The sequence below is a fragment of the Pantherophis guttatus genome, chromosome 2, assembly GCF_059756535.1.
Source record: "Pantherophis guttatus breed Tessera chromosome 2, ASM5975653v1, whole genome shotgun sequence".
Taxonomy (NCBI): Eukaryota; Metazoa; Chordata; class Lepidosauria; order Squamata; family Colubridae; genus Pantherophis; species Pantherophis guttatus.
Genome location: NC_142064.1, coordinates 47,756,009 through 47,828,097, shown reverse-complemented (window position 1 = coordinate 47,828,097; position 72,089 = coordinate 47,756,009). Strand labels below are relative to the sequence as shown.

At 37.1% G+C, this 72,089-nt stretch overlaps 2 long non-coding RNA genes across 3 annotated transcripts; both read right to left on the bottom strand.

Annotated features, from left to right (window-relative positions):
• Positions 1 to 27,407: 27,407 nt before the first annotated feature.
• Positions 27,408 to 33,370, bottom strand: LOC148115100 (uncharacterized). The gene is made up of 2 exons (XR_015731890.1): positions 30,724 to 33,370; positions 27,408 to 28,487 (listed from the first exon to the last, which is right to left on the bottom strand). It is a non-coding gene; the product is annotated as an uncharacterized LOC148115100 (long non-coding RNA).
• A 1,855-nt stretch (positions 33,371 to 35,225) lies between these two features.
• Positions 35,226 to 58,406, bottom strand: LOC117674615 (uncharacterized). Of its 2 annotated transcripts, XR_009622348.2 has the most exons (4): positions 58,321 to 58,406; positions 40,887 to 41,007; positions 36,514 to 36,623; positions 35,226 to 35,488 (listed from the first exon to the last, which is right to left on the bottom strand). It is a non-coding gene; the product is annotated as an uncharacterized LOC117674615 (long non-coding RNA). The 2 variants fall into 2 exon arrangements; XR_004593910.2 differs by lacking the exon at positions 35,226 to 35,488 and having other exon boundaries at positions 36,337 to 36,623.
• Between the last annotated feature and the right edge of the window lie 13,683 nt (positions 58,407 to 72,089).

Sequence of the window (72,089 nt, the reverse complement as noted above, 5' to 3'; positions counted from 1 at the left end):
ACATGCAGATACTGTGATTTCTTTTAGAATGGGATTTTCAAAATTCTATGACTGCTTTACATGCAAATTAACAGGAAAAAAAGTAATCTTGCTGGCTGAGTATAGATTGAAAATACATTCATGCTTAACAAAAGGCAGTTATTAGCTAGCTGAATAGAAATGGAAATTGAATAGAAAGTGAAATAGAAAATGTTAGAGACACTGAAAAGACTGTGAAGTGATAAAGATACTTTTATTCATTACTACATTCATTTTGTGAAACAACAACAACATAAGGAGGAGACGACACTGGATAATATCTTTAATAAGGCCAGACTTACAATAGGTTATGAAACAGAGTTTTCATTATGTTCTCCAAAAGCCTTTAAGCAACTAATTAAAGCTGCAGGATGGGAAAACAAAATGGTGACTAGTTCACATGTACAAAATTTCCAGCAAAAGAAACCATTCCTTTAGAGAAACATAAAGTCAGTAAAGGGACAGGCTTTCATCATAATAAAGAAGTACACTTGTCAGATAACCCTTGGATGTCATAATTTTATTCATTTATATATTTGATTTCTATGGCTGCCCAATCACTAAGCAACTCAAGGTGGCAATAATTCCACTTATAACAATCAACACTCAGCTAGGGTAGCAAAGAAGCCTGACTTATTGATCAGAATTATAAAGAAGGTATTTTCTTAACTGTGTTTTTCTAGCAGTTGCCTATTCATTTCACCAACCCTGCTCTATCTTAGGCTAACCTATTCACATAAAAGGGATGTTCTGAAAATAAGAACAGAAGCATCCAGATGGTGATAATGATGCAAAATCTGCCTCTTTTCTACTAGTGTCATACCTTTCTATGGATGAACAAAAGGGATGGACTTGCATCATAGAGGCAAAATGCTTCTGTTATCATTTGGAGAAGAAACATCTCTGAATAAATAAGGTATGTACTTATTGTTGTGGTCCACCAGCAGCTTGCGGAGCTGGCAGTAGAGTCAGACAGTGAGGAGGCTGGGGAGGAACATGGGCCAGTCCTGGAGTCTGGGGAAGGCTTGGACGAGGGCTCTACAACAGAGGCAGAGAAAGGGCCATCTCGGAGGTATGTGCTGCCTCTGGAGCCTCCAGTCGGACCTCAGCGAGGCAGAGGAACAGGGAAAGCCTGTTCCCAGTGTGCGCATGCACAGAGCTGCCAGAAGGCAAGAGCAATTAAAACAAAAGGGACAACTCGGGAGTAGAATTGTAGATGATTGGCCCCTCCCACAAGACTTAAAAGAGGAGCAAAGGCAGGTGGGCTTTTGCAGGAAGTAAAGTTGTTAATTCTGTGCAGTATAAAGTCTGAAGCTCTGTTTGATTCTGGACTCCATGTGGCTTTGCCTATTAGGTCTTTGGCAGCGTGTCAAGGGAGATAAAGGTTGGTGATTATCAGCCTTATCCCAAAGGACTCTTTACAACTATTTGGGACTCATCTGTGAATGAACAGAATTCACAGCTGTTAAAATAAAACAGGTTTTTGGGACTACTCATGTGTTTTACTGACTCAGGAAGCCTAGTTCAAAACACTTATTTATATTTAAGTGTGAGGCATGTAGATTTGATGGAGAGTTGAAATGTAATCTGATTATCTTTTATGTCATAGTAATGCACTCTATATCATTCCTCTAAAAACAATCAAATGGTCCCCTCAAAAGTCACATTTCTTGTTAAGAGTACATGAATTAAAGGGTTCCTAAAAGTAGAGTTGGTCCATTTGTTAGCTTGTAGTGAATGTAACTTGCCTCCTAAACCTTGGGACTGTAAATGCCAAATTCCACAAAAGGAATAGACAGAAGCCTATGATCCACTCAGTCCAAATTTTATCTCAAAGTTAGACTCTTTGCTCCTTGAAAATGATTTTTTTTTCTTTAAAGAAAAAAGAAGATGCAAGAAAACATTGTATGCAATATGCTTCCTCCTGGAAATAAGCTGGATATCTTGATGAATATATACTATAGTATATAGTATATCTTTCAATTGCAGCTGACACCATTCAAATAAAATGTGTCAGCACAAGAGGGAATCTGATGAAACAATGTGTATGCCTACTTATTTAGGACATATTGCTTAAGTAACAGTTTCTACCAGTGGTGGGATTCAATTTTTTTTTACTACTGGTTCTGTGGGCGTGGCTTGGTGGGTGTGGCATGTCTTGCTGGGCATGTCTTGCTGGGCATGACAGGGAAGGATACTGTAAAATCTCCATTCCCACCCCACTCCAGGGGAAGGTTACTGCAAAATCCCCATTTCTCCCGATCAGCTGGGACTTGGGAGGCAGAGAATAGATGGGGGCGGGGCCAGTCAGAATTTTTGCTTCCAGTTCTCCGGTAATTTCCATTACCGGTTCTCCAGAACTGGTCAGACCCTGCTGAAACCCACCTCTGACATATGTATATATATCAATAGTCCAAATTACAGAAAACTCTGTGTTCATGGAAGACCATCAAGAAACGTCATATCTAAATAAAGTTGCATAACAAATTAATGCAATTATTTGTCTATTATTTGTCTGGAAGTATATTTCATTGCATTGGCACGTTTACTTCTATGCTTTGAATAAACTGAATTATCACCTTTAGTTGTCTAGGGATCACTTTGAAAAGGACATCATAATAAGAGCTATCTTGCTTCCAAAAAAGTGAACCAGCTGCTAATTACACCATGCAGGAACAATTCTATTGAAAATCCTTCTTCCTGCTTGGATAACCACGCTACCACGTGCATAATTATTCTAAATTTTGTTGATAACATGAGAAAACAGGAACTCGACCATGACCCATGAATCCTGCTGGGAGAAATCTTGGGTAGTCAAGCTAGAATTTGTCCTTCTCCTGAAAAAAAAAATGCAGACAGACACACAGTGGTTGCACTTATTATCAAAACAGATTGGTAATTTATCCTCAGGCAGGCCATTACTGAAATATATAATTCTGGTCTGGTCATTCTAGCAACAATTAGTACTTTTTATAAGAAAATGACATCTATCAGGAAATGTGTTTCCAAGTTGCATAGAAATGAACATACCTGTTTGTCATCTTCACACAAAAGTAATATTGTTAAGATTATATCTGCAATTAAATGCTGAAAGAGAGTTATGTTTTATCCACTATTACATTGGATCACTCAGGTGTACGGTTTAAACGGCAAGAGAATCCATGGGAAGGGATAGAAAACTGCAGAAGCCAAAATATATCCCAAACTCCTGAGGTTAGAAAAACAGATTCTGGAAAATGGAGGATGCTGGCTGGGGAGATAAACATTCAAAGTGACAGCATGTAAAGCACTTGATGTAAAGCAATTCATCCAGCAACTGGCAAGCATATAAAAGTCTTTAAACAAAAGATTTCAGTGGAGCAACTCAACCTCCATAGAAGGACCCTGATGTTTTTGAGCCAGATATTTGGCCACATTTGGTTGCAATAGCTACACTAATGATTGGAAGAACGAACACACATGAAAGTCAAGGCAAGAATATTCTATTTCATTAAAGATTTGTAACAATGGAACTTTGTATAACTTTGTGTTATAGCTCACAAAAAAAGTCTGGCTTCTCTTCTAAAAAGTGCCTAATGGAAACCGCGAGCTGGTTGTATTATATAGATGTTATTATATATAATATAATGGTAATTTTATTAAAAGCTTTTAAAAAGAAGATTTAAAAAACTAATACAAACTAGTACAAAATTAGAAAGAAATCAAGGAGAAAGTTAAAAGTGCAAGTAAGCGGGGGAAAGATGCAAAGATGTGGCTTCTGATCTTTAGAGTAGTTACAAGTATAATTACAAATTTTCCTTTCTCTCTAAAGTTACACGTCTTTTTCCAAAATCTATCCCATCTAAACATCAAAACCATAAATCATAAGTTCATTTTTTCACATTTTCTGCAAAAAGTCCTTAAGGGCTTTCCATTCAGAAACAAACATAGATTTTCTCTAATCAGTGAATTTGGCCATCTCAAGTGAATTCCATCACTGAGTTTTCACCGAGCATTTCTCTATTGTAGGCGTTTCTGAGTCTTTCCATCTCTCTGTATAAACTAATCTTATTATTGAAGATATCATACACAAAACCAACATTCCATGGCTTTTTTTCCCCTATTGTCAGTCCCAAAACAAAGCCTTCTGGTTTTAACATACTAATCTTTAAAATTCTCTGAATCCATGTACACATCCAATAAGCAGGGCAAAATATTTCTTCTTGGTCACATTTCCAACAAACATTTGAAGTGTCTTTAGATATTCTAGGCTAGGGCTGCCAAACTCCTGGACTGTGGGCTTGATGCATCACATGCTGGCCATGCCCATGCCCGGTTTAGCAAAAGGGGAAAAAGTCCTGATACATCATGTGACACCAACGTGATGATATGAGTTTGACACACCTGTTCTAAGCAGTCTCTCTGGAGACATATACCAATGGTGTATAATTTTATAAAAATTCTCCTTTAGATCATAGCATAGTGTAAATTTCAGTTCTTTCAACCACATGTTTTCCCATTGTTCCATTTGCATACTACAAATTTTTTAGCCTACTTTACCATATATTTTTTCATTTGTCTGTTAAATCCATCTCTTCTCAGTTTCCCTTGCAGTTAGGGTCAGCAATGTGGGGTCAATGACAAAATGAACATCATGCCAACATTACCAGCTTTAGCATAACATTGCATGCCTGTATACACCCAGGGGCACCTGTTGTTTCACCATTCTGACAAGTCTGTCAGATTCAGCTGACACCTCTGGATGCAATTATTGTCTGGTATCAATACATATTCACTTTGTTGTTATAATGCAGCAAGAGCTATGCCACAACAATCTTCCCTAGCTTTTATGATCTTCATGAAACAAAGAAGCTTACTAAAGCAAGCAGGAAAAGAGACATGGGAGTACCCAACTGAACTGCTCATAAAATGGTCCAATGTATCATAGAATTTGATTACCCAAGACTCTCTTAAATAAAAATAGAAGCAAAGAGTAAGGTTTGGAGATATCAAAGCTAGCACAGTGGAAGTAAAGTGCTGCAGCTTTGTCCTCAGGAAAGGTGAATGTCACTTCAATAGACCTTACACAGCCTCTAGATAATTGTCATTCAAATAATAATGATACAATCCTTTTCATAGCAGCCTCATTTTCTGAAACATGAAGTGGGCTTAATGTATTCGTATTGAGTTTCTGACCGTTTCCTAAGAAATGGATTGTTGAAGTCAGTATCTGTAATGAAGAAAACTCCACTTTGAATTCTTGAAGGACAGCAGTGATACAAAATTCATACAGCATCTTGCTGGCAACTCATCCATTTTCTGAAGCGGGCAAACCACTGGGAGGTACTCACCTTCATCTCAAACCTTTCCAGAAGCAAGATAAAAGTGTTGGACATCGAAGTTGTGGATTTTATACAGACCTTCCTCCCAGCTCTGGAAAATACACTACACTATTTTTTTTTTTTTTATCTGTAGGTACTTTCAACAGGAGTACAGGCTGCCCCTTTTGACTGGAGATGATGAAATCAAAGCTTAGATTCAGAAAGCTTTGATTAACAATTAAATGCATTTTGCTGAGAGAGAGAAACCAGTGCTTTGAAGTCTTAAAGCATCAAATGGCATGGAAATTAGCACACAACCACTCACTGCTTCTCATCAATTTTCTTCTCTCTTATTACCTCTATTATATGTCTATAGTGTTGTGGTTTTTATACAGGGGACCTCATTGTACAGGGAATCAATGTAAAACCATTGATAGAAATTTCACAAAATAATTTCACAATTATTTTGAGCATTAGAGGAAGAGGGAGGGATTATATTTATTTACAAATATGAACATTTAAAAATGACTTCTCAACCAATACAATCAGTGGCAGAGCTTCAGTGACTAAGCCACTCATGTGTAGATACTAGGTGTTATATCTGCCAATCTCTCTATTGGTTTGTTGTTGTTGTTTTTTTTCCTTTTCAGCAGAGGAGGTTAAGACAAATTTTCAAGCTAGGCACTCCAAAGAAGTGTGAAGGTTTTTCTGTGAAGTTTGAAAATGTCACTCAGTTAATTTATATACGTTTATATTGAAGAAAAAGGTTACAAAGTTAAAAGCCACAGAAAAATAAAAGAGAAAACGAAGAGAAAATAATGTAAAAAGAAAAATAGAAAAGATGGAAGAAAAAAAAGAGAACAGTACAAATCAAAGAAAGGGAAAGAAAAGAAAAAGAAAGAAAGAAGTGACTTCTGAACTTTTTTGCACAATTACAAACTATTTTAATCCTTCCAAATTACCTAGCATTGTTCCCTGTTTCTCATATGTACCCCTTTTTAATCAATAAATCCAGAGATCATCTGTTCATTTTTACTCATTTTTAGTAAAAATTCCTTAAAGGATTTCCAGTCTTTTATAAAAATAGCCACTATCGCCTAGTGGTTAAAGCACCAACTACAAACCAGGAGACTGTGAATTCCAGTCCTGCCTTAGGCATGAAAGTCAGCTGGGTGACTTTGGCCAATAACTCTCTCTCAGCTCAATCCACCTCACAAAGTTGTTACTGTAGTGACAAGACAAGGAGGAGAATTAAGTATATTTTCTGCCTTGAGTTGTTTATAAAAATAATAAAGGCTGGCTAAAAATAAATAAAATAATTGGTCATTCCTTAATTAAATAAGTGAATTCACTTGACTAATCTAGATGGTTTTACACAATCAATAAAACACAACCAGATATCCTGTAAGGATTATCGCTTTTACATGAACATACACATAAAACATAGACATGACTATTAGAGCTTTCTTACATAAGAATAATGTCTATCATTTTAAATATATTGCGTTATTGTATTTCAAGTTTCATTTCCTCCCATATTATTATTATTATTATTATTATCTCTTTTATTCATTAAACATGAAACAGTCAACTGAACATTTAAAAATGTGTCACGAATACCATTGACTGGTGCTAATGGTTGCTACGGGTTGCTGCCAGGTATCAATCAAGAATCTTCTTAAAATATATGATGTTCCGAGTAGTGCAGTTTTTTGCAGTTCTGCTGGTGTTATTGCAGGAAGCTGAAATTTCTTGGTGTGTTTTGTAAAATTCTTGGACATGGTACCAAGTGCCCCAATGACAATGGGTATTACTGTTACATGTTTCATCCATAGCCGTGTCATTTCGATGGCGAGGTCATGATATTTCATGATTTTTTCCAGTTCTTTTTCTTCGACTCTGGCGTCTTCTGGTATAGCAATATCAATAAACTGTATGCTTTGGCCCTTGACAACCATGATATCTGGCATGTTGTTGTTGTTGTTGTTGTTGTTGTTGTTGTTGTTGTTGTTGTTATTACTGCCTATTCACACATGGTGACTCAAGGCGGCTTACAGAATATAAAACCTCATTTAAAACAATTAAACTAATAAAAAAGAATCAAATAAATTAATATAATATAATATAATAAAATCACCCCCCAACCTGGAAACAGCAGATTGCACAAGCCATTTAATGGGTCCCATCCCGCTTTGGGTTTCCCAGGCCCGCTGGCAGAATCAGGTCTTCAGCGCCTTCCAGAAGAGTGTTAGAGTGGGGGCCATTCTAATCTCTGGGGGGATGATGTTCCAGAGAGAGGGAGCCACCATGGAGAAGGCCCTTTTTCTGGGTCCAACAAGGTGTATCTCCCTAGGGGATGGCACCCGCAGCATTCCCTGCCTCCCCGCTCTGATGGGTCAGGTAGATGTGACTGGCAAGAGACGGTCCCTCAGATAACCTGGTCTCAAGTCATGAAGGAACCTCCTTGGCAGTATAACTGAAACATACATTAACTAAACAGCATTGCTTTGTAGTATGTACGGACAGACAGACAGACAGACAATATTTAATGATGAAATTGTAGCCTGTAAAGTTGAACACAAAGAATTCTACAAAATTTTGGGGTTTTAATTTCTCAGGAAATCTATGTGGCTATTCAAATTATAATGCAGTTATTTTTTCATGTTAACTTCTCACTTCCAACCAGGAGTTAAATAAGCATTTATTTATCATAACAGAAAAGAGAGACAAAAGTAATTGATATAGAATAGCCTATTTATCAAGACTATGGCAATCAAATACAGTATATCCAAAACATAGCCACACATACCTTTAGCCAGACACATGATTATGCATGTTTTAGGTTATAAGCTTGTATACTAAATTCTTTATAAATTTAAAATGTATATAATACCATATGTAATAAATATAATCCATCCATGAATATGTGTGTGTCTGTTTTCCCTGATACAAAGAATGAATCAAAATGCAAATTTATGTATATCTATTCAGATGTAAATCCCTGACTTCAGTGGAGGTTATTTCCAGGTAAGTGTTTTGTGATTGTAGCCTAGACTGTGATTCTGCCCCCACTTAAATGGAAATTAATCCCATTGAGATCAGTTGGGCTTCCTTCTAAATAGGTATATATAGAATGGTGCAGTTAAAGGAAATAGAATCTTTATCTAAATTCTTACTTCTGAGCTGTTGAAATCCCTCTGCTGCAGGGCATAACTATATGTATGCATAATTATAGAACAGTTTCCTTGAAATACTAAATGTTAGGTAGATATTCAAGAGGGAAGTTTCAGAACGTTTCACCTCCCTTCTTTAACTATATGTTATATCAAGAAACGTTGCTAATATGCTTAATCGTATTAGTCTTTTCCATTTTTTTCCTCCTCAAAAATGGTATGTTCTTATTATAGGAACATGTTGCAATTCTTGTGTAGGTCACAAATCATATGAGAACCACCGACTAAATTTCAGTATCAAGCTGAACAACCAGTTCTGTTGAGAAAATAAAATGATTTGCTCAGTGGTGGGATTCAAGTAATTTAACAACCGGTTTGCTGCCCTAATAATTTCTTCCAACAACCAGTTTACAACCGGTTCTCCCGAAGTGGTTCAAACTGGCTGAATCCCACCACTGGATTTGCTACAATCAGATGGTAATCTTTTAGCTAAAAAGGCATTTAAAAGAAAAGGAACATGCAATTTCTGATCCATTTAACATAAAAAGTATTTTTTTTTTCTATGTCAAAGTACAGGTATTTAGAGGAAACAGATTGACAACAAACTTTCTCCACTTCACAGTCAAACTTACTGCCTCACGTTGCTGTCACATGACATTTCATTATTTTTTTCCTTTAGTGGAGCTGGGGTGGATGTGGTCTGTGCGTGATGCATCTGGCCCCTGGGCCACCAGTTTGACAACCCTGCATCAGGGGTGAAATGCTCCCAGTTCGGACTGGCTCAGGTGAATAGGTAGTGATGGCGGCGGGCAGTTCGGAGAACCGGTAGCAAAAATCCCTCCCCCCTCCAGCCTCCAGCTTGCTTACCTTCGCACACCTGCCTTGCTTCGCTTGCTGTAATCCCTGCAATTCATTGCATCAGCAAGCAACTGAATCTCCCTGCCTGAAATCAAGCTCATCGGTGAGCAGCTCTATCTTCCTGCCTGCCTGCCTGCCTTGTTCCTTCAATTGGGTAAGTTTTTTTTTCCCCGTTGGGAGCTTTAAAAAAATAGTTAATTGGGGGTTTTTTTAGTTGTTCTTTTTTTAGACCTAGCTATTTAAAGTTTAAGAAGTTTTAAATTTAGCTGCTTTTATATAAAAATAAAATAAAATAATATTTGTGCAGCTTTCTGAGATTTTGTGTGTTTCTGTAGTGTTTCACTCTAACTACACAAACACACAAAATATCACAAAGCTGTATGTGGAATTTTGTGTGTATAAAGTGTGAAAGTTGGGTTTTTGGACTTTTTGTGGCTGTGTGAGGTTTCTGCTTTTTGCCGGAGCCATTTTGCCCCTGCTTTTACATTGTGGATGAGCCAGTTGTGTTGTGGGTGTGAAAAGTGTGAAAGTTGGTTTTTTGGGCTTTTTGTTTTTTGGGCTTTTTGGGATGTGTGAGGTTTCTGCTTGTTGCAGGGGCCATTTTGGGTCTAGCACAGCTGCTTTTACATTGTGGATGTACCAGTTGTGTTGTGTTGTGTTGTGTGCGTGTGTAAAGTGTGAAAGTTGGTTTTTTGGGCTTTTTGTGGCTGTGTGAGGTTCCTGCTTGTTGCAGGAGCCATTTTGGGTCTAGCACAGCTGTTTTTACATTGTGGGTAAACCAGTTGTGTTGTGTTGTGTTTTGTAGGTTAAAAAAGGGCAAAGAAGTGATGTCGACTTGGCCACGCCCACCTGACCAACAAGCCACACCCACCCAGTCACCTGACCACCAAGCCCCACCCACTAATTAAGCCCCACCCACAGAACCAAAATAGCGAAAATTTTTAGATTTCACCCCTGCCCTGCATCTACTTACAAACTAAGAGATGCAAATTTTCACCAATATGAACCAACCTATCCTCCAATCTAGAAGGTCTCAGAAGTTGAGAGAAGAATTCATTTACAATGTGTTGCATCGGTATGCTTGGAAGCACTGTCACACAGGCCTCCTGTTAAGAAAGACTGCACACACATCTCCCCTGAAAGACCTCAGAGAGGCTCGACCTGAGGAAATTGGGTGGTGGGGTCACATGGGGCATTGGTTCCCAATTACCTTGCTGGAAGCAATGGCAGGTGGAATGACAGGATTTCTCTGGAACCCAAAGCTGCCATGGTTGAAGACTTTCTAGGTTACCACCTGGGACTAAGGGGAAAGAGGTGCTTGCTGCTACTTGGAGAGTGTGAAAGAGTCACAAGAAAGACAAATTGGATAAGAATCACAAAAATTGCATGGCTCAATTGCAGGTGTCTTTTTATTTTGAAATCAGAACAACTATGAGACAGACCAGCTGTGGTCTAGAAGTGTCCTTCCATTCAACTCTGTTGTATTTGCCATTTTAAAATCCAGTTACTGAGGTTGAGGTTGTTTTGAAGTTCTTTACAATTATTTTAATTATTCTAAAATTGAATTATAAAATTGCTAGTTCTGCTAATTTACTTCTAAATTATGTCAGTGACCAAACCCATAGACCCCAATTATGAATATATAAGAATGAGCCATTTACTAATGATGATATTTCCTATTGCAGACCTACATTGATTGAGAATTGAAATATGCTGTAGCTCTTTTGCCTGCCAATATCACATGCAGGCCTCAAGTATTACTAAAGATGCTTGAGATTTTTTATTTCAGGAGCTGGAAATATTGGCTATAACTATATTGGTTTCAGTTTACATGGTTCTTAGTATAGTAAATGGCTCAGATCTCATGCTGTTGGTTGAATGATTGATGGGACATTTCTGGGAATGTTGAAATTTCATCATGCATATGTAGAGCTACCACCGAAAGGGTCACTGGAGTCTGGATTCTGGCCCTCTTTTTCAACCATCCAGGTGCCTTACCCTGCTATAATCCAGTGTTATAACTTCCAGCCCACTCTGGGCCCTCACTCAGGCATTTCCACTTGCCTGGGTCATTTGGACTCTGTTGTCTTGTTGTTCCAGTCAATCCCTTATGCAGTCTCCTCATAGCAGGCAGATCATATGATGGTATGTCTCCTCTCAGCAGGTGGGTCACACAGTGGGTGATGATCAGATGACTGGTTGGCTTGTCTTCCTCTCTCTGCTGTCTCTCTCTTCATCCCCTCCTGCTGCTTGCTGGTCTCTCCTTCCATTACCTCTGCTCCTTTGTTGATTCCTCTGCCTGCCTCCCTTTCTGTCAAGCTCTCTCTTTCCTCTTCCTCTTCCTCTTTTCTCAACCTTTCCTCACACACTTTTCCCTATCTTTCTCCATCTTTTCTCACACTCCTCTTTCTACCTTTCCACTTTTCCTCAACGTATCCTCAAGCATCACTTCCCTCCCCTCATTCATTAGGGTGGAGGCCAAGTGAGCTGGTAGGCTCTGCTTCCCTTCTCTCCCTTCTCCCTCAGGCTGGCCCCCAAGAGACTGACCTCTCCCTCTTGCCTTCTCTCTCTATCTCTTGCTCTCCTCCCCTTTCCCATCAAAGTATCCTTCTTTTCATTCCCCCTTCACTCAGTGGGATTGAGGCCAGATCAGTTGATTGGTCCTGCTTCGCTGCTCTTTCTTCTACCTCAGGCCCATCCCCCCAAAAGATTCACCTATCCCTAACACCTCTCTCTCTTGCTGTCTCCCGTTTTCCACCAAAATTTCCTCCTTTCATTCCTTTTTCCCTCTTTTCCCATGTTACACATACATAATATTTGTGGGTGTGGAAGGACCATTTTGAGTCCAAAGCTTGGCTGGATCTAGCCATGAATTGTCTTTTGTCATACCATCTTACCAGGAGCCCTCAAATCTATCTCAGGTTCTTCTAAGTATCACTGGCCATTTAGTTCATTGTTTCAAGAATTAAATACTTCTCCAAAACATTTAGGAAAATAATAATTGATACCACAATTGCCTGTCCCAAAGGTGCTTTTTCAAGAGGCAACTGGATTTTCAAGAGGGAACTGGACATTGCAAAACAACCACTTATTAGCTCCTCTAATTGGCAACACCACCCATCACATCAAAAATTCACAGGACTTCACCAGCAAGGTTTGGAGACTAAAACTGGACTCGGATGAGACCATGGTTTTCTATGATGTGACTTCCATCTTCACCTGCATTCCAACAACTGAAGTTGCCATTGTAGTAAAAAAAACGAATTAACCAGAAAGTCCAGTTGCCTCTTGAAAAAGCCCTTTTGGAACAACCATGAACAAGATGGCTGAGAAACTCCACAGACACAATTGACTGTGTTTATATCAGTTTAGTATCAGTTGGATGAAATGGCAACATAGTCCTAGTGTTAGATGGGTAGGAAGCTTCTATGGGACAATACTCTTTAAGTGTGCCTATCATTTAGACGTCCACCTTGATCTTCTCCAATATTTAGGTAGAATTCATTTTCTTTTCACACTAAAGCCACTGGGGAAATAAAATAGTCAATCTCAGAAATTTGCATTATGAGTCCATTCTTCCCTCTACTTTCTTTCTTCAATTAAAATCAATTCAGAAATTGTAGAAAAGCTAGATGGTGTTTTTGATTGTAGCTCTGGGATTATCCATTGGGAAGTATCTCTAAACATATTTTATAGCTTGATAAGCAGATCTTGCTAAATTTATGATAGAGGTCTTTCTTTTAGTTCTATAATCTGTACTAAGAAATTTATTCCCAGTTTATTTTATATATTCATGTTACATGTTTAAAGTGAGCACAAAAAGGGTTTTTCTTTTTTTAGTTGAGATGTCAAAGTTGTCCAAAGTTTAAAAACAAACTGTCCAGTATTAATAGTATGTTATAGTTCCAGTGCACCAATGATTGAATCTTTATGGAAGTCTCAAATGTGTTCATTGAACGGCAAATGCACAGTTCTTTTGAAATTTTTGTGGGAATCTGTGCTTAGTATTTCTACAGCTAGAAATACTAGATTTTCTTAAAATATGCTACTATTTGAAATGCATCACTTCAACCCACAGTCCCTGAAAGCTTTAATAAAAGACATTGTTTCTGATAATACAATTGCCTGTGTATGTTCTTTGAAAGTTCTTCTTTGCTCAGTTTCTGCTATTCAGTTTCTACCATTTTGTAAATGTAGGAGATAAAAGAACAAGTTTTAAATTCATAGAGATGTAAAGTGCATAATGGAAAATAGGCATGCCTTCATAGACATTATATAGTTTTTACATCTTTTGTTGCTAGAAATGACCATTAAATGCTGTAAAATAGAAGGTGATGTTATTTGCTCAGGTTAGCTTACCCTTACCATTTGTTTCTAGGCAACATCCATCATGCTATTTTTTTTTTATTTGATTGATTTCTACCTTTTTTATTGGCAGAATAAAAAAGACCATTACAATAAAAGACAACTATACTAGGGAGGTAAAACTAAATCAAATGCACTACAGTTGGCAGATGTATTACTCTAAAAGAGGCAGTCGCTTAGGGCCACATAACTTCCTAGCAAAGACCTTGCAAGAAAAGTCAGCTCTTAAGTTCTTTCTGAAAGCCAACAGACACAGGGTCATATGGACTTCGGGTGGGGTGGGGTGGATGACGACAGTGATAATACTCAAAAATGATCAGCAATAATAGAAAAGGCATAGGGAGTGGGGGGTGAAAAATGAGTCAGGGGTGGCTCTCACGGTTCAGCAACCTAGCTCAACCGAAGTTGGTGGGGCAAGGGGGGAGGGGAAGGGAGAGAAGAGGCTCGGTGGAATGAGGGTCTTCCGATCCCTGTGATGGTTGGGGGGGCAGGGTGTGTGAGAGAAGGGGATTTGGAGAGCGACCCCACTGTATCCAGCCAGTGGCTTGCTCTGGCCCCCTGGCTTCATCCTGCTTCCCTGGGGGTGTAGAAGAGTGGAGCCCTGGACTCCAGCTGGTGTATTTGAATGCCAGGTCCATGATGAACAAGGCCCTCCTCGTCCAAGATTTAATTGACGAGGAGGATGTGGACCTGGCATGCATTATGGAGGCCTGGCTAGGGCCGGAGGGAGGTGTCCCTCTCACCAATTTATGCCCCCCAGGCTTCCATGTGCTTCACCAGCCACGATTCCAGGGTAGGGGCAGGGTGGTGGTGGTTGTTATTAGAGAAAGCCTCAGTCCCAGGGAGGTCACTGTTTCTCAGATAGGCGGGTGTGAATCCCTCCTTTTGAAGTGGGACCCTGGAGTTCAGTCGGGTCTGTTGGTTATGTACCTATCTCCCAGGTGTGTAGCCTCAGCCCTGCCCACACTGCTAGATGTCCTGGCCGAGTTGGTGGTTGAACTCCCAACCTTCTGGTTGTGGGAGACTTCAATTTACCATCAGCCAGGGAGACATCTGAGTCAGTCTGGGAGTTCATGGCCTCCATGATGGCCATGGACCTAACTCAGGTTGTGCAGGGCCCAACTCATAAGGGAGGACACACACTCGACCTGATTTTTCTCTCTGGACAGTGGATAAATGATCGTGGTAGGGGAAACTTGTCAATCTACCCCCTGTCATGGACTGATCATTCCCTCCTCAGGCTGGACTTTCTCTCTGTCATCCCCGCCGCTGGGAGGTGGAACAACGAGACTGTTCCGCCCCAGGCACATGATGGACCCAGAAGGGTTCCTGACGGAGCTTGGGCCATTTCCTGCCTCCTTAACCCACGATTCATCCGAGGCCCTAGTCGCAGGCTGGAAACAGGCCGCGGTGGGGGCCTTGGATCAAATTGCGCCTTTGTGGCCTCTGACCCGACACAGATCCTGGGTGGCTCCATGGTTTACTGTGGAGCTCAGGGAAATGAAGTATCAGAGAAGAGGCCTGGAGGGTGGTTGGAGATCCTCCCGATCCGAATCTGACCGAACACAGTTAAGAACCCATATTAGGTCTTATCTTGTGGCAATGGAAGTGGCAAAACACCAATATTTTGCCGCTCTCATTGCATCTGCAGAAAACTGCCCAGCCGCTCTGTTTAGAGTGACCCGCTCTCTTCTCAATCATGGAGCGAGGGAAGACCCCTTGCAGGGCAGAGTTGAGGATTTTGTACAGTTTCTGCAAGATAAAATTGCTCAGATTTGGATTGGGTTGGACTCTGACTGGGCAGAGTCTGGCGAGGTGACAGGGGCCTGTCCTGATGGTAACATCTGGGTTGGGTTTGAGCCTCTTTCAATGGATGAAGTGGACAGGATCATGGGTTGACTGGGTGCCTCCACATGTTTATTGGACCCTTGTCCTTCCTGGCTTGTTTCTGCAGCCAGAGAGGTGACTGGAGGCTGGAGCCAAGTGGTTGTCAATGCTTCTCTGAGGGAAGAGTCTTCCCCGCCACACTTAAAGAGGCGGTGGTTCGTCCCCTCCTCAAGAAGCTCACCCTTGATCCAGACTCCCTTAACAACTACCGTCCAGTCTCCAACCTTTGCTTTATAGCGAAGGTTGTTGAGTCCGTGGTGGCACAGCAGCTCCTGCAGTTCCTGGAGGAAACTGACTTCCTAGACCCATACCAATTGGGTTTCAGGCGCGGTTACAGCATGGAAACGACATTGGTCACCCTAGTGAATGATCTCTGGCAGGCCAGGGATGCGAGTTGCTCCTCCATCCTGGTCCTTCTTGACCTCTCAGCGGCTTTTGATACCATCGACCATGGTATCCTACTGCAGTGACTCGGGGGGTTGGGGGTAGGAGGCACCATTTTATGGTGGTTCTCCTCCTACCTCTCGGGCCGCTCGCAGTTTGTATGGACTGGGGGAGAGAGATCCACCTCAAGGCCCCTCACATGCGGAGTTCCTCAGGGGTTGGTTCTCTCCCCCCTGCTCTTTAACATCTATATGAAGCCACTGGGTGAGATCATTCATGGTTTCAGGATGAGATACCACCAATATGCTGATGACACTCAGCTTTACATCTCCGGATCACCCTGGGGATGCCCTTTCTGTGATGTCCTGCTGCCTGGAAGTGGTACGGGCCTGGATGGGAAGAAACAGACTCAGACTCAACCCATCCAAGACTGAGTGGCTGTGGATACTGGCATCTCGTGATCTAGTGGCCCCATCACTTGTGATGGGAGGGGAGGTCCTTACTCCTTCAGAAAGGGTCCACAATCTAGGGGTCCTCCTGGATTCACAGCTATCTTTAGAAGATCATTTGAAGGCCGTACCTTCGCACAGGTACGCCTGGTGTGCCAATTGTGCCCTTTCCTAGATCGGGATGCCCTTGCCACGGTCACTCATGCCCTTGTTACATCTCTGTTGGACTACTGTAACGCCCTCTACATGGGGCTGCCCTTGGGATGCACCTGAAGGCTACAGTTAGTCCAGAATGTGGCTGCGCGGGTTGTTACGGGGGTTTCTCGGTACTCCCATGTGACACCTCTCCTGCGTGAGCTGCACTGGCTACCAGTGGTTCTTTGGGTTCGTTTCAAGGTGCTGGTGCTCACCTATAAAGCCCTTCATGGCTTAGGCCCGGGGTACCTGCAGGATCATCTCCTGCCATCCTCCCATCGTCCGGTGTGCTCACACAGAGCGGGCCTCCTCAGGGTGCCATCAGCCAGACAATGTTGGCTGGTGGCCCCCAGGGGGAGAGCATTCTCTGTGGGAGCGCCTACCCTCTGGAATGGGCTGCCCACCGGCCTCAGGACAGTCCCTGACCTCCTCTCCTTCCACCGCAAATTGAAGACGTGGCTTTTTCACCAAATGGGCTGAATCCGTAGGGGTGACTTTTAATAATTTTAATTAAATTTTTAATTAATTTTAACTAATTTTAAATTGACTTTGATGTTTATGTAATTTTTTTGGTCTCCTTCTTGTAAGCCGCCCTGAGTCCTTCGGGAGAAGGGTGGCATATAAATTACATAAATAAATAAATAAAATAAGTAATTTTAGTTCTCATAAATTGACTTTATTTTATTGATAGGGCTCAGAGCATGGTGACACTGTCATATCTTCTAGGATGAGTGGAGACAATTAAAAAGAGGAAATCCCACAAATACCTATGTCCTATGTTATGAAGAGCTTTGCAGATGACCATTAGCACTTTGAATTGTATTTCTAAGACCACTGGTAAGTAGTAAAGTTCACAAAATAATATTACACAACCATACTAAGGTGCATCCACTTCACTTCATATTTTGGGCCAGTTGTAGCTTCAGAGTGTCTTTCAAAGACAGCCTGTAATAATGCAAGTTGCAGGAATTTGCTCATGAGGTGACTAAAGTATGACTGACCATAAGAAGAAATTTTGACCAGCCCAGGAATGGTCAGAATTTCAAAGCTCTGTTCAATATGCAGTTGTAAATTCTGGTAATAGCAAGACATTTTCATTATTGACATACTTAAATTTCAATGTTTTTCCTTCCATGAGATATGAATTTCTACTATAATGGGATGAATGAGGTAGAAAATCCTAGGCCACAAATTAAAATGCAGGGCTTCAAACCCAGATGCCCATCGTTTTCCTTAAATGGGATTAAGGGAAAAATAATGAGGAACAGTGGCCAAAGTGACTTATGCTTTTTTTCCATCATCCATCTGGATTACTACAATTTTACATGTAGCTGCCTGCCTTTAAAATTGTTACTCAGAAACTTTTACCTGCTCCAAACTGCATTAGCCCAGTTGTTGACAAAGAGTCATACAACAGTTGAATTGGGAATGCTTCACTGATTACCAATGTTTCCAGGTGAAAATTCAATAGTGTTGAATTGTTTTAACATACACAGCTCTACATTGATTGGCTCCTCCAAACAATTCCACCGTGTTCTTTCTTTTTTACTGATCAATCAAAAAAATTGCATGGAAGGAGTATACTTTCTACTGCTTCTTTTATTGAAAGAATAGAAGAATTAACTCCACTGAGTTTGCAAGAATTCTGACGTAGCAGTAGCCCAAGATCTAGATCACACATCACTTAGAACACAACATAGATCACAGACATGCTTAGTTAATAATCCAATATACAACATATCTAGTGTGTGTTCCCCTACAAAATCTGCTAGTGGCTATACACTGCTAAGAGGTGAATAACCATAATGATCAGGTTTTCTGTTTCAGCCCTCCACTACAAAATAGCCATCCTCCAGAGCTGTGGTCTCCAACCTTGACAACTTTAAGACTTCTGGATTTCAGCTCCCAGAATTCCTCAGCCAGTGCTGGCTGAATGGGAGTTGAAGTTCAGAAGTCTTAAAGTTGCCAAGATTGGAGACCACTGCTCTAGAGCCCTGAAAGTACTTTGACATCTGGAAGTTATTAAAATGGACTTGTTCTGAAGGCAACTGAGGTTGGAAAGTAGCCACCATCTTTGTTTATTAACAAAGTAACAAAACACAATATCATTGTTGATGTTGGTTTTTTATTTAGCACACTACCTACTTTTTGTTAAAGATATTACTAAATTAAAGTCACTACCATCTATCTAATACGCCTGATCCACGCACACAGACATTGAGTCTTTGCTCTTGGACTTTCTTTTTAGCACTGCTATAATAGTTAGTTAGGTTTTAGATTTCAAGAACTCCTTGACAGATGGAAAAAGATTGCCTTCCCCAATTCACTGGATTTCAGTCTTGTGTTTTAAATATAAGAAATATGCTATTTCAAGCTCTTCTCTCCCTCCCTCCATCCCCCCTCTCCCTCTCCCTGTGTGTGTATGTGTGTGTGTGTGTGTTGTTTTTGTTTTTAATTCTGCTATGGCACTTTACGTTTCGGAGCAACAAACTCTCTTTCATGAATCTTTGAACAGACTTCACTTTTCTGTTGGTGACCTATATGGAAATGTAGAATGCTGTGTTCTGGTTGCATAAATATGCTTATTAAAATTAATCTTAATGTTCTTGTATTCATCCTTCATATATATTTTATGTTATTGTTTACTCAATTGAAATGCTTTTTGTGGACAGTACATTGTAAGCGAACATTTCCTGTACTTGTAATGATGGAAACAAAAGAAAATAGTTGTGTTTTCTGGGGGGTTTTGACTTATAAATGGAATATTTATTACAGTGCCAGTAATAAGGATAAGTAATAGGAACCAAGTATCATTATGAGAGGATTGAATATGTGAATACACACCCAAACACAGGGAATTTTCACTCACCTTTCAAAATTCTTACAGGGGTTGAATTATTCTACCTTCAAATCAGTTTTATGATATGTGTATGTGTGTGTGTGTGTGTATAAAATTCTTCTTGGTTATCTATATTTTCTATACTCTCCTGTCCCCACACAGAGAAAAAGCTGCACCAAAAAAAAAAAAAAAACATTTCTCCCCCCCTTTTTTTTCAATTAGCCTTTCCTGGATGGTATGTTGCTGTACCATCTGGTGCTATTCATTTGAAGTGGAGTTAAGGGAGGTTAAGAGAGAAAATTTGAAAGAGGTGAAGGATGTTGATAGCTCTGCAGAATGACGGATATCAGCCTCAAGGCTATGATGCCTTGAGAGGTTCCTCCTTGAAAATCTGGCTTTCTCACAACTCTCTTCCACACTTTTCTCCTCAGAGCCTGTTTTCTGTAGGGAAAGTATAAAGATTGCTAGCTAGATGATTTCATAGCAGGACATTGTAATTTCCACTGATGCGATTAATTTATTTGGAGAATAATTTTTTCTTAATACTACATGATAACTCCCAACTGATCTTTTTAAAAAATAAAACTCACTTCATCCAGAGAGATTTGATTATAATAAGAGGGCTGACTGCATCATGTATCTTAAGGAAGATTGTATCTTTGGGCTGAACATATACTTTATGGTTAGAAAGGCCATTGGGCTCTCCAGTGATCTCAGCAGATAAGAATTCTATTGTTGTTCAAATTGTTCTGTCATTTTCAACTCTTTGTGACCTGGTGGACTTTATTGCACCAAGATTATCGAAATGGTTTCTTGTAATTTCATGCTGGTGTCATCAGTAATAGTATGTTACCTTCTTGTCTTCTGTCAGTCGTTTTTTTTCAACTGACTTTCATTATTCTCAGCCTCAGAGTATTCTGCAATAATTCCTGCTTTGCATTTTTGTATCCAAAATATCCAAACTTTATATTTATTATTTTTTTCCTTTAGAAACAAATTACACAGCCTATCTGTGACCTAGAACCCAACTAAACTTTCTCTCCAATTTAAAAAAAGGAAAAAAAAAGAACATCCAAATCACATGAGATATCAAAATCTCATAATATCCCAACAATTTTGCACATATTGTCCTCTGGAACATCAACCCTTCAGACATCAAACTTGCCCCAATCCTGCTAGCTTTCATCAAGGCCTTAAAGACCTGGTTTAGCCATCAAGCCTGAAGCTCTGATAATGTGGTTTGTGTCTTGGCTGTATTTATTTGGGACAATTGTTAGTGCTGTTGCTCACTTATTTTATGTTATTTATAATTCTGCTTATTTTTTATTCTATTTTTAGTTGTTAGCAATCGAGAGTCATGTACATGAGATGGGTGCATGTGTACATTTAAATCATCATTATCATCATCATCATCCTTCCTTAAGATCTACTCCATTGAAGGAAATAGCACTTGAGCCTATTATCTGATCAGGCAGTATCCTGTGTTGCTATGAGATGGAAGCCAGATTCACTCAACAAAAGAAATAATCAGTATGCTAAGTTTTATATTAAAGGATAATAGTCTTTATGACTTCTTGATTTTGAATACTTTGGTCACTATGCATTTCTGATAGTAGGGCAAATCCCAGGAAACCAAACAAAAAATAGTCTGCCTAGTTCTGCTGTGGTTTAATGCTAGGAATTGCTGTCTTAAGTTCCATTCTTCTAAAAGTTTATTGGTGTGTGTGTGTGTGGGGGGGGACTTTGCAAAAGCCTGGTAATTGAAAAGTCTCCTTGCTTCTTGTTTCTTTATTCATTTGCACAACATCTTTTGTAACCCAGACTTTACAGCTAGAGGAAAACAGTGTGAATCTGAGATGATTCTTTGCTTGAATGGCCACAATGATACCTACTAAAGAATTCATATCTTGAGAGGATTTTTGGAGGCAAACAATTAGATGTTCTTAAACAGAAACAAACTCTTCTCCAAAGAGTCTGTGACTTTGGCCATAATACTGTAAATTCACTTACATTGACTATGTGACAGTGCAAACATTTGATGATCTTCCTGAGTTATGAAAGGCCAGCAAATGTGCAGTTACAGAAGGAGACTTTCTAGAAGTCACAATTATATTTATTAGATTTGATTACAGCATGCAAAATAGTTTATCTTAATAAATGGTGCATTTATCACTTTTGATAGATGAATTCGTTCAAGCTCTATACACATTTTGTTTTTCTCATATAACTTTTTTAGTTGTATATGCAATATATATATATATATATATATATATATATATATATATATATATATATATGTCAGCATTGGGCAACTTTTCACTGGTTGGCAGCTGTGATATTTTAGGAAGGTGAAAGGGATGCTTCAAAGAATGTAAGAACAGTGACATGGAAACGCCAGCAGAAGAGGAATAGATGTAGCTGAATTTTTGAACGCTCTTTGGGGGCATTTTTAAAATATTTGTTTTCTCAAGATAAATCACTCTGAGGTTTCAGCCCACTTGCTTTGATTGTTATATGTCACCCATAAATGTTTTCTGTGAGATGAATGTCTGTACAAATTTGATAAATAAATAAATTTTGGAAAATAATTGGAAATGAAAATACTATTGGCTTTTGCTGCATAAAACTGGTTGCCCATTTCTCACTAAACATGTGCAAACATCCACAAGATTTACAGTAGTCATGTACCATCCAGAATATAACTAATGTAACTAATGTAAATTTGTTGGTGCTTGATGACTGGAGTATTAAAAAATTCCAATAAATTCTTCCTGTGTTTTGTATACCTAGATGTTAGAAAGCAGAACATGAATTCAGTCAAAGAACACAGAGATATAACTTTTTTTAGCATTCCATAAATAATATATACCTACATAGATTTGAGGTCAACCTTTCATTTTGCTGTGCCGGAAGAATTTGAGGGCTGATTGAGTGGCCCTTGACTGTCCAATGGTTTTAATAATCCTTTACCAACTATTTGGTATGTTAAGTGCAATGATCTGACAGCATGTTTGATTGTTAATGGAAGGATATTCTGGAAGCATTGCGCCCAACTAATCAAACAGCAAGTGAGGCTCTAACTACTTGTCATCATATCTGATAATTTTCTGATTTCTGATGGTAAAATTGAGGTACAATAGGCACTGTAGGCACCAGATCTGATTGAACAAGCTCAAGTGAAGAGGGCTGAAAGATGCAATAAGACGACTGAAATTATGCTTGACTAAGTAATCGTACAGTTATTTTGACAAGAAATTGAAATGAAAATGTGATTGCTGAGATACTTTAGAAATGAAAGTTGACTACAGAAGAACAAACTTTTCTGTTGCAATATAATGCGTAGTATTTCAAAACAAACAACAGCTCTTTTAATGTTTTGAGATAGCTATTGTATTCAAATTCAAAATATTATAAAACATAAATATGAGAGAATGGAATGATTCTCGATAAATAAATATAATGTAAACAAAAGAATGGCTATTCAGTTATTAACATATTTATAAGAAATAAGGAAAGCCACGTGGTAAGTTGCATCAGAGGTGGGTTTCAGCAGGTTCTGATCAGTTCTGGAGAACCAGTAGCAGACATTTTGAGTAGTTTGGAGAACCTGTAGTAAAAATTCTGACTGGCCCCACCCCCATCTATTTTCTGCCTCCTGAGTCCCAACTGATCAGGAGGAAATGGGGATTTTGCAGTAACCTTTCCTTGGATTGGGATGGGAATGGAGATTTTACATATCCTTCCCATGCCATGCCCACCAAGCCATGCCCACCAAGCCATGCCATGCCTACCAAGCCACATCCACAGTAAAAATTACTACACACCCAGTAGTAAAAAAATTTGAAACCCACCACTGAGTTGCATATCAAAACAAATAGTATTCTATAACATTTTTATGTGAGAACCAATTTGATGTAGTGGTTACAAAGCCGGCTGGATGATTTTGCACCAGTCACTCTCTCTCAGCTTTAGGAAGGAGGTAATGGCAAACCATTTCTGAAATCCTGCCAAGAGATTTGTACACGCAGTCTATAAGAATTAGTCAGAATAAAAAGAAAACATCTTTAAAATCAAATATATTTAAAATATATTTGTCCTAATCACCTCCTGTATGGACTACTGTAATGCTCTTTACATGGGGCTCCCCTTGAAGAGCACCCAGAGGCTCCAGCTGGTCCAGAATGTAGCCGCGTGGGTGATTATGGGTGCAGCTCGTTGTGCCCATGTAACACCTCTCCTGCACGAGCTGCACTGGCTCCCGGTGGTCTTCCAGGTGCGATTCAAGGTGTTAGTCATCACCTTTAAAGTACTCCATGGCTTAGGACCTGGGTACCTACGAGACCGTCTTTTGCCACCAATAGCCTCCCACCAACCAGTTCGTTCTCACAGGGAGGGACTACTCAGGGTACCGTCAGTCAAATTATGCCGACTGGCGACTCCCAGGGGGAGGGTCTTCACTGTGAGGGCTCCAACCCTTTGGAATGAACTGCCCCCGGAGATACAGAATATCCCTGATCTCCGTGCTTTCCGCCGTGCCCTCAAGACCCTGATGTTTCAACAGGCAGGGCTAAACATATGAACATGTGAATGATTTTTTAAAATGTTATCTAATTCTGGGTTTTATTTAATTGGCCAAACTAAGTAATAATTTTAATTAGCAATTTTATGATGTTTGTATGTCTATATTTTTCTTGGCTGTACACTGTCACTGCGTTTTTTGTATTTACCAGCTGAGCTCTCATTTCTGGACTGTCAGACTTTCCGTAGCTTGCCAACTTCTTATCAGTAAGCTACGTGTATCTGCATTTCTTCACCCACATCTCTTTCCTTTTGTTCTCTGGCCAGAAGTCCGACTGCTGAGAAGCAGCCAGCATGAACTTTTATTCAAAATGTAACTTATTAGATTAGTTAGGTGTTTTATTTTCCTTATAACAAATAAATGAGTTTAATTAGAAGATGTATTCCGGTTTTATTTTTCAAAAGTATACACAAGGAAAATGCCATGATCCAGGCAATTACCCCAGGAAAGTAACGGGGCTGATTGCCTCTGACATACACCGCCTTGAGTCCTACAGGAGAAAGGTGGTATAGAAATATAATAAATAAATAAATAAATAAATAAATAAATAAATAAATAAATAAATAAATAAATAGTAAGGAATTATTTTATCATTTAAAAAGTTTTAAATTCAACAGAGAGAAAGATTTTCTTTTTATTCTACCCTGTAAAATTCAAAACAAGAAAAACATGAAATATACCAAAGATTTCTATTCTGACTTCCCAAGCTTCCATTATTTTTGTAAAAGATAGTATAGTATATTGATTTATTTATGAGGAATAAATTTTCAATTTTATTCCAATTGCTAAGATTAAAAAGTGTTGATTTGAATCTGGGCTTTCCTGAAGGAAACCTAATACCCTAATTGCTATGACACTTTGTCTTTCTCTATTTGCCTACAAAAAAAAGCACACATTGGATGTTTGATTATTTTTATAAAATCATATTTATGAAAAAGAAAGATAAGTTAATTAAAGTTACATTAGCAGCTGTCCATTGAGGAAAGCTGTGGATGTTGATTGGAATGTTTGTAGCTTAGGGGTGAACTGTGGGGTCCTTGGAGTTCTCTGACCTTGGTTGTTTTCTTGTAGACATTTCATTACCAAACTAGGTAACATCATCAGTGTAACAATTAATCTCAGAAAGCACCAAGGATCCTATAAAGGAAAGCTGCGTTACCAAAATGTTCTGCAAAGAATATATATTTATTTTTATTTAAAAAAAAATATTCCATAGCTGGTCATGAAGCTTCTTGGATGAGAAGTGAAACATCTTCAAGTAAAAACAAAGGAAGTCCAGTTTCCTTTAGAAAAAGCACCTTTGGGACAATCATGACATAGATAACTGAGAATCTCCACGGACCCTTGGCAAACTCCAGTTGAGTTTCTGCTTAAATAATAATTTAGAAACAGACTACTTCTCCCATCTATGCATTTAACTCCAATTCTTGGTTCTAAATCTGGATTTTAGAATGTCAGCTATAGATTTAGAATTTTCATGGGGGGGGGTTCTGTTTGTTTGTTTTCATTATCTAACTATAGCTTGCTTATAAAGACAACTACCCTTATAGTTTTTGTTTTAACTTATGGCAATGCTGCTGCATGAGGAGCAATCTACGTGAGAGCTCATTCAGCTAATGATCATTGCGTTGTTTGAGGGATTTTAAAATACAGACCACAGTTCATTAGAGCAGGCTCCTGTTAATCTTAAACAACAGAATGGCGTATTGATGTAGCTGATGGCATTGTACACAGCGCATTAAAGAGAACAGAAAAGAAGCATTAATATAGTTGAGTGTATTGTACATATAGCATTCAACATATGCCTTTGACACAGTAGAGAGGAATAAAACGTATAGGTCATATAATTTTTATTTATTTGTTTCATGGCATTTTGTCTAACACTAAATTGGATACAAGTTTCCAAGTTAAGGTATTTTTTTTTTTAAAAAAAAAAAGTATGGAACAATTCATCGATTTGCAGGCTATATTAGCTTCTTTTGTGCACCTAAATTGCTATTGATCACTAGTAATATTAATTTGTGAAAAAATAAAGTGAGAAATTTTACACACCTTTGCTCTCCATTTTCTCTCCAGAAATAGTGTTTGTGTATCCGTAGCCACATTTGAGGAGATGAGAAAATGGAAGAAAATCAAGTCCAACTAACCTAATTCTTTGAGCAATGCAAATCAGATAGTTCACTACAAAATATATTAAACATTCATAGAAACACATATAGCCCATCCTTCTACCAAAAAATTTGTTTATATAGACAATAGTGTTTGTAGGGTAATCTGAACTCTTTCCATCCAGTTTAATTCCTTGTGGTATAACAAATGCAGTTTTGTCTTTAAATTAATTTGATAAAGCCATAATGGTCAGGAAATTGGCCTTCAAAACATGATTTACAGCATTTCTCTATTGCTGATGTAATTCCAGGCAATAAAATTTATCCAACAGGTTACACCTCTCCTAAACTTTCCCCTCTGCTTTGATATCCTCTATGCCTGTAAGGCAGGCATGCTTACGGTATCCTCTATACCATAAGCATGCCTGCCTTCATAAGCAAAAATAGTTATTTTTCTATCCTATTTTTACCTGTTTTTTCTCATCTTCCGCAATGGTTTCTCTGAACCAGTCTACTGTGCATTCTTTCCTCTATCTACTTTTCTCTTTTAATTCAAAACTTTCCTTCTAAGCTTTATCTTTGTGTTTTATCTACTTATTTTTTCAAGGGGGCTTGAAAGAAGTCAGGGTGAAAAATAAATATGTAACAAGATTATTTCATTTTTTTCCTCTTTCTTCTCTGCCTTTTTAGCTTGTGCTCTTGTTAGAACTTTAGTGAGACTTTCTCTCACTAAAAGACAAAAAAGTCCAAATTATCTTAACAGGTTTAAAAAAAAAGGGGGGGGGGCTAAAGGTTATAGAATGAAATTTAATAGTGTTTCATGTCACTTCACTTAGAGAAAAGAAATCAAATATGCAAGCGTAAGATGTGTGAAAAAGGTCTTGAAACTATAATTGATCAAAAGCTGAATTTAAGTCAATACTATGACAGGGCTGTTAAACAGGCAAATATAATTTTAGATTGTATTAATGTATGTACAATATTAGTCTTATACAAAAAGTCAGATTATGGTTAACCATTAAGAAAAATGCAGTGACAACAGCAATTTGACAATGGAATAAATTGCTGAGAGGGATGGTAAGCTTCACTGGAGATTTTCAAATGGATGCTAAATGCTATTTATCAGAGAAGCTTTAAAATAAATTCCTGCTTGAGGAAGTGATTACTCCACATAGGTTTATGGTGTTATGTTCTTCAATGTTCCTTTGCTTCCTGCCATTTTACCTCTCTGTTAAATAAATTCTATGTCTTATTTTTATTTTGCTTAAATCCTATAATAAAATGCTTGTGTTACTGCTGTTTTTCAGTTTTAAAAATAGAGCTTTGTGCATTGCAACTAGCATCTTGGGATGTAGCATTTCCCAGTTCAACATAACCCTTTATTGTAAGAACCCAGAGTGCATAATTCAAACTGTTGTAATTGATTATTGACACAGAAAATAGGTTTATACCATTTGGAAGTAATAAAGAGATAGTGATGTTAGTGTGCATATGAATATTACAAAATACCTCTATTGTATATATTTTAATAACTGCAATTGTAGTTGCATGTATGTTAGTGAATTAATGCACCATTAGGAAAAGATCGTAACCTTAACTATACATTTTGTTATTAGAGACATGCTGTTGTCACCCATAATAAATGGTAAAATGAGAATGACAGATTTACAAATTGTTACATATACCCATTAGCAGAATTAACACTGGTGTATGACATAGCAGTACCTTTACTCTATTACCCAGTGGTGGGTTGCCCCCGGTTCGTACCGGTTCTATAGAACTGGTAGTAAAACTGGCGGGAGGCGCCGCCCACCAATCCCAACGTCACCAAAATGCTTCTGTGCATGTGCAGAAGAGCATGTGCATGGCCCCGCTACAAACCAGTAATAAAGGTAAGTAGAACCCACCCCTGCTATCACCACTTAGGTCAATTCAGGCCATCAACAGATCACTTCCAGAATGAACATCTATGTTTAAATATTACCAAATGGCAAACAATCCAGAAGCTGAACACAATTCTGAGATTGGTAATCATTGTATTAACTGTGGGAATATGCATTCTATTAGTCATATGCATGACACTCATAGATCTACTCCACAAATGTCTTTCAATAAATAGAACATTAATTCTCTTTGAACTTTGCTATTATTCCATGCAATTGCTACCAAGTAACTTCCTGTTTTGCTTGCTAAAACAGATTCCTTATCACAGGCAAATGTTGTTTGTGGGGTTATGTCTTTTGTTAATAAACCAATTGTGTTTCTTTGATTTTCTTTTCTTCAATGTTTGCTTTGCATTTTATGTGCTTTCACATCCATAGGTGTAGATTCACTGGGTTTTTTTAATGTTTTGGTTAAAGATAAAAGGAAACTTTTAATATTGGTTGTACATTGTGTTTACTTAAATTTAATATTATAGGATAGCAAAAAAACCCTAAAACATTTGGTCATCATTTGCATTAGTGTTATAATTCTTATCTGTGACATACAACCATTTAGCAAATGAATTCCCTTAGTGACGGGTTGTCTGGATAATGAATACATCGTGTCAGAACAGCTTTTTCCTCTGCTCCATGCTCCTATTTCATTTTCTTTATTCAAATGTTTAATGCTTATAATCTGCAACCTTCAGAGACTACCATGAAAAATTAAGCAATTCAGTACTTTTATTCCAAAGATGTATTGAGCCACAAGATTTTTAAATGACCAACAACCCCATAACTCTCATTTCAAGCAATGGAAGAATAACCACAGGACTGGTGGAAATATATTGCAGATGGCTCTTGTATTTATTTACTTCAGCTTCACTGTTCTAGAAGGACATTCATTTACAAACAACATATTTATATATTTGTATATTTATGCATATTTGGCTACTCCAACTACTATGGAATCTTATAATAATGACTAGGCTCAATGAGGGGAAAAAGAGCTTTCTGATTTTAGGCAGGATGAAGCACTTAAGACCACATTGCAAATGTTTGATGGACCATGGAACAGGAATTTCAAAATAAAATTAAGTGTAGCAAAGACTCTGAATCTGAAAAAATATGAAATTACCATAAGGCAATGGGCATCCCTGGACGTTTGATTCAATTAATAAGCTACAACTAACAAGAAGCCACTATCAGAAGATTTATGAAGACATATAGTGTTTTAGAATTAGAAAAAGTATGCAACAGGGCTGTATAGTGTCCTCATTTCTGTTAGATTTACAAACAGGGTAGTTTTTGGCCATCTTAACTTACAGTATGTGAATTAAACCTGGAATAAGAATTGATGGCAGAAATACTAGCAATTTTAGTTGTGCAACAAATACCATCCCAGTGTCCCAAAGTTGCTTTTTCAAGAGGCGACTGGACCTTCTGGTTTTTCTTTGAAGACAATTTGCTTTTCATCCAATAAACTTCTTCAGCTCTGAAGCCGAAGAAGCTTCTTGAATGAGAAGAGAAACGTCTTCAAAGAAAAACCAGAAAATCCAGTCACCTCTTGAAAAAGCACCTTTGGGACAACCATGACCTGGTATCTCCATAGATACCATTCCAGTGACAGAAAATGAAGAGGATATGAAAACCAAGGAAGAAAGTGAAAAAGCTAGACTGTACAACATTTCATTACAGTACTCACCTTTTTATCTATATTACTGTATTTTTCGGAGTATAAGATGCACCAGAGTATAAGACGCAGCTTAGTTTTTGGGGAGGAAAACAGGAAAAAAAATCTGCCTACCAGGTATTCATCTGGCTAGAGTCCTTAGTCTGGTCGGCTTCAGCACATTAGTTTGATGGTTTTTTATCCCCTGCTTGGGGATAAAAAACAGCTCCTAAGGCACATCTGAGAGGAAGCAGCAATGAGAAAAGCAGGCAAAGCATGGGGTGGGGGAGATCGCTTTACTCAACTAGCACCTAGTTAGGGCTGAAAACAAGCTTCTAAAGAATAGCTGAAAGTCGAAGCAAAGCATGGAGATTGCTTCACTCGCTAGCACCTCGTTAAAGCACAGCGGAGAGTTGAGGGAGCAGGTAAAGCTGGGAAGATCGCTTCACTCGCTAGCGCCTCATTAGCACTGAAAAAATCTTCGAAAAAGCTACAGTTAGAGTGTAAGATGCACCCAAATTTTCAGCCTCTTTTAGGAGGGAAAAAGGTGCATCTTATACTCTGAAAAATATGGTAATATTGAGATAATAATTGATATTGATATAATAATTGAGAGTGAACAAACTGATTCAGTTGGGTTTTATTTTCCTGGGTTCCAAACTTGACTGAATGGGAGTTACTGAATCCAAAATTAAATGTAGGATAGCTATAGCTAGCATGGAGAAGATCTATTAAAACAGGGCTGTCAAACTCTCACCGCAGGCTGGATGCATCACACGCTGGCCATGGCCACGCCCATGTTTAGCAAAGGGAGAAAAGTCCCAATACGTCACCTGACGCTGCTGTGACGACGTGAGTTTGACACCCCTGTATTAAAACAAGCGTATCAATTTAAATATCAGATGTAAAACAGAAAATGCTAAGTTTTTTCCCCGTAAATACTGTTGTAAAAGATGAGCAATAAAAAAGGATACAAGAAAACTAGTCTCCTTTGAATCATGAATTTGGAGATGTCTACTGTACATAACTTGATTAAAAACATTATGGCTGAGGTTTTCATCTTCATCAAGTCACAAGTATCACCAGAAGCTAGCAATACCATGTTAAGGCTGTTTTATTTTATTTGTGGCATGCCATCAAATTCCTTAGAAAAATCAGTTAGGCTATGAATGATGTACTAGAAAACAAGATTGCCAAAATACATGTTGAGCAGCTGCCATCAACACTTGATAATGGTTTAAAACTACAAAACATAAATTAAAATTGTAAGATACAAGGCAGAATGGAGAATGCTAACCTATAAAGTCTTTGAAAATTAGATGTAATTGAATAGATAAGGGCAGACATCATTTCTGAAATAGCTCTAATCTGGGATGCTTATTGTGCAATACTATTAAACTCTGTGCCAAAGAAGACTATCAGATGACATCAAATGATAGATTCCCTTTGAATGTGTTCATGCAAAACACTTGTGCAAAAATGAGCAAGGTGAATCCTGTCTAGCTACCTGTTGAAATTTGCATCCTCCCAAATTCAGACCCACATTGAAAGAAATGATTGGTTAATATTTTTTCTACCAATGATTGACATTTGATGGGAAGGAAAATGAAGGCATATGAATCCACAAATCACGACAACTGTCTAGACTTGCTACTGGGACAGAATAGTCCCATACTTAACAACAAAGTATGCTGATATACATTTCTACTGCAGGTTTATAGAAAAGAAATTTAACTTCTCCATATGAGGAGACTCCCTAGTACCTGTTGATAATGAATATTTTCTGTATTCATGATTACCATTATCATTCAGAGAAATCTATCAAACTAGGCTGGAATCTTCTGGCTTCTAATTGAGCCTAACATCTCAGTTTGGTTCAGCTGGATTTGGTAATTTGGCTACTTAGGATTGTTTGTTTGTTTAAAAGATTTGCTTATAGATTGCTGTTAGCCAGGATACAATCAGGAATTATTTAAGGTATCATCTATATCCGTGATGACAAATCTATGGGCTGTTTCCGGCCTCCGGAGGACCTGTGGGGGGTGGGGAAAGCTGTTTTCGCCCTCCCCAGGCTCCTAAAAAGCCTGGGGAGCATGCAGAGGGCGAAAAACGGACCTACCGGGCCCACCATGCCATTGTGTGCCAAAAGCGGGGGGAGCGCGAGGGGGTCATGCATGCATGCACATGGGGAGAGGTGCATTGAATTATGGGTGTGGGCACGCATACATGCGACCCCTCCGCGGTCTCCCCGCTTTTGGCATGCAACGGCAAAAAGGTTAGCCATCACTGACCTATATCATTGCTAATAGGGACACAGTAGCTTAGTGGCTAAGACATGGAGCTTGTCAATCAAAAGGTTGGCAGTTCAGCAGTTCGAATCCCTAGTGCCGTGTAATGGGGTGAGCTCCCATTACTTGTCCCAGCTTCTGTCAATCTAGCAGTTTGAAAACACTTTAAAAATGCAAGTAGAAAAATAGGGGCCACCTTTGGTGGGATGGTAACAGCGTTCTGTGCACTTTGGCATTTAGTTATGCTGGTCATATGACCATGGAGATGTCTTTGGACAGTGCTGGCTCTTCGGCTTTGAAACGGAGATGAGCACCGCCTCCTAGAGTCGGGAACAACTAGCACATATGTGCGAGGGGAACCTTTACCTTTACCTTTATATCATTGTTACCTCTGTTTCAAAAGTCTGTTTGAGAAGATGACATTACTGCAAAAGGAGAAAATGTTATTTTAGTAGCAGAATTATTTTGAACTGATGAAATTATGGAGAAGCAGAAGGATATTTCCACATTCAAGGCTAGAACATGCCTTAGGAATATTTGCTGCCAGTGTTCAGGGCCCTCCCCTCCCATTTTGTTCATTGTTGTAATACACTATGTGTTGCTAGAAGGAAGACTATCGAGATAGAATGCATATGTTCATTTTGATGGCTTTTGCTATTTTTATCTAATGCAATTTTAAATATGTTCTTCTTAGAACACATGATTAGATTTGTGCACCCAGCCAAGTTCTATATTTGCTGTGGTTGATGAAAAAGACCTTGAAAAGAATGATAGGTGTCAAGTAATGTGGGAGCCAAGCAAGCTATTTTAATAAGGTGAGTCAGTGGTAACAGCTGGCTCAGGATCCATTTTTCTAGTCCATTTGGCAAACTATATTACTCTAATAGTTGATTTTATAAACCTGAGTGTCAGCCAGCAGTATGGTTTAAATTCACACTGCCAGCCCTCCATTTCTAGATAGCAATGAGTTTCTGTTTAGTTTTTTAATAGTCATGACCTTGCTTACTATTTTCCAACAGTTTGTGGTAAAGTTTTTCTTGATAATAAAAATTGCAAATATTAAAATATAGAACATAGAATAATAGAGTTGGAAGGGACCTTGGAGATCTTCTAATCCAACCGCCTGCTCAAACAGGAGACCCCATTATTTCAGAACAAATAATTGTCCAGTCTCTTTTTGAAAGGTTCCAATGATGGAGCACCCACAACTTCTGAAGGCAAGTTATTCCACTTTTGGTTGATTGCTCTCACCTTTAGGAAATTTCTCCTTAGTTCTAGGTTGCTTCTCTCCTTGGTTAGTTTCCAACCATTGTTTTTTGTCTTGCTTTTTGGTGCTTTAGAGAATAGCTTGACTCCCTTTTCTTTGTGGCAACCATTGGAATATTGGAACACTGTTATCATGTCACCCCCTAGTCCTTCTTTTCATTAGACTAGACATACTCAAGTCCTATGACCATTCTTCATATGTTTTAGCTTTCAGCCCCCTAATCATTTTTGTTGTTTTTATATTTGTTTGTAAATTCAACCAGTTTCAGAAAGTTATTTAGGAAGATAGTTGACACAGGTGACATTATATAGTAAGATTTACTTGCACAGTAAGATTTCTTATAATCTAATAATGTTGTCTGTACATTATTAGTTCATGTTGACTGAATTGCCTGGAGTTTTGGGTAAGGTTTACTGAATGACATCATCAACAATTATTGTTGGAATTATTTTTCCTCCCATTTTGTTACATGATTTTTAAAGAATATAAGAATGATACAAATGGAAGACTAAGTTACAGATAGTAAAATATGGAGAGTTAAGACTGAAATATCATAAAACTATTATATTCTAATGTATCTTTAGATACATTATTATAGTAAAGTATTTCTTACCTATTTTGGAATCAATTCCCACATGTTGTTACTGAAATTTACATTAAAAGTTCAAATGATTAAAAAAGGACTTTTGGTAGTAGACAATCCATTAAACCAGTACTGTAAATTGTACTTCAAATTAGGGTATGAATTCCAGAAACCAATTTTAAAGGGTTTTTTTATATGTATAAGTATTCATTTTCATTTTTTTCTTTTCTCTTTTTACCTAATAAAAAAAAGATTATCAAAGGATGACAACATCTTCTTAGTAACCTATGACACTTCTATAATGAGTCATGTATTAAAGGACCTGACTGGTGATAGAAAAAAAATATAGTTAGATTTACCTTTTAAAATAAAGCTATTCTTCACATTGAGCATACACCCACAGATTAATTAGCCATTATTCCCAAGAGGGAATCACAGATCTGTCTCCTTTAAAAAATCAACATTACATTTAACAGACCATATTGTTAGTATCATATAGCCTCAGGATTACTGGAGGCTACAGGAAAATAAATTGACTTAATTTTCCACTTTATAGGAATTTTAAAGGAGAATTTTCATTTGCCTATTTATGAAATTTTCAATGGGAATATTTTTAAAAAATGTCTGGACAATGTCTGGGCAACCACCAGTCTCTAAAAGAGTACTTGCCCAGCCAAATAACTTAGATCAGGAAATTTATTTTCAGTGAAGAAATCTGCAGGGCAATGAATCTGCAACTGATTTGTTTGTGATGGCTCTGTGCATAGAATAATTTCAGCTTCAAGATTATTCATGAGTTTCTCATCAGAATGAGTCATCATGAAACTGCTGCCACTTTTGTTTGCCATCTTAATCCTTTAAAGCAGAAGACCTGGTCTAGAGATAATCAACATTTTTATCTGAACATCTTTTTTTTAAAGCTCCAGGAAAATAAGCAAAGGTGCACAATCTTTGTCTAACTTAAAAATTTAAGAGCTGAAAGAGGATCTGTTTGCAACAGCATGCTGCAAATGGTTTTGTTGGTCTCTTGATTTATTTTGAATTTTAATTTATATTATAATTTATTTTTAATACGTTCTTAGGTTCATAATACATATCTATATAATATATAGGGAAGTTTTTATGATAGGCACAGAACATTTTAAAAAACAGAAACAAAGACATATTGGTTAGCATTGGTTAGCTTCTTGTTCCTTATCCTGATATGAGAAAATCCATGCATATCAGTAACTTTTCAAATGATGACTTACTTTTTTACATAACCTTCCTTATATATGTACTTTCTAGATATTTGATTTAAATACTACATTTATACAGTACCCATCTCACACGTACATGTCTATGAGTGTTGTATATTGCCTTAAATAACATTCTTGAGAGGCAATAAAGAAATGCTATAAAGTATCCAGTTTGAAGGTCTTAGCAATGGACTCATTCTTAGCCCTATTCATATTAATCATGGCTATTCTGGTAGAAAGCTTTTTACAGAAGTTCCTGGTGATTGGGATTTGCTCACATAGGTCCTTCCTCTTGCCCTTCATTTCAAATTCTTATTTGTAACCTTCAGAGTATGCTGCAAAGCCCATCTGTTTCTGAATTGCCTGGAAGGAGGTGGGTTGAAGGTTAAGGATGTAGAAGAGGAGACTGAAGGATTTACGCTGTTATTAATAGGTAGATATGATTACAGCCTTGGTGAGTTGCACAATGAGTACTCTCTGTCTCTTCCCCCCTTCTCTCCTATTATATTTCCCGATCATAAGTTCTTGTAAGTAGCTGTGGCTCAGGATAGACTCTTAAAAGCAAACTTCAATTAAATAAATGCTTGGATTTTTCCTTCCTGTCTCTTTCATTCATATATATACCGGAGATAATATACCCTGTTTTTCCTATATTGTAGACAGAACACATGTTAATATACTGTTTCTTCAATCTATATATATTGTCAAAGTTCCTGTAATATACATGCATTTAACTTCATGTCATAGCTATCCAGCATGCCAAATCAGTATATTTTAATGTATTTATTGACTAATTTATGTCCTATCTATTATCCAAAAGTCCTATTTAATATCCATGTGTTCCTTATTCCTATCCCCTCCTCTTAGCACAGGGCTGTCAAACTCCTGGCCCGTGGGCCAGATGCATCAGGTTCTGGCCATGCCCACACCCAGTTTAGCAAAGGGGGGAAAAGTCCTAATACGTAATATGATGATGCCATGATGATATGAGTTTGACACCCCTGCCTTAGCACCTTGTGAGATTGGTTGGGCAAAGAAAAATACCTGACCCATAATCCCCTAGTGACTTTCTATGACTGAGATGAACGGGGACATGGGACTCCACACTGCTAATCACAGACTTTCACCCTTATGTACTGCTTTCTAGTAATAGATAACAAAGAGGCTCATATCATCCATTACTCTTTAAAGAAAAGCAAAGAAGCAGTAGATTTGCATTTCATTTCTAATAATCAAAGACCTCATTTATTCAGTATTCTTCTAGTCACTTCAGAGAAGATAAATCATCAGAAATATACCCTGGCATTGTCTTGCTTATGACTGTAACCACTTACTCTGTGGCTTCTTGTGTAAATATTGAATAACTGAACTGTGATAAGAAAGCTTACATCTTATAAAATCCATCATAACTTCTCCTGTTGCTATCGCATCAAGATCAGTTGAAACTGCAGAAACACTGCTGCTTTATGGAATATCCAGAGACAACTGGTTTTTTCCCCTTTTAAATCAAAGGAAATAAAACAATCTGTCAGTAATTGATTATAACTAGATATTACCAAATGTTATCTCTCCCTGTGCTAGGGGAGAGGAGATGAAGATGCTAAAAAAAAAGGCAAGGAAAGTTTATTAAGGAAGTTACTTTTCTCAATAGAGAACACCTGCATCAGTTAGTGGGGTTTTTTGTTGTTGTTATTCTATTAATGCCAGAAAGAAGAAGGAAAAAGCATTCTGTTCTTGTATAGTAAACAAGCTGATGGGGGAGCCTCAAGTTTATTAGTCTTCTAACCATAGGAAAGCACTGCACAAAGAAAGAGGAAATAAAAGTTCCCTTCCTTGCTTTTTTCACAACTAATGTCCCAAATGGTCAATAGGATAAAAAATGCAAAATGTCAATATTTTCCAAGCTGTTGCTTCAATATAAATCATACCCCTTGTTTTTCCCTATCTCAGATCAACTGCTGTTTCCCTTTAAAAAAAAAATACATTGAACAATCTTGTATTTCCCAAAATCTAGTTGAGTTTTCCATGTAAGTCAGAGACACTATCTTATTAGAGGTCGTGGATTGAGCAATGAGACCACTAGGTCTCCATGTATCAGATGGAATGAACTGTGGTTCGTGAAAGCTTATGCATTTTAATAATGTTTCTGGTCTGAAAAGCTGCTACTAGACTCCTAATTTTCAACATGGGACCATCTGGGTCTAGGCTGTTGCCTGGAGATTTCCTGTTGGTGATTAGCTGATGAATTGAGGTTGGGGAAGTGAGTGCTAGCAATTTCTTCTCATTTGTGTAGGAAGGTATAGAGAATTCTAATTGATCTAGGACTATTTCTTATATATACCTTTCAGTAACCTATTCGTAATGTCTGTCTATACAGGCATTATTTGCAGCCTATTTTTCCTTTTCCTGTGCTCCAACTGCCACAGCAACTTGCAACCATGGTTACAGTTACTGGGGAAAACATCTGATTTCAAAATTGCCAGCGTACTATCCTTTCACCATCACAGCTAGCGATAAGCTTTTAAAAGCAATAGAACAATGGTTGCTTGATGCTTTACTGATGCTTCTTTATGGCAATTTCTTATAATGCAAATGGCCAGATAAGTGTTCTTGGCTATTGGTTGATCAATTGGACTGGTAGGCAAAGACAGTTTCGTTGTTCCTGGGCCTGCAGTAGCTTGGGGTAGAAAGCTTACTGAATGATGTGCTTGAAATATTTGATTCAAATATTGAATACTATATGAAAATGTTAAAAGCATAACATGTATGCCTGCCAGTTTTGGGCTATAAAACAAAAGACAAATAAAAAAAACAAATGCTTGTACTTTGTACTTCCATTTTATCTCTGATGATTTTGATGTTTTTTATAGTGTAGACCACCAAGAGTTGCTTCAAAATGAGATGGGCAGCAAATAAGTTTAATAATAATAAATAATAAAACCAGATGGCCACTAAAGTGCAGGACTAGAGATCAGGTAGTCCTATAATCACTGCAGGTTTAATCCCAAGCAACCATGGGGAGTAATTGGGGAGAAGGAATTGGTAAGGTTGGAAAATCTGTGCCCTTCAAATAGTAGTAAACTACAACTCTTAGTGCTACAATCAATTGTGATAAATGGTGAAACACTAGTTCAGCATCATCTGGAGGAGCACAACTTCCTCAGCCCTATTCTATAGCCTTCTTCTGGTAGAAAATAGAAAGGCAAAATCAAACCAAATAGCATAGATATTCTATATATTGAACCCAGCTCAGGAAATAGAGGGTTTGCTATGTCTCAGGTCCAAAATAAGTTCCCCACATTAGAATATCCTTGGATTTTGTTAGTACTAATGTTCAGAGTTCATAATTTGAGATATGCTAATCCATACCAGAAACCCATGAGATATACTAATCCATAGAACTGTGGCTTAAAGCTGCTTTTGTTCTTGCCTATTTTATTTAATATGATTTAAACATGTGTTGACTGCTTCGTAAGTTGTTATGACTATCCATATACTTCAATTACATCACATTTAATGTTTTTCATTAGCTACTTTTGAACAAATCTAAATATTTGCTTCTTTTAAAAGTGTGTTCCATCTTTGTAATTACACATACATGTGACTAGAACTACAAGTGTTAGGCTGTATCTCCTAATTTAATTTGCATGTTTCATTACAAAATTCTTGCTCTGTTTATTTTGCTGGGTAACTGCCATCTAGCATAAATGTTTGAAAGCATAAAAGCTAAAACATTACACAAATCTCTTTGCATCCAATATAGTACTTTGCCTCTGAGTAAAGGTATAGTATAAGGCATACAAAGGACATCTGTAGACATATGGAAATACAAATTCTCTCTTGTTGATAATATAAAATAGAAAAAGAAGTACAGCTGTGGCAAAGCCATTTCTTGAATCTGTTACCTCACAGGACATGTTTCTGTAAGAACACACATGGCCTTGTGAATTTGGCTTTGGCATTAATTCATTGTGAGTGGATTTTCTTTTATTTTCAGCCAATAAATAGCATTTAAAAGGGGTCAAAGGAAGCAAATATGAGCATTCTCTTCAAAGAATACCTTTTGTATTGTAATTTATGTTTAATAACACTCCTTACCTTCGAAAATGTATAAAAAGGTAAAATACAATCCTAGGAAGTATGATGAAGCTATCCATGTAGTTTTCATGGCAACTATATAGATGTGTTTGCCACAGCCTTCTCTTGAAATTCTTGTTTCTTGAGTTCCTAATCTAACCGACAGCTCTGGGATTTCCTTGTAGTCATACATCCAAGAACTTACTCTATTTAGCTTCTGAGCTTAGAAAAAAAATCTTGATACGTAGTTAAAATATTCAGTATCTTTGCAGGTCTCAAAGATGTGCAAGTGTGGCAAATGATGATACATCCATAATTATGTCATCATACAAATGAGGCAAGTACACATTTATGTAATTGCACGTGACATCATGGCATAATTATATAATCTTACTATTTGTCCACTAATTTCAAGAGATATGACAGTTCAATGTTATTGTGTCTTGTCAAAGATTGCTACATATACATATAGATTGTTACACTGATTGTTCATATTATTACATATAAATTATGTAATATAAGCTACAGATCCTCATGTCCTTTCGGAAAAAGCATTTCTGAAATGTGCGTAACTGAACTAGTCTAAAAGCTAATTAAAACTTTCAGCAGATCAATTGTATAGGTTTTTAAACAGGTGGCTCTGATAGAAATGTATTAAAGCCCATGATTTTGTTGGGAAAATGTTTTTTTTTTTCACCTCTGAAATGCAATCTTGAACTCAATTCTGTCTTCATTTTTTAGTGGGCATTGGGTCAAAAGCAATACTAATCAAGCAGCTGTGCACAGCATAGGACACAACAGACCAATAAAGTTATTATCACCTCTTCTTACACTGAGGGACCACAAAAAAGACTAGGAAAAAGTTAAAGGTTAAGGATTTGTTATAATCTGTCTTGGGAGAAGGTATCCCTCTTTTGAATGATAACTCTAGAATCTAACATAGCAGCTAAGTGACCATTTTCTTCTGAGCCATATTTTTTCCCTCAGTACTTTAAAATGTTGTTTTTAAACTGGGTTAAAAGCATTCAAGAATTATTCAAAAAGTTTTTTTTCTCTCTGCTTTTAAAATATGACAGTTCTCATAAATAATATCAATAGTTATGAAATACAATTTTTGAATTTTTACTTTAGATACAAAAGTAGCCAACTTCTGAGCACTTTTTCTTCAGATTGCCCATTTAATCTCTGTTATAATAGGTGCATTATTTCTAACAGCATGAAAAACTACACTCTACCTGCATAATCTAGAACCTTCTTTACACACTCTAACAATTAGGTTTCAATTTGTTATTTCATTTCCTAAAAACAAATATTCCATTTGTTATGCTGATTCATTCTCAGTAAGAAACCTCAGATGCTCTGTGTTCAATGGAAGACAAGGTTGCTGGTCAATGGTGATAGACTGGGAGAAATTAATGTCAAGAAAGAAATACTTCAAAAAGACTCACTATCACCACCACTGTTTGTCATTGCATGGATTCGTCTGTCACCAATACTCAATAATTCAGGCCATGGCTAACAAACATCAAAATCATCTCCCAGGATATTCCTCCTCCTTTACATGGACAATTTGAAGCAGTATGGAAAAATAACCAACTGAAATAGAATCACTGCTCAACACTATCCATATATATAGCCAAGATATAGCAATGGAGTTTGAACTGGACAAATGTTTTATACTCACCATCAAATGGAGAAAAATATTGAAAACTGAAGGAAACAATATGGAAATAACATCAAGTGTTTGGATGAAGATGGTCACTAGAAATACCTGGACATCCTCTAGGCTGACAACATCAAGCACACTGAAATCAAGAGAAGGATTAGAAATGAATATATTAAGAGAGTGAAGAAGATCTCAAAATCCAAATTCAGTGAAGGAAATATCATCAAGGCAATTAACACCTGGGAAATTAAAGTCAATTCAAGTCACCAGATACATAGCTGGAATAGTAGGCCGGACTCAAACCAAACTAAAAGCCCTGGATAGGAAGACCAGAATAATAATAATAATAATAATAATAATAATAATAATAATAATAATAATAATAATAATAATAATAAAAAATCATGCCCTTCATCCTTGCAGTGATGTTGACAGACTCTACTTACCAAGGAAAATAGGTTGGCATGGAATGTTGTAAATACATCAGATGGTTGCAAAAGAAAAGGAAGAATAGTGAAGAAGATGCATTGAAGCTAGTATACCAGGAAGTCTTACTGATACTGGAGAGACCAAACTGACCTGCAAGAAATACCAACTGAAGAACAGAAAAGAGGTGTGGGAAGACACACTATTACATGGCTAATATATTAAAAGAAGAGCCAGATAATAAGACTCAGTAATGGCCAAGAGCATGAAAGTTGAAGAAAGAGACAGCGGGGCTAATTCTGGCTTTGCAGGACCAAGAATGAATGCATGCAAAGCCAGAGTTGAGAAGACACTGACAAACAGCAAGTGCCACTTATGCAAAAAGAAAAAAGAAAAAAAATGGAAAAAACAGTGGACCACCAGTTTAGCTGCTGCAAGAAGATTACAGAGTGACTACAAGCAATGATATGACAAATTAGCAACAATAGTGCATTGGAAGATCTACAAGAAGTACCATTTGCCTACAAGCAAGAATTGGTGGGACCATAAAATAGAGAAAACAACAGAAAACAAAGAAACTAAAGTGCTCTGAGACTTTAGAATTCAGACACACCAGCACCTGCTACCACATTCCAGACTTAACAATTAGAAAGACAAAAAAAATTGGATAGTGGACATGGCAGTACCTGGAGACAGCAGAAGGGAAGAACTGGAGAAGATAGCAAAATAAAAAGACCTGCAAATAGAAATGGAATGATCCTGGCAAAAGAAAGCAAAGGTAATACCATAGGATTAGGTGCCCTGGGTGCAATCCTAAAACAAATGTAGCATCACTTGAACATTATTGGTGTTGACAAAATCCCCATCAGTCAATTGCAAAAGGCAGCTCTACTTGGTGCAGCTTCCATTCTGTGACAATACCATTATCACCATCAAACAACAGCATCCTTGGGAAGGACTGTGTAGTATATAAAAATGACAAATCCTGTCTAAACATCTGTGCAACCAACTATAAGAATAATACATTTCTGACTTAGTCTTCTCAAGAGCTATAAATCTATTATTTCTATACATAGTTCCAATGAATTTGTGAAGGAAGAGAGGGGTTATATCCACAGTCTCCTTTCCTATGCAGGAGTTTGAAAGAGGCTTAATGTGACAGTATAAGCCCAGCATTATCAGGATTCTTGCTCAACCATCAGAATCTGAATTGTGGATATAGATTCAGTGACATGGCCATTTTCTAGATTGCTATTGTGATTGCTATCACAGTAGAATGTGATAGTACAACAGCAATCAGGTTTTAAAGATGTGGAAATATGTGAGCCTAACTAAATGATAAATGAGATTTATTTCTAATTACAATTGGGACTGCAGCTGTATCCCTAATTCATACAAGCAGTATTATGACAGCTGCATTAAAAAGCAATTATATGAAATAGTTCCATTTGACTACTTTATACGTACTGGTTTACTATCACTGGGTAATTTAGTTTTTGTGATATAACTAAATCTTTCAGAATAGATTCTTTGAAATCATGACTGCCAAATGAAACTCTTAATACTACCGTTAAATCTGTTTGCATATTATTTATAACATATAAAGTAATCTAGTGACAAAGTTTTTAGCACTATATGGAAGGGGTTTTTCTTTGTCTCATTTCACAGAACTATTTCAAGAAAATAGTTGTCTAATTAATCAAAGGAAAAATCAACTATCAGAGGTAGTGCCAACAGACAGAGCAGTTAAAAGCACCTATGAAAGCAAGCACCAAGTGTTAGAAATTAAAAAGCATATTGGACTATAATACACTAAGGACCACTTAGGTATAATGAAACCATAAACTAAGTCTTTTGTTCACTTTGTGCCTTTTAATGAAAAATTTAATTGTGGCACAAATAACAGGTGCTTGAAGCATTTACTGCATTTTCCTAATCATCAGCAGAAACTACAAGTACATGTACATGCACTCCCCATCTCCTCCCCCACCCTTACACAACATGTTCTCCCAGCTACCATCTGGCTGCAATCAAAGTTTTCAGGATGTTTGTGTGAATGTTTAAGAGGGTTTTTTTTTAATTGATGGTGGACAATTCTAGAAATATTTGTGTAGAACATGCAGAATGAAACAACATAGAGGGCCTCAAATGAATCATATCTGGCAATTATAAATTATGATATAGCATTCTATAGTTAAATAAGTCTTAAAATCTCTGTGATTCTGCCAACTCTACAGGATTTGAGATAACTGAGGATCCAGAAAACTTCCACAAAAAGAATAACCTTTAATTCATAGAGACGGTGGATGGACACACCGCAGTGCTCAGAATTTCACCAAAGTAGAATTCTCTCTCTTTCTCTCCCCCCTCCCTATTTACCTTGTTGAGTGCATCCACCCTCTCTTTCATTCTATCTTTCCAAGCCTTATAGACTTCTCTAAAGAACTAGGTTTTTGCATAATGTATCTAAATACTTTTCAATAAAGATGAATAAAATAAAGCCAAGGTCCAGGGTCTGTCCAGTGGTGGTATATGTACTTGATACTTTTAGACCTCTATGCAGTGCCCCTCCATTTGGGAACAAAAATGAGAATTAGCATAGTACTATGCACATTAGCCTATAAAATGCAGAAAGTCTCTAAAGTGAGCAATTTAAATAATTAGGAATTACTTCGTATCTTTAAAGGGCATGAAAAATCAACGAAGTATAGCTGTAACTGTATTTCCTGCTATTAACCAGAGCTAATCTATTATGGTTGATATATTTAATATATAAAAGGATATACTAATAGCTGCCATAAGACAGTATTTTTGTTTGGTTTGTTTATTTTTTAAATTGATGAATAAATAGATTCTTAGTTCAAGGATAATGTACCACTTCATACAAAGGTAAGGAATCTTTTCCTTTTGTTATAACATGTATATAAAAGTCCAATATTAATATCCTTGACAAAGTTAGTTACCTCTGCAGTTACATGAGGCAGTTCAGAAAGACTTTTCTAGAAAAGGAACAAATGCATGTGTTAGAAACTGAATCAGGGTTCAAGTGGTCTTTTGAATTTTTTCAAATTTCTGGGCAGAAAATTAAACTACCGGTAAACAACTTATCTACATCTCTCCAGGTTAGTTAGGGGAAATCCTCCAAGGCATTTCAAGGGCAACTCCAACTTTGCAACTGAAACATCCAAAATAGGAACAGTTTCTTCACCATTCTTCACCTAAGAGAGACTAGAAAACAGAAAACATTTGAGTATGTTATGGATTTAATCTCATGATAATTTTCCTGTAATGATACTTTCTCTCTGAGCATCAGTGCAAAACTTGCCATTTGGATGACTGCTATCGAAACAAATAAGTATGACTATTTTCGTACATAGAAGACAGGTGGAGGATAGACTTAAGAGGCTCTGTTTGATCAATGCACATGTTGATATAGCTGCATCTTGGTCTCACTGAGCTGACAATAGCCTCGTCTTCACGGGGGAAATTTTGGAAGGGGAATATCCAAAGTTTTGTTATGCAAGTACTTTGTAGTTCTTTGTGACTGGAATAATGTATAGGTGTGCACATTGATATGGATCTTTGTGCCTTCAGTAACATATGCAATTACATATGGAAATAAAATACGATAGGCGAATGAATAATGAATAATATGGTTCAGAAATTGAAATAATTGCCTTCCACATTTCAGGAGGGGAGGGGGAAGAAAATAGGATCTGCAGTAACCACCAGAAAGTAAAGGTGTCAGAATATTACATGGGAGTGTAATGCTAATTAAAGTTGTTACAAATATTAAAGATTATGGGTATGAGTAGAAATGTTTAATGTAGCTATTTGGTTCACTTCACAATAATTCTTTTTTAATTCCCCCTGTAACACACTGAAAGAATTTAATCATAAAGCTGTCAGACATATTACTTTATAAGAAGCAGGAAATGTTATTAGTTATGGTGCTGCACAATCCATGATTATGCTTTTATCTAAAAGGCTGCTAATGTATCTTCCAGTAGCCTGATGTTTATTTCTCTACTGCATCTCATACCTAATTAATTTCAACTTACATTTTCACTACAATTGGAGGGGGGAGCATGCAACAGTCCAGAAAAGTGGCATTAAGGCTGATAGCCAAACACAATGCAATTGTCATGATTTGTCCTCCTTATTAACAACTTTATTCAGTAGATCCTCAGTGGACAAATGACTCAATAGAGACAATTGTCTTTCAATCATTTAATGCCTGAATAAATTTGTGTATGTAATAATACTAGACTATGTTAAGTATAGCACAAACTTTTAAAATTATTGTGCTGTCACTTAAGCTTCCTAGCATCCATTGTTCAGGGGCAATCTGTAATATTACAAAACTACAACTATAAGCATTACAAATTATTTAAAACCCATCAACTCCTTAGTTTAGTCCTGGATGGGAAGCACCCAGTGGAAAGGGAGAAAGTAAGTCAAAATATCAGCTGGAACATGATCAATAATTAGGAACTCTTAGGAGTTGATAATATATATATATATATATATATATATATATATATATATATTAACTATGCAATATCCCAGTATCCTCCTTAGTATCATCACAGAAAATAGAAAATAGAGAACATGACATCACCAGTATTTTATCCACAGTGCTAATGCACTCACACTCTTAAGGGTGGTGCTGACAGACCCTTTCCAAGCTTGGTGTGACCTTTCTTGATTAATTAGCAAGAAGATGGTGAAGCAGCATTTAAATCTCTTGTTCCAATTACTATATCTGCCTTACTATTAGGTTACATTCTTCAAGATGTAATTCATCCATTTCCAATTGCTTATGTGATATTATATTGTGGTTAATGTTTTCTGCAAAAGAATCACTGTGATATATTCAGTACTTAGTGAATCTAAAGGTACATTTGGGGCAAAGATGTCTAGCTATTGAGTTTTGTAATTCAATAAAAGTGCTATTACTTGTTCTTATGGCAAAGTACTTATTCATTTAGCTTTATGTGGGCAATTCTATTATTCTGTAGTTCTAGGTAAAGCATTTTAGTATATTCAAATAGTTTCAGTTTCCTAAATCCATGGAATATACACAAATTAAGTAGGAATTAAAGTATCTATAGTTTATGTTAGGAATGTTTTCAAAACTGTATGTAAATAAAATGTATTTATTCAGTCATAAGTGTCCTTATGTTTCAGTTCCTATATATTGTGTCATAGGAAGGAACTGAACGTTTCAGTTCCTATTTATTGTGTCATAGGAAGTTTTATAGAACACGTTTCTTGAACTTTCAAACAATAACTTTTTTGTTTTATCCTAAATATTAGATTAAATTTCTCTTACTGTTTACAAGGATATCATATGCTACAAACTCAGTCTGTCTGTTCTGTTCTCCTCTTAAATAATTAACATGAGAAAACTGAAAGGAAAGGTAAAAAGCATTTCTTTCAGTAAACTTTCACCTGTTGCCAAAGCTTCAAACCAACTTTTAGATTAGAGATTCTTCCTTTTTCTACCATTATCATCTTTATGAAGCAAATTTTCCATCCCGTATAAGTATCTGAGTACTGTACTGTACTTAACATTATATTCATTAAAGAAAGGAACTGTGTGGAAACTGAGGAGAAACTGAATGATATTTAACTTTATATGAAGTAAATATCATATCTCCCAAGATGAATGGCTGATTGGAGGGGATGCAATTGAATCACACTGCAATATTTTGGAAAGATCAGTCACATTAGAGCCAGTTTGATAGAGAGGTTAACTATCAAGGTAGAAATCGGGAGACCAGAGTTCTAGTCCTACCTTAGGCACAAAGGTAGCTGGGTGACCTTGGGCCAGTCACTCTCTCTTAGCCTGAGGAAGGGGGCAATGGCAAACCACTTCTCAGAAACTTTCCCAAGGAAACCTCAGGGACTAGGTAGTCAAAAATTGATTCAAAGGCATACATGTCCAAGTTTCAGGGAGAGCAAATCACAAGAACAATATCATGAAATTCTGCTCATTATGTCTCATTAGTCTTTACCATCTCAAGGCTACGTTTCCCTGTCCATTTAGTGGAATTTTTGCTAAATGGTGACATGACTGGACCACATTTAGGAAAGATGCCAATATGACTTGTAAATCAATTTATGAATTAACAGTGGAGTTATGAAATCCCAAGTCATTTGAATTTCAAAACATGAACTTCATTAATGGAATCACCAATTTTACTTTGATGTCAAACACGTGACACTTTTGAATGTATTTTTTTAAAAAATGTTTCCTCTAGCACTAATACCACACTCTTGTATTTCAATAGAATCAGAAAAACATATAAGGCAACAGAATTTTAAAGCTATTTTTGTATCTATATATTATTAATATATTCATGATAATGTTGCCAGGGTAAATAGACTGAATGCAGTTTTCAAGCACTTATAGTTTTATGTAAGTTCTTGCAAAAAAGGAGCAGTAACAGTGCTAAGATGGCCTTTGAAATCAGGGTCAACCAGCTTCATGGTATTTGTCTGGTTATTGGGAATCTCTTTAGGATCAAAGCAACCCCAGCAATGCATGATCTTATTATTATCATTATATTGTGCAAGTCACATGCTTTTATGGCACCCAGCTATTAAATGGGGCAAGCAGCTATAGGCAGCCAAGTGTAAAATAATAAGCCTGAGAGCAATGAACCAAAAGGGGAAACACATTGCTTTTTCCTTCATAAAACCTTAGTATACTGGCTTCAAAAGAAGGTTGCTGCATAAATGGGTTCAAAGCTTTCAGATAAGCTTTGTCTGTAGTGAAATATGCATTAGAAAGTTTGTATTAAAGATTTTACCAATTACTGAACTATTATTCAAGCGTACTTTAATTTAATGCAGTGATTTCAATGATGTTTATAATTTTTCCTCAAGTAAAAACAAATTCTAAAGTAAATTGATCCATTTTTGGAAGAATTATTGTGAATAAAATGAAGGCTGTTAAATATGTGTTGGTTACAACATTTTTCAATAATTAATGCCAGTCCTAAACACAGCTCCTGTACTAAGGTATGTGATTTGGATATCTAGATTTAGCAACCTATCAGATTTCATACTCTGAATGTTCTAGCAAAATTAATTGCTCAATAAATGTATCAAGACACATGTAAAAACATTTGTCTTTAACCCAGAGTATGCAAGAGTAATTGCTACAGTCTCAGATGAAAGAAAAATGTGTAGCTATCATGGTCAACTATATACCTACAGGCGTGTAAATATGTTCTGTCCATTTTCTCCAGAGTTTTTAGATTCAGGATTTTATTCTAATTTTTAAATGAAGAATTATTATCTATACTTGATAAAGAAAAATAGGGTTTGCATTTTTAAAAATCAAGATAATAAAGAATTTGTTCCATTAAAAAAAAATGTAGAAGCCTGGTGAATTTGGAGCAGTGATGAGCTCACCGTACACAAACGTCTTCCCATATTCAGTATCTCCTAGGCTTATTACATAAACAATATCACACGACAGGTGGTGATTCCAGGAAGCACCATCAATTTATTTATTTTTTTAAATGGGATCAGTGCAGGAAGTGCTTGGTAAGAAGAAGAGGCCAGCTAAAAAGTAATCCTTGAAGATAATGATAATATCTCCAGAAATGATAATACTGATCTTGGTGATTGTTTGGGGTACATTTTAATCTGTAATAAATTATGCTAAAATACAAATTCTGAATCTGCTGCTAGAGAAATTAATGCTAAAATAATTTTACATTACGTATTTCTCACATATAAATTATGGGTTTATGGAAGCCCAAAATCTGTATGCCAGTTGCTGTAGTTCCCCTCCCTGCTGCCACCTGATAGAGACTGATACAGTCCTTGGATATGTAAATGAGTCTTGACAATTTGCGGGAAGCAAAAATGGTTTATAGTTCCAGAAAGGACTGCTACACCAAGCTAACTTTTACAAAATGGCTGAAATTGGCTGTCACCAACCAAAAATTGTGATAGATGTGGTTAGGTTAGATAAAAGGAGAACCAGACTATTTTAAGAGTATTTAAATATTTAATTCCAGACCGACTCAACAACTTTCCAGTCAGAAAAGAACTCCACGTACAAATGAAAGAGCTATCTAAAGAATCCCCTAGAAAAATCTAAGTTGTTTCTGGCTCTGTGAAGAGGTCCCTTAGGTTCCCATAGGTAGGAATGTTTTGTGGGACAAAATTAGCTTCAAGAGAGTGGCATTTGCATGAATTTTAGGTGTCTCAGCTAATTAACTTTAAGTTCAGATCTTGTTTCAAAGATTGCACTGAAAAAGCAAATAACTGAAGGATTGTTGCATAGAAGAGGGAGTAGTCTTTTCTTTGTTTATTTAAGAAATTTAAATGGCAACACACTCACTCTCAGTGATTCTGGGCACTTACAAAAATAAAAACCCAATATACAAACAATAAAAAGCAAAAAACCCTACACCTCTGGCAATAACAATCAAGCAAACAAGGCCACTTGATGGACTCACTCCCATTCTGGATTCCCCCGGCCTATTGACAAAACCAGGTCTTCAAGGCCTTGCAAAGAGTATCATTTAATAGCAATAGCACTTAGATTTATATACTTCTGCATAGTGCTTTACAGCCCTCTCTAAGGGGTTTATACAGTGGTGGAATTCAAATTTTTTTACTACCGGTTCTGTGGGCATAGCTTGGTGGGCATGGCGGGGGAAGGATACTGCAAAATCTCCATTCCCACCCCACTCCAGGGGAAGTATACTGCAAAATCCCCGTTCCCACCTCACTCTGGGGCCAGCCAGAGGTGGTATTTGCCGGTTCTCCAAACTACTCAAAATTTCCACTACCGAAAGCAGGTGCTCCAGAACCTGCTGAATTTCACCCTGGATTTACAAAATTAGCATATTGCCCCCAACAATCTGGCTCCTCATTTTACCGACCTTGGAAGGATGGAAGGCTGGAGTTAACTTTGAGCAGGTCAGAATCGAACTCCTGGAGTGACCAGTGAGTTTTCCTACAGTACTACATTCTACCCACTGTGCCATCATGGCTCTTAAAAGTGTCTCTTGTTCTTTATGGTTCCAGTACAATTAGATTAAAGTTATAAGGAAGGAGATTCAGGCCAAACATCAGAAAGGTACTCTACTAGGTTCTGCCTGAACAGAAAATTGGCTTAATAGCCTTTAAGGTCTGTTTCAGTATTAAACTTCCATGATTCTGTGAATTTTACTGCCCTTTCTTAAAAGCTATGGGGCGGGTGATTTTCCATCCCTATTTTCTCTCTTCTATCACCATTCTATTTTTCTCAGTCCCCATCTTTCAGTGATTTTATCTACTTACCTGCACAATGTCCAATGATTTTCCTCTTCCTCTTTGAGAATGAAGAGAAAAATTAGGAGTCATGTTTTTCTATCTTCCTTTTATCCATCTAAAAGGAATACTGCTAGATCAAGAGCAATCTGCAGTACAGAAATGAGGACTCTCACTCAGTGATGAATTTTTTCTCCTTTTGATTTTATTTAATTTTTAAGTATTTAAAAATAATGTGATAATGCAATACGATTAATGATCATCAGATGGTAGCAGGAAAGTGATGATGAAAGCTCTGCAATAAGTGGTCAGTATGTGCTTGAAACTGATTCATAGAAAAACAAATTAACATTATTTATAATAGTATTTATTTAAATTCTTAAATTGCCCTGTTAATTCCCTTCACAACCCAGATTCAACACTTGACATCTTGCCCTATTTGAACCATATGCAGATTTACCACATTTTTACATGAAGAAACTGCAAAGGAATTACTATGTTCATGTGAAATAAGTTTTAGATTAAGGGATTAGGCATGTCTATCATTGGTGTTACATTTTTCATGACAATTTATTTTTATTTTATTTTTTTATTTTTCAAATTTATGCAGTTAGTATCTTTAATTTCTCCAGCACTTTATCCTAATCGGAATGGGAAGAGAATAAGTCTATTGAACAATTTCTAATACTGTGTATAAATCAGCTGCTTCTCCTCTTTAAATACTTTTAAGATAAATTGTAACAGAGTAATCTGGTAATTTCAGAAATAAATCCTCATTATAACTGGATCACACTAATGAGTCCTGTTACATAATTATTCTACCATGCCTCTGTTGCTAAACCTCCATGGCATGAGTTCAAATGAGAGCTTATCCATTGCAAACTTTCTAAAACTTGGCAAATCACCCTTTCTCTCTCTCCCCCCGCCATTTCTTTCACTGGTGGCTAAAATGTACATACTAGGAAATCCATTCCAGCATTTGTTTTCTTTTTCAAGAGATTGTTTGCCTCTCTCCCATCCTGGTTTAAATTTCACTTTGCTTACCTATAATATCAGCTCTCTTCTCTTTTTTATGGTCTTCAAAAATATCAGCTCATAATGCACAGTACTGAATGCAATGATTGAGCTGCAAAAAAGTGTATGGGCACAAGAAGCCAGCAGTGTGAATCAATTTGAAGTCAACAGAATGTTTACCAGGGGATAGAATCACTTAATGTGTGGCAAAGCTCATTATTAACAACATGGAAATGTCCATGGCTATGTGATAAAACATATGTTTTGCATGCAGGAAATCCCAGGTCCAACTCTTGGCATGGCTGGGCAGGGATTGAAATCAACCACTTGAAACCCTGGATAGCATTTGCCAGAATTCCAACACTAAATGAGACTGAATGGCTCAGTATAAAGCAATCTCCTAGGTATAATTTGCAAACCCATAAGGGTTTAAGATATACTTCCACTGCTTTTTTAAAAAACAACAACAACAACAAAACCACAAAATCTTTTCTCCCTCCCTAGTAATCTAAATGAAAACACACATTGCAAGTTGCTTACTTATTTAAGGGCTTGCTTTTGGTTCCAGCTTGTATCTGGTCAAAAGACATATACTGCTCAAAAAAATAAAGGGAACATAAGCAGAAGACATCCGAGATCTGAATAAATGAAATAGCCTTATTAGATACTTTGTTCTTTACATACAGTAGTTTATACACTGCTCAAACAACTAAAGGGAACACAAAACTACTTTATGTAATGAACAAAGTATTTAATAAGGCTATTTCATTCATTCAGATCTCGGATGTCTTCTGCTTGTGTTCCCTTTATTTTTTTGAGCAGCGTACAATGGTTCTGTAAGATGAAAACCACAGAACTAATTCACCTACATAGTCTAAAGGTAATTTCACAACTTCTACAAGTAGTAGTAAAATTTCACGAATTTGTCATAAATATCCAATGCTTTTGCAAACTGCTTAAAATCTGTATGTTCGGAAAATCAAATATATCCACAAGAGATATAATCTACTGAGAACTCTTGTAAAATACACAACCCTCTACAAGAAATGACAGCTGAATAAGATCACATCTGATATCTTGCATTAATCCCATTCACAGTAGATTTGTGTGCATGATTCTTACAAAGCAAACAGATTGTGTTCCGAACGTTGACTGTAAACTTACTCAAACAGTACACAGTCACATATAACAAATGAATACAATGTATAAGATGCACAATGGACCAAACTCTTGATGGCTATTGGTTAATGTAATCATTATTAAAATATTGATCAAATCTTAAAATCACTATTCTTGCCTTCTTGAATGCTTGAAGATTTTCCTTAGAAATATTGTCTACATGTCTTCCTTGGACAGGTAGCTGGTAGTGTACACCAGCAACAGTAGTGTTTTTAGTCCTTCTTATCCTTTTTTCCATTTATTTTTATCCAAATGTTCAGTGGTGCCACCAAGATCATTGTTCTGCCTGGAAACCTTTGGAGTCTGTAATTCATTTCAAAAGCTGCAGAGGAATGCTACTCACCTCCCCTGAGGTGCTGGCCAAAATCTCAGATAATGTGCCGCTTGCTTCCTTCCTCCCAACCATTTGCCAAAATATCAAGTGATGAAGAGAAAGAGACTAAATTATGTCAGTGGCTTCAGGATGGCCCACATTTGCTGAAGCTGTCTAGGAGTCATAGTGGTATCATGGTGGGGATGATGCTAAGAAAATTATTTTGAGAAATTGGAAAAGAAATAACATTCTGGATATTAAGGGTTGGATTTTAGAAAGGTATGATCTTCAGTTTAAAAATTGTCTTTTTAACAGAACAGAATGGAATGGAATAACAGAGTTGGATGGGACCTTGGAGGTCTTCTAGTCCAACCCCCTGCTCAAGCAGGAGACCCTATACCTTTTCAGACAAATGGCTGTCCAATCTCTTCTTAAAATCTCCAGTGACAGAGCACCCACAACTTCTGAAGGTAAGCCATTCCACTGATTAATTGTTATAACATCAGGAATTAACTACTAATTAAGAATGACTCAATATGCTTGCTTTTCCCCTTATGGAATAAGTTTTACAATATTTGTGATGTTAGAAAATCATTATTTCCCACCTCCCCTGTAGATTTAGAAACCTGTTTGACATTTGATTAATATGTGACACATAAAGACAAATTATCTCCTCCCTCTCTCTCTTGTATTTTAAAAAGACTTCCTTTGCTTCATTACTGCTTTAAAAGTCTCATCCTACTTCCATTTCTAGGTTTCCAGACTTTTTCAAACAAATTTAAACTGGGCCAATAATCTCCTCTCCATGCATCCTTAGAATGCTCACTGAGCTATGTTACCTACTTTATCTAAATGCCCATAACATTTGTTAGCTGTGACCTGAATTAAAACACGATATTGAATCAATACCATCCTTCTTCCTTGTTATTAGGCCTCCAGGAAGATCTTTAGATCTATGCGTATCTTAAGAATGGCAGCAAGCAAAGTTGGCTACAAGGAAAAAATAAATAAAAGGAAACGTGTTGGAAGAAATGTCCATCTGGGTTCAGTTCCAAGTGGGAAGAAAGACACTAGAAACATGGAGATTGTTTGGGAAGATGGTTTAATGGTGGACAAGACAACATGCTTTGAGGTCCTGGGCAAAAAAGAGCACATGGGTGAGAGAGGGAAAGAGATTTATACCCCCTCTTGGGCACCGCCTTGGAGCTTCCTGTTCCTGTATAAGGAATGCACACTGATTGGTTGTCAGACTTCCAGGCCTGGTTGAATCTTGCTGAGTGATGATGTAATGAAGGGGCTTTGGGCAATTCCTATAATGGCTTAATGGCTTTGTCCTGGTTTGGATCTTGAGTGAGGGCTAAGCCTATCATGTCCTGAGGGCCATGCCTTTTGTGTTGTAGATAAGCTGGCCCAGCCTTTGTCTTGTAGATAGGTTGGTACCAAAATATCTGCTGGGGGGGGGCAAGGAGCTGAGGCTCTGAGTTTGTCTTTAGAAACATGTTTCTCCTTTAGGGAAAATACAATATTCTGCTTTTTAAATATTTCCTAGAATATTTCATTTTCCTAGGAGTTGGGTGGGTGCTAACTCCCTACACGTGAAAAGGGAAGAGCCTTCTACCAAAGAGAATTATATTTCTCAAAACTGTGTATTAAACCATATTTGCCTAAAAATAATAGCCCAGTTGGAAACAACAATTGAAAGAGATTCGAAACAGAGAACAAAGGGAGGAAACCAGGTGTAAAGTATGTTAGTAAAAATCACTGGGATTTTTCTATTGTGGAGAAAAAAGTTGATAACATCCAAATATGCTTGCTTTCTCAGTTTAAGAAAAGACGGGGGAAAGAACTGCCTTCATCCAAGTAAAAGATGTTTGCATCAATTTCAGAAAAGTACAATCATTTTGCAAATGGTCCTATCTAAACCTCTTACACTATGAGGTAAGATTTTCACAGTATGACTATATGTTCTTATCATATCCAGGAGTAAATAATGAATACCTAAGTTAAGACCCTTAATTTGCTCTTTATACATTTCCAATGATGCTAAGATTGCTTGAATTTTCTTCAAGCCTATTTTTTTTCTACTTTAGTTCACAGGAAATCTGTTTCACTAGATATTCCAAACTCAGTAGCCAACCTATAAAGCTATTCATCTCCTACCTGTTCTGTGAATTGCTGTAGTTATCACCTGGAAAGAAGTAAAGCCAACAGACTGCCCCTATTATCATACCAAAGAAAATGGACTAGGGCAATGAAGAGGGGGGAAAATAATAATCAAGCAATATAATAAATTTGTTGATCAGATAAGCAGGTGGTTAAGTTCTTAAATCTCATTTTATCAATTTCTGAGAAAATTTCTGCGCTCTGCAAATTCTAAATATGCTGCACATTATAAACAAAATTATAATGGAAGCTGTACAATTTTATCTGTGCAGAGGGACGTCATGTATATCACAAAGTATGACTCAAAGATGTACCTATAGAGGACACCTACATTTCAATATGAAATGTAAATTGTGTGCAATATATAAAAATAGAAGTACATCATATATAAAATGTATATAACGAAACAGCCATTCTCAGTTCTATTTGCATAAACTGAATGTGCCCAGATAAGTGACAAAATATGTTGCTGATTTTGGCTAATGTCAAAAGCTAATCAGGGAAGGATCTGGTTATGCTTGGATGAAAGATCAACAGCTACTCCAAAATCCGAAGTGAAAAGCTGAGGGATGTATGGAAGGAGAGGCACCTTTGGTGGGGGGACCATAGCAAAATGTTTTTGCTTTGTAAAAAAAAATATCTATGAAATTAATCAAGGAGAGAAGCAACCTGGAATTAAGGAGAAACTTCCTAACAGTGAGGATAATTAACCAGTTGAATAGCTTACCTTCCGATGTTGTGGGTGCTTCATCACTGGAGGTTTTTAAGAGAGACTAGACAGTCACCTGTCAGAAATGGTATAGGGCCGTGATGGTGAACCTATGGCACGTATGCCACAGGTGGCATATGGAGCCATATTACTGGGCACATCCGCTCAGCTCTGGGGTGCATGTGCGTGCCGGCCAGCTGATTTTTGGGCCTTCTGGGCCCACCAGAAGTAGGGAAACAGGCTGTTTCCTGCCTCTGGAGGGCCTGGGGGTGGGTGGGGAAGGCCCATTTTTCTTTCTTACCTGGCTCCAGATCCTCTCTCTTTATCTGGGAAGGGCGAAAACAGCTTTCCCACTCCCTCGGAGGCCTGCAAGGTCCCATTTCCCAACTCCTGGTGGGTCAGGAAGTGACTTTTTTTGCTGTCCCCAACCTCCAGAGACTCCTAGAGAGGCTCCTAGTGACTCCTAGAGAGGCTCTGAAGGCTGGGGACAGCAAAAAATTTCACTTCCTGTCCCACCGGGAGTTGGGAAATGTTTCAGACCTTTGAAAGGCCTCCGAGGGAGTGAGAAAGGCTGTTTTTGCCCTTCCCAGATAAATAGAGAGGATCTGGAATCAGGTAAGAAAGAAAAACGGGCCTACCAGACCATCATGTGCCAGGAGCCGGGGGGAGGGGGTTGCACACGCATGTGTGTGGGCACGTGCGTGCACGGCCCTCCCCCGCCCCCCCTCTCCTGGCACAGGATGGCAAAAAGGTTAGCCATCACTGATATAGGGTCTCCTACTTGATTGGACTAGAAGACCTCCAAGGTCCCTTCCAGCTCTATTCTGATTGATTTATATAAGTCACCAGAGTTGAGCTCAACTGAGAGGTGACTTGGTCTTTTGCCCAGCTAGATGATAATATTAGGTAACCTTGGTTCAATCTCCAAAAGTTAAGCAGGATTGAATCTGGATGAAATCTGGATGGCAGCCCACTAGGTTTTCCTCTGGAAAAGCCTTCTTTTTTTCTTTTTTTCTTTTTTTAATTTGATTTATATGCCGCCCTTCTCCGGAGACTCAGGGCAACTTACAATGCGTTAAGCAATAGCCTTCATGCTTTTGTATATTTATACAAAGTCAGCTTATTGCCCACACAAACTGGGTCCCTCAATTTACCTACCTTAGAAAGGATGGAAGGCTGAGTCAACCTTGAGCCTGGCAGGATTTGATCTTACTTTAATTGCAGACAGCTGGTGTTAAATTACAGAGCTCTGTCTGTTGAGCTCTCCAGGCTCCTACATTAACGATTAACTACATTAACTACATTAACATTAACAATTCCTTGCATTGTTAATTATCTTGTTTATTCAGAAGTTCCCTGAAATGAGAAAACTTGTACATTATATTGTAAATGTTCATTTGGCTTAATATAGTGTCTAAATATATATCTTCTTTCCCCAATATCGTTTGGGATGGAAATACAATAATAACAACAACAAAAATAACAAGATAGTGCTATAGGGAAGAGACATATTCACTTCTGGGTAATTGATTTGTGCTTATTTCTTTTAATGAATTCAGCCCCTAAGTTATCAATCTTTGTCAGAAACCATAACATACTGCAGTGTATATTCTTTCCCAGCCTCCTACTCTAAAAATATTTAATGAAACAAGCTCTTTTAAATAAGCTGTATGGGAAACACTTTTACTACCCAAGGTTTTTTTTTTGTTTGTTTTTGTTTTGTTTTGTTTTTAATAGTGCAAAACGTTGTAGAAATCATCCCAGAATTAAAGCAGCCAGGGAAGTGGTATTAAAATAATATGCTGATTGAATCAACAGATTCATGCACTAAGAAAATAGGATTGCTCCGTGGCTATCTATTGAAATGCATTTATTTGTCTGATTAGTATTTAAATTTGCTGCACACAGTGCTTTAGCAATTTTGTCTAATGTGCAGAATAATAGCTGCATGTAGCCTTTGGGGGTACTATATCGTATATTAAAATTACAGCACCCCTTAGGTAGGAAGAGGGATATGATGATCCTAGGGCTTTTGGAATGTTACTTCAAATTGGAAGCTTATGGAAAATTAATGAGGGATTTAAAGGTGTATACTGGGGAATAAGCAAATAGCCGTTGTAAATATGAAGCCTCTGGTGGTAAGGAGCCAAGTTAATCTTTACCCGCTAGGCCCTTTTGACTATAATTAAATAATCTTTGTGGAATTATATCGAATGGTATTACAATGCAAAAATAGCCTGAACTAGTGCACTTGAATATTGCAGACATTTTCATGCCCGTACTTAAAACTGTAGTCCTATACACACTCTCCTGGAATTAAGTTGCATTGCCACGAGTAGACACATTCAAGATTGCATAATAAGTACCTTAGCCGCCTTCTTCCTCTTCCTCTCCATCATCATCATCTAACCAGGCAGTTTTGCACAATCCTTGGGCAAAAAAGGAAGCACTGGAAACAGATTTAATTTTGCTACTTTATTATTTCATTTATTTTTAATAACTTAACCTTGATTTTAAAACCTGATAATCTAATTATATTTTGCTACCTTTTCCTTATCTGAGGAGCTGATAAGGAAAACAAATTGCAGTAGCAGATAGCCACAATTATTTCTTTATTAATTTAACTCCACAGTTGATTTTGTTCTGTGTTTATTCAACATTCATGTTGTAAAGATACAATATATATTGAAAAATGTGGGGAATTACTTAGCAATATATGGAGTAAATATTGGAACTACTTGCTAGGTAAAGGTAACATTCAAGAATGTTTATCTTGCATCTATGCCCTATTCAAATTGCTGGATCTGGACTGTATTGTTTCTTCTCTATTGAGTTTAATAACATGAAAGTCATTCAAACAAAAACAAAACAACAAGGAAAGGATCAGTTATTCACATTATCATGTCTGTTCTCTAGGTATTTAAATAGTTTTAAACAATAATTTAATTAATAAATTAATTTAATAAGAAGAAATTAAAACATGAAAAGTCTGGATAGTGAGCGTGGCAGTGCCTGGAGACAGCAGAATAGGAGAGAAAGATCACAGAATACAAAGGCAAATAGAAGTAGAACAGCTGTGACAAAAGAAAGCAAAGATAGTAGTATCTGCCTTGGGCACACTCTCAAAACAACTGGAGCATCACTTAAACACTATCAGCATTGACAAAATCACCAGCAATAGACAGCTTTGCTTAGGAAAGCTTTCATGCAGCAGTAATACATTTAACACCATCAAAAAACAATATATGCTTATCCCAGTCCTTGAAAAGGATTCAGTAGGTGGATAAAAATGTCAAATCCAGTCTAAATATCTGACTAAAACAACAACAACAACAACAACAACAACAACAACAACAACAACAACAACATTAGTTAAGTTGCTGGCCTAGAAACCAAGAGACCCAAGAAAATTTTATTCTGCTATAGGCTTGGCTGAATGGATGACTTTGGGCCAGTGACTTTCTTTCAGCCTAACTTACCTCACAGGTTATTGTTGCTGGAAAATAGAAGAGGAAAAAGTATAATGTGTAGTCACTGCCTTTAATTACTTATAAAAGTAATGAAGATGGGATAAAAATCTAATAAATAAATAAAATAAATTGAAAGCTCCAGTTTAGAAGTTTCCAATGCCTAGAAGCAGACGTTTTAAAACTAACATTTCACTTGTTTACATGCTTATCTTATCTCTCTATCAATCATTTATCTCAGTTTCTCATTTTTCATGTTGGCTACAATTCTACTTGTATGTTTTCTTATACTAAAAAGACCTGCACATTTAAGCACAAAGGGATTAGGGCATTGAAATTCAGATATAGCAGTTTCTCACCCACTTGGTACATAAAAACCTTCAATTAACTAATTTTATAGTAGTGACTCATATGGGTGAGAGAAAAGGGTCAATTCAAATTGCAACTGCTGCTCCACATAATTTAGTTGCTCTTGATTTGAGGATGACCTTTTTGATTAACTATACTGTCATAAAGGAAAGACCCTAGGAGAGACACTGACATGGTCAGCCATGAAACAGCTAGATGAAAATGGTCACAATGTTTAATTCTTGTAAGCAAATTTCTCGTTGATTTCTAAATGCAGTTGGAATTCTCAGCTCACAAGTCAAAGCTTACATAGATTGTATACAAATTACATGTTAATACAAAACTTAAAAGGAGGGGGCTGGAAATGATTATTAGTTTGGGGTGTTTACAATGTAGTCAGGGATTTCCAAACTTGGCAACTGTAAGACTTATGAAGTTCAGATCCCAGAATTCCTCAGCCGGCTATTCTGAATTCTCATAGTTGAAGTCCACAAGTCTTAAAGTTGCCAAGATTGGATACCCTGGATATAGGTGTAACACTGAGCTTGAATTATGGTAGCCAATAAGATGTCATAGGATTTTCTTGGTTGCAACATGGTAGTGGTGTGCCATTCCCATTTTCTGGGATTTTCAGGACCTTCCCTGCAATCTAATTTACAACACATAGAGTTGTAGATCTTTAAAAGAGGCTTAAATAATATTATTAGTAGTAGTACTGTGGTTAAAATATATTGAGCCAGACAATACACTGTTCACTAAGCATTTATGGATGTTAAAGAAAAAACTATAAATAAAAGGCTTTTATTTTTTTAAAAAGGCTTAAACATCCCTGAGGAATATTGTATTTGATAAACACTTCTTTGTCCTGTCCCACCCCCACAAAAAAATACACCTGAAAGTAAAAATTCCAGTCAAGCTGTTTCCTGATTGGATTTCTTGACACTTGTTTTGAATCTCATCTCCTGGGTCTGGCAATAATGCTTTATGGAGGATTTGTGATTTAGAAGTTCCAAAACGTATCAAATTGGCCTTAGAAACTTAAAATAAATACCGTTCATCTCAATAAAATTCAGGATCATCCAATTTTGATTGGGATTACTTTATCAAAGTTATTCCATTTCAGAAGATGGCTATCTTTTAAATTTAGAGTTATTCATAGAAGGAATTACATACAGAGACACCCAGTATATCTTGTAGAGTAATTTCATTTTTGATCTTCAGAATTACAGTAGATTACTAAGTTAAGCGGAGAAATTGTCACATTTGAAAATACATGGCAATGCTGAAAGTGAAACTTGTCCTATACTTTGGTCTGGTAACTGTTCAATATGAAAGAATCTCCATGGCCATTTTAATGTTAACTACATTTTACAAGAGTACAACAAAATGTATTTATTTTTGCATAGATTTATGCCCTATCACAATTATTCCAGAGGGTAAAATGCATATAAGCATCCTGGAGCTTCACACCATTGAATTCAGTAGAACATACTTCTGACTAACTATCTATATATTTGCATTTTGTGCAACTCATATATCCTGTTATTTAGCTTTATCTCAGAATACACTAGTATTTTCATCTATGGAGAGTTATGTTTATAGACAATTTCAATGCAGCATTGAAGTGGGGAATTTGTCCCTGAAGTCATTGAAGCACATCTCACAGCAGTCCCGATCTTCATAGTCATTGGTGAAGATACTGCAAGTTGTGCTTAAAACCATCTGGAGGACTACAGGTTCTCTATTCCTGTCTTATTGTTTATTGGCATCAGTTTCCAGGAAATTTATGTCCCCTTTTCTGTCAAGCAAAAACCTGTTCATCTTGTAGTAGACAGCTACTTCTACCAAGTATTGTGTTATATAGTACACAAAGGATTAACTCAGACAGCAGCTTATCTCAGTCACCCATGTGCCTACTCAGCAGAATTCACTAGCTCAGCTTTCCAATTCAAAAGAAAAAAAAAATACTGTTCTGTACTTTTGATCTGCAGATCACAGACCAAAACCAGCCAAAATCAAGTGATTTGGGTCTTATCCAAAGTGCTATATGCAGAGGTTGTGGTGATAGTGAATTATTTAAAGGAAGAATTGGAAATGTAATGCTTCTTCCCAAGTAGTTGAGCCTATATTTTTCAGTATTGGCTTTTTGCAATTTTTTAATGTATCCTCCCAATAACAGTTATCGACTGTATTCTTCTCTTTCTAGATACCTCATCAAAAGTTTGACCCTGCATTATATTCTTTTAGCTATTCCATTATTATACAATGACCATAGTAAGCATGAGTTCTTGATATTGCCATTTTCATATACTGTATACAGTTGGAAATGTTGGCCACAGAGATTGACAAAGGATAAAGATCGACAAAGGACAAGCTCTTAAGCTACTTGATTTTTTTAAAACATAGGTAAACAATACAAGTCATGGTAATGTGAACAATGTAAATTGCATCAGTCATCTGAATGTCACAAATTATATAACTGGTGTTATTTGCTAGCTGGTGTTAGGGTACTTGCAATGTCACTTGCTCCTCTTGTTGGATGTATGTTCAGGGTCAATAGCAATAGCATTTAGACTTATATATTGCTTCACAGTGCTTTACAGCCCTCTCTAAGAGGTTTACAGAGTCAGCATATTGCTCACAACAACTTGGGTCCTCTATTTACTCACTTTAGAAGGATGGAAGGCTGAGTCAACCTTGAGCCTGGTGAGATTTGATCTGCCAAAGTGCTGGCAGCTGGTGATCAGCAGAGGTAGCTTGCAGTACTCTAACCACTGCGCCACTGCGGCTCTTAATATACTACATCTCAAGATCCATTGCTCTTCCAAAACTTGCTCAGTGTTAATCTCCAGGTATTTTAAGCAGCATGGACCATACGGAGAGAAATTCAGCAGCTTCTGGAGAGCATTGATTATCCAACATCAATTAGAGCAGGGGTCCACAAACTCTTCAGCTCAAGTTCATTATGAAGTTTAAGATTATTCATTAACTCCCCCCGCACCTCAAATATTTATTTTATGGGAATGATGTAATAAATACCACTATCATTATTAGCACTATGAATAATAAATATTCCTGCGACAATAGCTTTAATGCCACCATTAAACAACATCTGACCATACCAGATCCTTGAGATGGACTCAATAAGTGAATAAAAATGCCAAATACAATCTAAATATCTGGCTGTCTGTGCAACAAATCATCATCATAATCATCCCTGCAAATAGAAATAGAATGATAGTGGCAAAAGAAAGCATATGTATGGCAGTAGTAATAGTGCCTTGGGTACAATCCCAAAACAACTGGAGCACCACTTGAACACCATCAGCATTGACAAAAATCACCATCAGTCAATTATAAAAGGCAGCTTTACCTGGGACAGTTTACATCCTACAATGCTATATTTAACACCATCAAACAACAACCTCTGTTTATCCCAGGACTTGATAGGTGGATCAAAAATGCCAAATCCAGTCTAAACACGTGGCTGACTGCACAATAAACAACAACAACAACAACAACAACAACCTAGTGGATGTTGTAGAACCTGGAGACAGTATTTACTTACTAACAACAATTCCAGCAGTCTTATTTTCTATTGTAACCCCAGGATACTGTTGGTCATTACATGGGAAAAGACATGGGTCCCAGGCAAGCTGCATGGGAGGATCCACATACTTACTGTGCCATGGGGCGCTGCCAAGAGCAGGCACTATAGAGGGCAAGGGGTGTGCAGGTGCCAAGGGTAGTGAGGTGTCTTGCAGGCAGGTCCTAAGGAAGGCAGGAAGGCTTTGAGGGCTGTGGGTGGGTGCTATGAACTGAGGGTGGGTTGGCAGGGGCTGTGGATGGGTGCTAGTGATCATTGACATAGTGGGGCAAGGGGAAGCTATGGATTCCTGAAAACTTGTACTCCAAAGTGGGGTTTGTCAGAAGAAAAAGTTACAGCAGCAATTTGCTTGCAGCCTTACCTGCTAGCTTCCCCATTGTGTGGACAGCCAATAGGGAAGGTCACAAGTAGTGATCATGTGACCATGGCTCACTGTGATGTCATAATTGTAAACCAGGAACCTGAGTACCCAGTTTGCACTCATACTGTTGTGGGTATTCTGCAATGCCTGCAACTTCATGGATCAGTCATAAATTCCCCTCATTCGATGATATAGTAATTTTGAATGGTGCTGACCATCTATTGACTCCATGGATAATCCCATCAATATTGACCACATGGGCAACCTTGATTTAGAAAGTATTTATTTCTATTCAGAGGGATGTTTATACCTTCTTAAAAGAGTTTCAAGCAAGTTAAAATTGTATAATATGATAGAGCTTTTAGTGTCTTCTATTTACTATTATATTGCATGATTCCCAGAGTACAGTATAGTGTAAGTCAAGAAGTTATGCTTTTGCTTCTGCTGATTTGTGTTTTCAGCACTGGTCCTGCCCCCTTTAGTGAGTACCTTATTTGACTGAAACATTCTGAAAGACAGGAAAGTATTCCTGAAGGTTTAATTAGCATAGCTAGAATATCTTTGGATAAAGAAAATATTGCAGCAGTTTTATATTTCTTAGTGCGCAACCGAAAGAGCTATTGCGATGCTAAAATATTCAAGAAAATGTGCAGCATTAGAATAAATATGTAAAACATCAAGAAAGTGATTTAATCATATACTAACTAAGGGGACTGCTGTGAACATTTCAAAAACGATTCAGAAGTGCTTTGGAAGTCAAGGGCAACTCTTTTCTGTTACTTGTTAATGCAACCTGTACTTTCAGGCTTCTGCACAATGTATTAAGAGTTGAATTAAGTTTAGTAACTTGACTCCTTAAAGCAGTAGTATTTTTTTTCTCCAGATTTGGAAACCCAAATAAAAGAGACCCAGCATTTTATTAATAGAAACTATGGCTGTGCTTGCATTCATCAAAACTGAAACATTTCTTTCAAAGCACTTTAAAAACTATCTCTAGTACAACTGGCTGAAAATAGTGGTGGGTTCTTAATTGTTAAACCATTTAATTTAATCAATGACACTAGGGTCATTTTCTAAACATATGGTAACAAAAAACCGCTGGGACAACTCAGATTGCAGAGGCATATGCTGCAAACCAACAGGCTGTTTGCCAGGGTTGGATTCAGGACAAGTGATGCCCTAAAGACAGTCCAAGAGTAGTGCCTGTCAACCCTTCTACTGTTTTACCGACAAGACATTAAGACTCAATAAGTGATTAAAACTAAAACTTGAGTGAAACAGTGAAAGAATTAAGGGCATGTTAGCTAGGGGAAAAATCTCTGTGGTGCCCCCTTTCCCTTGATGCTCACAACACATCCTTATTTTTCTTAATAGTTATCCAAGGCTGCTCTATGCATCCTTCACAACCACAATTTCAAAGAGGCAGGGGGAGGGTTAGGGTTTCCCCAAATCCTTCCTGTCTACTGTTCAAATAAATGCAGTCTCCTATCCAGTATTCAAATATTCTTTGCAATTTTGTAGAAAGACAAAATAAAGATCTTTAAATGAATATGCTTAGAATGAGTATTCCTGTCAATAATCAAGGATCTGTTTTATGAAGGTTCTGTCAGATTACACCACTATTTTTAAGCACATTTTGTGAATTATTTAGAAGTCTTCAGCTTGATTAACTCTTAAACTGTGTTATACTATGAATACTCCCATGTGTATCATTTAATTGGAAATTAACTGATGGAGTTAGATAGTATGGAATATAGGTACAGTGCCTATACTCAATGAATTTGCTATATGTTATAGCATCAGATTGATCTTTTATTATTTATTGATATAGCTTGATTTGCAACCAAAGTATCTATGGACCATACTGAATCAGTATGTTTTTGCATGTGTTTATATGTGCATTTATCTACCCCCATACACAAATATTTCTTGTGCCAATTTTCAACCCATTATATTAAATGAAATTTAGTGTGGACATATAAGGCTGACCAGGATGTGCATGATAGCAATCTTGTGCATTACAAGAAAATTCATTTAAACTGCCCTACTTTTTCTAAGGGGCAACTGCCATCTGGAACAAGTTCTATGACCAGTATTGGACATAGAAACTTTCCACCTCTCCTTGGTTCCACAAATTCTGCAAAGCTTATGTTTTATTTTATTTTTCCTGAGACCAGTTAACAATGAAGAAATCAAAGTTTTTCTTGTCCTCCAAATGGTCTTCAAAAACAGGTCTATCACAAATGTTGTATAAATTCTTTTAAGCAAGTAGACAGTTGAAGCTTGGAGAATAATACTGATTTTAATGATAAGCAGGAGAAAATTAGGGTAGGCCAAAACCTTTTATAAAAACTTGTATTTAGTCTGTGTTTTTATATTGAATAGATAAAGAATTTCAAGATTTCCATATCTCTGTGAGTAAGCATGTGAAGCTTCCCCTTCCATAGATATAAAATATTAAATCTTTATTTTTTGCATGATCCTTAATTAACATGTTCTTGTTCCATGGAAAGTATTTGCTCATGATATTTAGTCAGTCTTTTTTTCTATAAAAATAAGTCAAGTGATTTAAGCAGCAGGCAGCTGAGCATTACATTAATGAGTATTCTGGTAAGCAAAATCAAAGATGGGGGAGAGGGAAACAGGATGCCATCTCATGGCTTTGTGTCATCAGCCTTATGCTGCTAGAAATATCCCACTTATGTTATTTGTTACAATAAATAAAGCCGGGCCCAGAATTGTCTAGGTCTGCTTACTGTATATTCATTCTGGGAAATATAATAAACTTGGATACATTTAAGAAATTCAACAAACATGCAATCAGTAGGGATTTAAATATTAAATGTTCACCAAATCCATTATGAAAGAAAGTATTTGGTGGTTTCTTCAATTCTTATTACAGAAGTTGCCCTACTTATGAACAGATTATGTACCAAGAGGCTACTCATAAATCTATTTTGTTCACAAGTTCAATAAGCATAACAAATATGCAAAGTTCAGATCTTGCCTTACATGGGTAGAGGTCGAGTGGGCTTTGGTTAGGGACAGGACAGGGCATGATGGGGAAGTCAGGAGAGATGGAAGGGGGTTGGTTTCTGGTGTTCTGCATATGATTTCCAAGTGCAGATAAGTTTGTTCATGTTGGCAAAGTTCACAACTCAAAAAAATTGTTAGTAATGTCTGTAATGGCAAGAAAAGAAAATTGGAGATAAGTCCTAACCATAACTGCAACATGATGCATATCAAAATATTCATGGTTAGAACAATATTGTAAATATCCAAATTGCCAGTACCTGAAAAAGGAGAACTTGACATCAATCAAATATCCTAATCTCCAGAATTGTAAATATCTTTCAGAGATGTTGATTTTGATCTAGGAAAAACAAATGTTTTAAGATAGAGAATTAATATCTGACAGTAAGCCCTGACTTGACTAGGACTGTTTGTCTACTACCTTGCTCTGGTAAGATAGTTTATCACTGACATTTCCTAGAATGAAATGTAATAACATTGTTTGATGTAACTGGGAAACAATCTTTCCTTCTTCACCTAACAGCTTCTACTTTACCTCCAAATCTCTGGCAACTGCAATTCCATCCCAATACCTCCATCCCAAATGCCAAGGAATTTAAAAGCTACTCTATTAATAAAGAATATTAACAGTACAGGATTCTCTAAAAATATTTTTGTCATACACCAAGCCTTTGAAATATGATGAATCAAACCTGTTTTACACTTAAACTCTTATTGCATAAAAGTCTTTGCAAAACCTGTGCACCCACCTATGTTGAAAGCAAAGTTTAGGACCAATGCTGTGAAAAAAACCTATGAACATACATTGCCACCCCATTTTTACCTTTTACAGAGCTACAGTCCTCATTAAACGACTGCCTCAGATGATGACCATTTGTAAACATAACAATTACAGTATGAAAAAGTCAATTGCAACCAGTGTCCACTTTAGCACCTTCACAGCACCTCTCTCTGTTTTGCGTTCAGCATTATAGTCAATATAAACTGGCCTATGTCAGACTCATTTTTTTCTCTCTCCACCCCCTTGGCAGAGCATAGAGAAGCTTAAACAAGCTATCCCTTCTTGAGATGCTTTTCTCTGCTATGCAACACTTCATCAATGTGTTATTGCAAGTTAACAAGCTGAGCTCTATGACCTTAATTAGTTGATTAGAATCTTCCACTAGCTCACAGCTGCTACCTAAAATTGACAAGACTCTAATCAATTTTACAGTAAGTGACTTGTAGCTCACAGCTGGGAGAACTGTAGATCAACAGCCAACACTAGTGTACTTCCTTTGATGAATACTCCCCATTATGTGCCTACTTACCTATTAATTCTCTCTTTCTAATTATTCCAGTGCTGGGGTGAACATTCCTAAGGGCTAGGGAAGTGTGTGTGAGGTTCGATAGGATTTGCCCTGTTACTTGACTTTCCAGAAATCTTCCCCACCACTTGGGCTTATGTGACTGCTTGGGATTGTATCATTTTTATGCTGTAAAGTAGGGGTGTCAAATTCATGGCCCAAGAATGTGTCATGCACTGGCCATGCTCATTCCTGGTTTACCGAAGGTGAAAAAAGTCATGATACATCACATGACAATGTGATGCCACGAGTTTGACACACCTCCTGTAAAGCAAAGGAAAGCTGAAGTAATAAGCAGAATCATGGTCATGTGACTTTTTACTTAGTCATTGTTAATCACTGAGTTGCTGGAATCAGCTGCTGTTGCTAAACAAGGACTATTTACCTTGCTATATCACAGTGACTGAATATGAATAGTAAATAGTAAAAAGACTGCACTCATATTTATCCCCAGATCTGTGCTTAACTAAAGAAGACATTAAGGGTTTTTTGTAGAATTATTGTGCATGGCAGAGTAATACTGTGTGTATATAGACTGTGTGTGTGTGTGTGTGTATAATGCTATGGCATTATCTGATAAAGTCTTCAAAAGTGAAATAATTCCAAAATTAACCCTTATAAGGTATGACTTACTCTTATGCACCTTCTCAGCTCCTTTCTATCTTTGCTCCCAATTTCTCTGAGCTTGCAAGAAATTCACAGCCCTATTAATGAAACAATGGAGTAAAGTACTAGGGTCCCTACAGAAGTCACCTTTCTTGACTTCTCCTGTGAACAAACTCTAATCAACTTGCCTGTTGGAGTTGAGACACAGGAGCTGAATAGTAAAATTGAAATTAAATGTCAAACTGTTTTACTGTTTTAATTAATTTAATTCCCCCCTCCCATCTTTACTATGGGATCAAGTATAGCATTTTCTCGTTTGCTGTTTAACAAGTAAAATTGAAGATAACACTGCAATATATGCTTCTCATTTCTGTTGTCAGTCAGAAATATTTTCTTCAAGCTTAACATTCATAAAAAGATCAAATTACCATCACATTCTACATCTAGACCTTCTAATAAATGACAGTATGCTATGATCTTTGTTTCTGTCTAATTTCCATTCTCATGGTTGTCTTCTGATTACCCTGGAAATATCACTGTCTGGAAATAATATGATTCAATATATGAAGATATGGCTCTAGGATAGAATATGGCTAATGCTAATCTTTGAGTATTGTGTCTTCACACAATACTCCTAACCTGATGCTGAAAGTGGATGGAACATCATATATTCCTAACTTTTGCAGAACTATCTTAGAGGGGTGACATCGGAAGAACTTTCATGAATAGGATATGGATAATATATTTCAAGAGAAGGGGGCAATTATTTTTCTTTTTTTATTATTTCTGTAACTTAAAGATTGATGTCAAAAGTTAAGTGTATTGTTTCCATGGGACATTATATTCAGCAGTGCTGCTACTTGCTGCATAGAAAAGAAGGAAATAAAAAGGTAAAGATTGGAGGGGGAAAAAAGTTATTGGTTATTGAAAAAAATGAATAACTCGGAATTTTGGAGCATAGGATTTTGTCATCAAATTCTGGCAAATATTTTGAAATCTACAATTCTTCTCTCTAGCTGCCACAACCAAATACTATTATGAGAAGTTAGAACAATCCTAAAGCTTAGCATGTTTTTTTTAAAAAAAACTAGTCTATTTTGAACTGATATAGTAAACTATGTTTAAGAATATGGCTTAAGCAGTGATGGAATTCAACCGGTATAACAACCGGGTAGCTGAGCATGTGCTTCACTTTGCACATGCACACACACACAGTCCATTAGAAAAGACCACTACAAGCAGTGTTAAAAGCACTAAAAACAGCTGAGGCGCAACAATCTGCTTTGCCGCACCAATCAGCTGGGCTTTGTTGTATTTGAGAGAATGAGGGTGGCTAAAGACTGAGGCGAGATGGATTTAAAGCAATTCCCTTTATTAGGGTAATATCTAACAATTAACAAGAATGCAGGAACCAGCAACTCAACTATAATGGAGCTGCTGTTTATATAGCAGCTGTCAATGGGGAGAGACCAATAGCGAGCGTCTGTGCTTCCCACTGGCAGAGCTGTCACGCTCACAGCCAATAGGAAACGTCCTCGTGTTGTTTTGCTCCGTTGCAGCTGAAGACGCTACAGGCTTCAAATGAATGAAATAAAGGAAGGTATAGCGCAGGGATGGGCGGGCAGGCCCAGCTGATGGTCGGAGCAAACCAGTTCACTCTCAGCTGATCATCGGAGCAACCGGCTCACCCGAACCAGACCAAATAGTCTGAATCCCACCTCTGGGCTTAAGTAGGATTTTCAGACATCAGGCAAAAAGGAGGACATGTCCTGCTTTTGGTCTTCATATCCCCCTTGAGCTGCTTGAGCTAATGCCTGAACTTGACAAGACCTAAATCAGTTACTTGTTGAAGGCTTTTGGTCTCTTAGCCAGCTCTAGCTGAAGCTAAAGCTGAAATACTTACACTACCATACAAGAAGACTTTTTTGGGGGGGGAAACTGATGTTGGGAAAGATTGAAGGCAAAAGGGAGAAAGGGATGAAAGAGGATGGGATGGTTAGAAAGTGTTATTGACTCAGTGGGCATGAGTTTGGTAGACTCTGGGAAACTGTGGAGGATGGGGATGGTGGTGTATTGTGATCTATGAGGTTGTGGGAATCAGACATGACTTAGTGATTGAACAAAATAACAACCAGGTCTAGCATATTTCTGCTTTGAAAACCAGTCTTTCTGTGGCTAGAAGCAATTAATTTTATATACACGTAGGACTAAATACTAAATACTAAATTTTTAACTCAGATGCCAAGAAAGTTGATGTGGCCTCCTTTTCTCCCTGGTTGTCCTCTTTTCAATTGCCCATGTTCTCCTTTGCTTGTTTAGATATCTGGGAAGCCTAAACTAGATTTCTTTTTACTTATATAAAACATTAAAAGATTCTTATACTGCTTAGTACAAATCATTCAGGATTATTCATTTTGGAAAGGGGGTAGATAAAAAAAAACACACCACAAGACAAAGTCATGACTGCACAAAGTCTTGCCACTTTCTTCTATCTCATGCATGTAAAAAGGGGGTGGGGCATTGATCACAACTGTCATCTTGACTTTTTTCACTTTCATCCTACCACTCCCCAACAATCTGGAAATCACTGTCAGTTTTTCCCCCCTAAAATGAATTGCTTTATTTTAAATCACTTTTTTTTCCTAATAACTCTGATGCATAAAAATTAATGGTATATTATATTTAAGGCCTTGCTTTTAGTGCCAAATTATATAACTTAATTACAAATAATATATAAATATTTTATTGTGGTTAAAATTAAGCTCACATCATCTTTTATTTCCTATATTATTATTGCAGAAAATTGAATCTGCAATGCAGCTCGAAGTAGTTTTGAGTGACGTTCCCATTTTGTCTTATTTCCATTTTAGCAGCTAGTCTGATTCACTTTTCTAGAAGACAATAACTCAGCTTTCTATTTTCATCCCATAAACTAAAATAAAAGAAAAAAGTGGGGTTGGAATGACAATGTAAAACAGAACATGTCAGGATATTGAATATGAATGTTATCCCCAAGGAAAATTTTGTTAAACAATGATTTAAAAGATGTTACATCTGGAATGAGCTATAAATGATATTCTCAACAAAATTCATAGTATATAAACTTGCAAGTCCATGTTAGTTAAATATGCAGTTAACTGTGAAATAAAATAAAGTATGGGTTGGAAAAAAAGTGGATAATTTGTTTTTATACTTTGTTCATGCCTCCCAAAAATATGCAGGGCAATGCAATGAAAAAAAAAATCCTAAAATAGATATAAAGATTCAGAATCAATAAGGTTTAAACAAAGCATTGGAAATTGTTCCTCAAATAATTCTGTGACACTTGGCAAATCTGGTGTAAGTTTGAAAGTCATATCTTTCAGAA